This window comes from Onychostruthus taczanowskii, unplaced genomic scaffold, assembly GCF_017590055.1.
Source record: "Onychostruthus taczanowskii isolate IOZ18803 unplaced genomic scaffold, ASM1759005v1 scaffold15, whole genome shotgun sequence".
NCBI classification, from domain to species: domain Eukaryota; kingdom Metazoa; phylum Chordata; class Aves; order Passeriformes; family Passeridae; genus Onychostruthus; species Onychostruthus taczanowskii.
In genome coordinates, this window is record NW_024498685.1 from 10,801,611 (window position 1) to 10,870,704 (window position 69,094).

General features: G+C 44.3%; 5 protein-coding genes across 9 annotated transcripts in view; 4 read left to right on the plus strand and 1 right to left on the minus strand.

The window, feature by feature from the left end:
• The first annotated feature begins 15,452 nt into the window (after positions 1-15,452).
• PEX26 (peroxisomal biogenesis factor 26) lies at positions 15,453-23,009 on the plus strand. Of its 2 annotated transcripts, XR_005952220.1 has the most exons (6): positions 15,453-15,722; positions 16,092-16,232; positions 16,587-16,900; positions 17,585-17,731; positions 18,132-18,910; positions 22,963-23,009. XR_005952220.1 is itself a non-coding variant. In XM_041398817.1 (5 exons), the coding sequence occupies exons 1-5, from the start codon at positions 15,550-15,552 to the stop codon at positions 18,233-18,235; spliced, it is 879 nt and encodes a 292-aa protein (XP_041254751.1). In that variant the 5' UTR covers positions 15,453-15,549; the 3' UTR covers positions 18,236-20,802. The 2 variants fall into 2 exon arrangements, 1 of the variants encoding a protein (XP_041254751.1); XM_041398817.1 differs by lacking the exon at positions 22,963-23,009 and having other exon boundaries at positions 18,132-20,802.
• Positions 23,010-23,184: 175 nt separating this feature from the next.
• Positions 23,185-30,680, plus strand: TUBA8 (tubulin alpha 8). Of its 2 annotated transcripts, none has more exons than XM_041398655.1 (5): positions 23,185-23,336; positions 26,529-26,751; positions 27,796-27,944; positions 28,495-29,175; positions 30,303-30,680. In XM_041398655.1, exons 1-5 carry the CDS (start codon positions 23,334-23,336, stop codon positions 30,648-30,650), a joined length of 1,404 nt encoding a protein of 467 aa, XP_041254589.1. In that variant the 5' UTR covers positions 23,185-23,333; the 3' UTR covers positions 30,651-30,680. The 2 variants fall into 2 exon arrangements, with proteins under 2 accessions (XP_041254589.1, XP_041254590.1); XM_041398656.1 differs by having other exon boundaries at positions 30,363-30,680.
• Positions 30,681-33,206: 2,526 nt separating this feature from the next.
• Positions 33,207-46,740, plus strand: USP18 (ubiquitin specific peptidase 18). 3 transcript variants are annotated; one of them, XM_041398658.1, is made up of 11 exons: positions 33,207-33,288; positions 37,053-37,229; positions 37,872-37,968; positions 39,348-39,493; positions 40,980-41,059; positions 41,861-42,007; positions 42,397-42,492; positions 42,940-43,110; positions 43,829-43,960; positions 44,751-44,800; positions 45,157-46,740. In XM_041398658.1, exons 2-11 carry the CDS (start codon positions 37,061-37,063, stop codon positions 45,233-45,235), a joined length of 1,167 nt encoding a protein of 388 aa, XP_041254592.1. In that variant the 5' UTR covers positions 33,207-33,288; positions 37,053-37,060; the 3' UTR covers positions 45,236-46,740. The 3 variants fall into 3 exon arrangements, with proteins under 3 accessions (XP_041254592.1, XP_041254593.1, XP_041254591.1); XM_041398659.1 differs by lacking the exon at positions 33,207-33,288 and adding an exon at positions 33,291-33,360; XM_041398657.1 differs by lacking the exon at positions 33,207-33,288 and adding an exon at positions 33,732-34,312.
• Positions 46,741-49,432: 2,692 nt separating this feature from the next.
• LOC121332913 (aldo-keto reductase family 1 member B1-like) lies at positions 49,433-59,966 on the plus strand. Its single transcript, XM_041398829.1, has 10 exons — positions 49,433-49,498; positions 52,444-52,611; positions 53,244-53,360; positions 54,015-54,092; positions 55,450-55,572; positions 55,797-55,903; positions 56,700-56,781; positions 57,241-57,324; positions 57,739-57,821; positions 58,631-59,966. The coding sequence occupies exons 1-10, from the start codon at positions 49,433-49,435 to the stop codon at positions 58,668-58,670; spliced, it is 948 nt and encodes a 315-aa protein (XP_041254763.1). The 3' UTR covers positions 58,671-59,966.
• A 5,085-nt stretch (positions 59,967-65,051) lies between these two features.
• LOC121332751 (aldo-keto reductase family 1 member B1-like) overlaps positions 65,052-69,094 on the minus strand; it is a 9,666-nt gene continuing 5,623 nt past the window's right edge. The window contains exons 6-10 of the mRNA XM_041398494.1: positions 68,161-68,267; positions 67,931-68,012; positions 67,314-67,397; positions 66,408-66,490; positions 65,052-65,678 (exon numbers count right to left, since the gene is read on the minus strand). Of these exons, the coding sequence (XP_041254428.1) occupies positions 65,636-65,678; positions 66,408-66,490; positions 67,314-67,397; positions 67,931-68,012; positions 68,161-68,267 (399 nt within the window). The 3' untranslated portion in view covers positions 65,052-65,635. The remainder of the gene's footprint in view (positions 65,679-66,407; positions 66,491-67,313; positions 67,398-67,930; positions 68,013-68,160; positions 68,268-69,094) is intronic.

Genomic DNA, 69,094 nt, shown 5'->3' on the forward strand with positions numbered 1-69,094 from the left:
CACAGAGCTCTACAGCATCTTTAATCTTGTTTCCTTGGTGTAGGAAAGCTGGCATAACCCCGAGAGAGCTGCTGGCTTCCCCTGAGAAATACCATGGCTTGTGGAAAGAGGAGAAAAGAAACCTTGTCCTGGCGAATATCTGAACAGGAGCACACGCTCGCCAGTGTTTGAAGAAGTGCTGGGATGGTGTGATATAATCTTGTCTCTGTGAGCAGGTGAATGAGCAGTGGAGAGAGCAGAGGGGATTTCTCTGCCAAGTGTTTCTCTGCCAACACGGCCGAGCACAAGTGTGTCTGTGAGGCCCTCTTACAGCTACAGGGAAGCTCAGGGCAGGCAGGATTCCTTTGTTCCTGTCCCCTCAACTGAAAAGTCTTGGTGCTGTCATTTCTGAGCCTTAATATCTACTTATTTTTATTATGACATTGACACAAACATCAGCAGTAATGTTAGGCAGGACAGTCCACCACAGTGGAGATCTACAGACTCTGGGCTGTAGTCAGAAAAGCAGCCAAGGCTGCAGAAGCAGGCGTTATTTTGCTGGACAATGAACAATTCAGCCTTGTTTTTGGAAAGCAGCTCCTTGGATAGTTAAATAATACCACTTGTTTATGAGACAGACTATTTATCTCATCTTCTTTATAAAATGTTGCTAACGGTTCTTTGTTGCTTTCCTTATTATTCTCTCTTAAAGCCAAGTGCTTCTTTTAAGGTAATGGGTTTCCTCTCTCAGGGCACCAGTAACAAACCCAGCTCTGTGTGCACGTAGGTGGTGTGGACAAAAACAAACACACAGAAGCAAAACCCACACATTTGCTTTCTTAAGTGACTCTTCTGTCCTCACTTTCAACCCAGGCTGTTTGGGCAATCTGTGACAGTGGCTCATCCCAACTTGCTGGGTAGGGACAGACCTCCAGGGGCCAAAATCCAGATGTTAAAGATCCAAGGGGTCAAGTACCTTTTGCTCTACTATGATCTGCAGCAGCAGAGATGGGACTAGTTAAGAACAGCAGTATCAGCCAGAAGGGCTGGAAAGAACTGAACTAGATTATAAAAGCTGTGAGCAGGCAAAAAAAAAAAAAAAAAAAAAAAAATCTCATGTGCTAAAAGAAGTAAAATTTCTAATATTTTTATTTATCTTTGCCTCTGCCTTCAGACTGAGTTTTCCAGCTTTCCTCCAACGTACTGTGAGGATTAAAACTTAATTTGATTTAGAAAAAAACTTCCATTTCTCCTGTGTTTACAGGATTCTTAAATGTGGGACTTGGAGAACATCACCAAAGACGGTGATGGCCACGACAACACCACTGGGCTTGGCAGCGCAGAATATCTCTGTGGAGTAGGAAAGTTCATCTAGGCCCAGCCTAAGGGAGTCTGGAGCCTTCTGATTACAGATGCTGGATTTAACAGCATCATCCCCACACACAGAAACCCTCCCTGCACAGTGCCTTGCCTAAAATCAGTTATTAGTACACCCAGAATTAGGAGCATCCAGTGCCACACAGGTGTGAGGTTACTAAACATATGAAGGCATCTTACAGAAATTCAAGTTATCACAGGCATTTTATGCCTGTTTTCTCAGTACCCTTAAATGAGAATGCAGCAAGATCAGAAGCTGAGCTGCACACTTGATCTCACATAGGAAAGTGTTGCTTGGTACATATAATTAAATAAATCTGTTTTGCTGACACTCCCTCCCCCACCCCTTCCCTCAGCTATTTTTATGCTTGGCTTAGTGGAAAAGACTTGGTGCCTCTGGATGTGAAGCATGAAGCCATTCAAAATGAAGCTGTCCCCTGAAGAAGACAATCCTGAGAAGGAATAATGCTGGGCTCTCAGGGAGCATGAAAGCAGCAGAGGAATGCAGGGGAGAGGAGGTGGCTGGGCTTGGCCTGCAGCACCGAGAAGTCTTTTCCATTTGCAGCTTTCTCCTCCTGCAGTCAGAGCTATTTAATGGGATCACGAGGGCTGCTGTGCCATTACTTAGGGAAGAGGGTATAAAAACGACAGCAGCTAATAAGCACCCATTTCTCATCAGTGGCCTCATAAGGCTAATTGCACAAACAGAACGTTTCGGAGGCTAACGGGCTGGAAATGACATTCTGTCTGCTGGATCCAGACCAGCACACAGAGACTGCCTCCCTGTGCCTGGACACAAACAAAGACAGGGCTATCCCTAAATGTGTGCCCACAGGAGGACACAGACTTCAGAAACTGAGCTGGAATGCTAAAGACACAGCACAGTCATTCTTCCTGATGATCAGGAGGCAACGGGAGCAGAAACATTGAATGTTCCTTTGTCCATAAATGTCCAGACCACATTCCTGGTTCTGAAGTTCCCTCACAGAAAGGAAGGCTTTGTCTGGAGCTCACGACTGAGGACTGGAAGAAAGACTGAAAAAAAAAAAACAACCTGAAAAAAAACCCAATCCAAGCTTGGTGGACCAGGGTGGAAACACACCTTGAGCTGAGGCCTCTGTTCAGAGGAGGCATTGATGCTTCCCAGAGAAGAGGCTGGCTGATGGGAAGGGCAGGCACTGGACAGAGCTGTGTGTGGTCCCAGAGCAGCACAAAGGCAGGGAGTGTGTGTTTATGTGTGTAGGAAGGGAGCTGTTGGGAGTGGGAGTGCAGCCCCTGCACGTGAATTGTAGATGTCAAAGCTGAAAAAGTGCTTGTTGGCCTGCTCACTTCCCCTTCTTTTGTCGGCTGAAGATTTGAGAAGTTGAATCTTCCACTCATTGCACCAAAGGATCTAATGCAGTATTTGCTCTAGCATCATCAGTCACTAATTAGATAATTCTGACCAAAAAAAATACTTGACAAGATTGGTTCTTTCAAACACCCAGGTTCATTTTGCTCTTAGTATCACTATCCAGGTTTATTTTAAACCTATATTTAATTTTTTTTCTCACTCTGATCTATAGTTAGGCTTGTTAGGACGTGTCTGTGCTGTTTTTTTCTATTTTTAAAATATGGGCCCACGTTTGATGGGTTTTTGCTTGAGATTCTCTGGTGCACTGCTGGTAAAATTAACTCACAACCAGTTTTCAAGGCTATTGGAAAGCTATGACCACATTAGAATATATTCTGTTCTAAATGATTTGGATATCTTAGACTTTTTTTTTCCACATCTGATTTTCATGGAGATCCATGCTCCTGCTTGTTTATACTCCTACTAAGTGCTGCTATGGTCATGCATGTTATTGATGGGTTTCTGGAAAGCTCAGCAACTCAGCAATTTTATAACTGCATTATAAATAATTCAATCAACTGTTCTTCCCCACATCTACATCTCATTTATTAATGGACTTTCTTTCTAGGCAGTATTTTCTTATCTGTCATCACTGTCCCAGATATATAAATATATATAAATATATATATATATATACACATATACTTGGAGGAGGAATGTAATTAGTTTCGCCATCCTTGTGCCAAAACTTTCACTGACTTCAGTCAGAGATTTTCCTGAAGAATGCCTGATTATAGCCTGTAGGAGTTGGTCCTATTTCTGTACCCCAGAACAGGCTGAAGTGAGTGCACAGAGGTGGGCAGTGGACTCCATGGGTGTTTGAACCCAGAGGCATTGGAAGAGAAGCACGAAAGTGTGGGTTTATGTGTACAAGAAAAAGAAGGTGAAGCACACACAGAGGGGAGCCAGGCAAACTGATTGAGGATTCTGTTATACAAGAGCAGGGAAAACGGAAGATTTTACATGATTAATTCATGTCAAACTTTGTTTGTTTGTTTGTTTGGTTTGGTTTGGTTTATCTTTTTCAAATAACAGAAGAGTGGATTTTCTCTTCCCCCCCTTTTCTGTCATCAGACAGCTGTGCAAATATTTTAGCATGTGATTGTGGAAGCACAACACTGCAAACTTCTGCATTGTGCCAAGAGAAAAGTACAGGAAAACAAAAGGCAAAAGCCTGGGGTAGATCTAGCTGCCAGGATCTTCTGTCCCCAGGGGAACCAGAGAGAGGAAAAGGGGGAGAAAAAAGGAGAACTGTGATAGCTTTCACTGCTGACAGTGACAGTATCCCAGGTCAGAAGGAAACACAGACTGGAGGGAGGGTAGCAAAGGTATCAGAGCAATTAGCAGTCATAGAACCACATCTTTCTTTTTTTTGTTGGCATTATCTGCATCACCAACTGCTTGTATTGTACCTTCCCTAAGAGACTGAGTTCTCAGGTTGCAGTTAAATTGAAAACCCAATTTACACGGTGCAGTAAATCACTCTTTTAATTTAGGAAATCAGACCTACATGCCTGGTTTGTGGTTATACTGGCCTGGCATAAAACAGGTCTTTTCCAGCAGCTTGAGGGGTTCATCAGCAAAGCAGGCCAGACAAAAGAAAACCCATCTCTTCACAAGTTCCCTCAGGAGTTTATTGCTACACAAGTGAGGGCAGTGGGTGGTAACACAAACCTAAATATGCCACAGCCAGGAACCAGGTTGACTGATTCCCTGCCAAAGAATCCTATCTTGTTACTGTAGGGGAATGAATTAATCCATAAAAAAAATTAGCTATCACTTGCAACATTCTCAGTGGTTTGCCAGGCTCATTTCAGTGATTCCTCTACATCAAATAACAGCACATCTTCATCTTTCACGGCTTAAGTGAAAACAATAGGTCACTGTAATGGGACTCCATCTCCCAGCCCATCCTGCTCCTGAGAAGTCAAAGGATCAGGACTCAGTCTTGAAGCTGGTCATCATTCTGTGTCCTGAAATACAGAGCTGGGGATACTTCTCTTTTCTTTTTCTTTTCTTTTTTTTTTTTCTTTTAGGCCCATAAAACTGCCAAAGTTACTCAAACAAGAAACTCTTGGCTGTGCTGCATGTAATCTCCCATCCCAGGGAATTAAACAGGTGGTTATTAAAACTGTAATAACACCCACACTGTGAGAACATTTAAACCCTAAAGGAAGAAATTCTTCCTCCATCAAAGACAGCAAAATAATTTAATGGTTTCAGGAAGTCTTCATACTCCAGCTTCCTCTAACCATTTGCATTCCACTTCCATTTAATTACCTGAATAATTAATTGACATCTATCAGCTAATGTTTTGCACAGTGCCTCAAATAAGTAAAGCACAGTATAAATCCTTGATAGGAATTGTTAATTAGGCTACTATTTATGCCACTGTTGTTCTGGGCTCTTCCCATTCCTTTCCATATTCACCTCCACAGGCAGTGGGCCGTGCTACCTACCATGGCTCTTATTTCCAGCCCAAGTTATGGAGTCATCACCACCATCCTGGGGCTGTTTCAAGAATATCTAGCTTTTCTGGCATTGTCACATGTACTTTTATGGGACCTGAGTCCCCAGCAAAGACCTTGCTGCTATTAAATAATAATTAAATAACCCTGTTATCCACTTTAATAGCATTTTTCCCTCACAGGCCCAGACTCCAGCCCCACAGCAGCTCTCCCCTGCCCAGGTATGCACAGAGATGAGGATGGATGCTCCCTTCACTCAGGGAGTGGGTGGGTACAGCTCCTCCCTACAGGACACCAGTTTTCCAAACAAGCCCTGGAAATGTCTGCAGTTCCATCCTTCCTTTGGGACGCCTCAGCAGGGTTCTCCTGATGCCATTGGGGCTGAGCACAGATTCCAGCAGAGGCCAATGTGGCCTCCCAGGGCAGAGCAGAGGTTTGTCTGTAAGAGAAATCCCACCCACCTCCACATGGCTCTCCTATGACTCTGGGCAGGCCATTTATAATTAGGTGTACAAGTGGTGAATTTGGGTGTCTCGGGTTGCAGTTGTCTTGAGAGACCAGAGACATGACTTTTAAAAGCAGGATATATCCCTGCAATTGAAAGCAGTTGTCTCTGTAGTTTTTGTCTCTGCAGATCCTGTGAGATAAGCACACAAAATACTGCATTCGTTTTGTTTTCCTTTAACTGTCAGCCATACAAATTCTGCTTTATAATTGAGCATCAAGTCAAGTTCTTTCCTTCTTACTCATAAGTAAAATTCAACAAGCCAAAACAGGCCACAGGAATGCCAAAAATATAACCCTTTGGAACTCAGTAAACACTTTTGTTGATAGTGCTGAAAAGGGAGCAGAATCATTTTCTCTGAGTGCACTCAGAGGTAACGAGAGCCCATTGCTTTGAGTCACTGAACTCAACTTGGTGCCAATGGGACAGGCTGAGCTGGTGAATCTCATGATCCTTCCCTTGTGTCCCAGTTTATTTTAACTCCTTCTAGAGTCTCCAAAGGAAAAGACTCTCATGCTCAAAGATACTGAAGCAGCAAAGGCCAAGTCAATAAATAAAGTCCCTGTAATGTTATTTTCTCCTTGCCTAGGTCAGTGCTAGACAAGCATAGGGCTTTCTAAGCAGAAAGGTCCATGGAGAGAAAGGAAAGAACCTCATAATCCTCTTTCCTTCTGTATCCTCACACTGTATGCAGCTCTGGGTTTGTGAGGACTGTGAAACCCTGCTTTCTTCTAATCTTTATTGTCTTGGTCCTTAATAACTCTGGAAGTAGATTGCTAACAGCACGAGTTTTCCACGTAAGTCCCACAGTGATGTCCAAGGGTTTGCCCAGCACAACTGCCTGTGACAGTCCCCAGTGCTGAGAAATGATGGAATTTGCACTAAGTCAGCACTGGAGGAGAAAAGAGAGAACAAAATGGAGGAAGAAGAAATGAAGGGTAACAAATGGAGAGTGCAGAAAAGAAAGATACAGAAAACAAATCAGAACTACTTGACATGGGTTAACTCCTTCATGGCTGGCATCTCTAAATCCCAGGAGAGCTGGTTCAAACACCAGAAAGGCAGCAAGCTTGCTCTGAGACCTGCATGCACATAGAGATATGGAGACATTATACAGGCAGTTTGGAGAGTTCAAATGAGGAGGTAAAACCTATATGCTAATGTGTGTATGTGCATGTTCCATGGTATGCAGCACCAACAGCTCTGGGAGTAGAAATTCACAAGCCACGCCTTACAATATAACAAAATAGGCTTTGAAACCTTAAAATTTTGAGCTATAAATTAAAAAACAAACAAACAAACCCCTCAAACCCGAAACCAAACTAAAACAAAAACAGCAACAAGAACAAAACAAACAAAAAACCAAACAAAACCAAACAAACAAAACCCCAAGCCCTACTAACAAACAAACCCCAAAAAAAACAAAACCAAACCAGGACAGTGAGCACTCCTTTGCTAAAATCCAGAAGTGACAGAAGAAGGTGAGGATGATGAGGAGTGGATGCTGAAGTTTGTCTGCCACCCCTTGGTGCCTGTGCTGGAGAACACACAAACCTGCTGGAGTGTCCTGCACCCTTTGGCAGCTTTGTGCCCAAACTGCCCTGACTGGAGGCTTTCTCTGAGGGATGTAAACAAAGGACAAATCTGGAGCAAAGTGCCACAAAAGGCTGGAACTGCTGCCTGAGTGACCCACACAGAATGTCAGGAGTAGCCTCGTGGACAAGACTGGACAGAAGGAAGAAAGGGTCTATGAGGGGTTTGATTTTTTTTCCCCACTGAATCAAGATGGAAACAGTGTATGGGTCTTGCTTCTCTTTGTGGCTCTGGGGAGAGCAGAGGGATTGGTTTTAGTGGCTCATTTCCCCAGGCTCCTGCTGTTTCATGGAGATCAATGTTATCATTTAATAGGGAGAGGTTTTTCAGCTCGCTGACATTTTATCTGCTGATGGCTTCCATGATATTTATAGACATATCCATCAGCATAACAGCAGGAAGCAATTCTCCAGGGGTCAAATTGGGTGGATTTCCCCTATTTAAAGTGCACTATGGATGCAGCTTTCTGTATAGGATTAACCACTTAACTCACTGAATCCCGAACATCATCATCTATTGTTCACAAAAACTGATGATCTCCACGGCTTAGTTGTGGGATGGTCGACCTGTTTTCAGCCTCAATTATCTTTTCAAATAATAAGGTCCTTTGTTAACCTCTGACTTGCTGAGCACTGTGTGGGCAGCCCATTAAGTACTTCACAGTCCTCTTTTAACCCAATGATTCAGGCAGCTCTAGGGATTTAGTCCCATGATTGTCCTATTTCTGACCAGTCTGAATATTCGATTGCCACAAGAACAGCAACACCAGAGAACCTGTTTTAATCATGGCAAGCTTGGGAAAATAAACCACCTGGAAGATCAAGGCAGAACCTACATGCTTACTATATAAAGTGTTTAAATGTTTTCAGCCTAACTTTTGGCAATGATTTACAGGGCATGCTTCCCTGCTAGGACTATTTAGAGAGTCAGCTCCTTTGGGGATTTAGGATGCAGTGATTCTATCTCCTAAAATTATTCATCTAACTTTCTAGTATTGAATTTCTCCTTGTGAGCACACCTTTTGGAATGAGACAGCCTTGCAAGGGGAGCTCAGAATAGAAATATTGTTCCAGCAGCTCAGGGTGCATTGGAAATGTGAACTGCTGTGAACTGCTGCTTGATTTGACACAGAAAGATGGATGTAGAGTCCTGACACGGACAAGTGTTCTTGAATACAAATTCGAGTTGTTTAAGGTTTTGTTTCCAATCACCAGAGCTATCATCAGTCACGTCTGTCCATCCACTCTCCCTTTCAAATTCACCATGACCTCCTCATGGCCTTATTTCACTTAACCTTGCTGTGTTTACAGTGACCTCCATCCTCATGGCTTGGTTGTACTCTGAGTGCCAGGCTGACACACCAGCATGCAGCTCTCTCACTCACAAAGACACTCCATGAGAAATGTAAGGGCAGCTGCTGTCTATCCCTGAGAGCAAAAATTAAGCTCCCAATCCCTGGCAGAATTCACCGCCTTTTCCATCCTTGAAGGTCTGGTCAGAGTTCACACATGAATCCCATTTCCATTACTTTGCTCTTGTGGGGTTTTATTTTGCTGGTGTACACAGCTGCAGTGTACTCTTGATCCTTTGCTTTACCCTCATCCATTTCATTTCAGTCGGGTATATTGGAACACTCCATAAATACAACTGAAATTACAAATGAAATAAGCCCCTCTGTCAGGCAGGAAAGACAATGACATTGTCCCCTCTGTTCACCTGGCTACATCTGCTGAAGGATGGGAGACAGGAGAGATACAGCCTTAAGTTCACTTTGAGAAGCTCAAAATATTATAAATACAACTTGTCCCATGTAGTTCCAAAATATATTACAGCTTGGTAGCTTTTCTGCCTTGTTTCAAGCAAGTTCTTTCAGGCTGTCTACACTGAGTCATTTTTTGGAAGTGAACTTTTTGGATCTAACATTAAATGAGAAATTATTTCAGATTTGGTAATACAGACTAGGTTTTCAACTTCCTCCTTGAACAGGCATCTGGAACAAAAATGTGTCTAGAAAATTTTGGCCTGCCTTTTGAGTCTGCCTGGGCTCAGGCTGCTCCCAAAGCTGAAAACCTCACTGAGAGACAAGGGCTGGATTCCTCACTGGATTCCCTTCCCCCAGTGCCAAGAAGTAACCACGTATGTCTAAGGCTACATAAACTAATTAGACATCTAATCCTACCTTTGTCTGCACCTGGTATTGCCAAGAAAGACGAGAAGGAGCAGCAAGTACGGGAGGTACAGAGGGCAAGAGAACATCGGGGAAACAAGGCCAATACACTGCTTGAGACATTAATCCTACACACAGTGTAAGCACACCTCTCAAACAGGTAAGACCCTGAAATAGCACACAGATCTTCCAGAGGATGGGAAAAATCCTCCCAGGAGAAAGGTGCTGCACATTCATTGACTACGTTAAAAAAAAACCCCACACATGGCGTGTGGTTAATGGCAATTACCAGTTAATTACTGTATCAAGTTCACAGCAAACAGGGGAGTTCTGCCCACCACAGCCAGAGGGGCACGCAGGGGGTGATCTCCATGAAACACAAGACACAAAGGTCGTACCAGCATCATCCCTTCCCTGGGGATTTCTCCAGAGGCTCAGGCACAGCCACCACGCAATGCAGCACTGCTGGCTTTCCTAAAGCAACCTCACATCACAGCTTTTGTGAGCACCACGAGACCTGGCCAGGCAAGAGCCAGGACTGAGATGGAAATGAGTTTGTAAACTTGTGTAGGATATTCTGAAATGTCCAATTCAAGATGCAGAAGATGCATTGCCTGCTTGTAGAGATAATTAAGGCAGATCACAGTAAATGTGCATTCAGAATGAGGGACAGAAGACTGACAGACACTGAAAAGAAATACTGACATGTCAAGAAGCTAGGTAAAAAATGAGAAGAACCATTTTCTCAAATCACCTTGTTTGCATTGTGGTACAAATAGTTCCAGGATTCACACTGTCAAGCCTTTCTCCCAGTCATGAGAGCACAAGGCTCGCTTTTGAAAAAAGAGGAAAGGTGGAGACTAATGGATGAGAGTTGATTTTGGCAAGCTGGGCCTTGAGAAGTGGCATTAACTGTTAGAGGGGCTGTGACTCTAAAGCAATGAGCAAAGACGCTGTGCTAGACAAACAGGGTGTAATTGACCCACAGTGATGACAGGCTTCGGTATTTTCTCACAGATAATAACTAGCTGAAGAAAAGAAGATGCCTTAGGCCTCTAACCAAATTGGTCACCTTACAGCTATGAAATGCCCCACCCAGCACTAATTATGACTGTTATAACAGTAACAATTAAATCAAAGTAACTGCTGCTATTCTTTGACAGCAGCCTTGCCAAGGCGAGTATTTTGTTTGATTACGAAGCAAAGAAAGGGACTTAACTTAAAATTGCCCTTTGTTTCAGAAAGGTTTTGTTATTATGTGAGTAAAACTCAAGTTTTGACAAGTTGTGAACACAACCCTGTGTTCCCAGTTTCCCAGTTTCCAGTGTTTACACCTCACAGGGTGTTTGTGCATCTGTGATGAAGGTTGAAACAGAGATTGGCTCTTCTGTTTTATGTGATACCCCCCAGCTGGACTGTGGCTGTGGCTGTCCCATTGTCTTTTCTGCCTTGTACCATCCTTGCCTGCTGTTTACATAGGTTTGGATATAGCCAAAAAGCCAGACATGAGTGCATTTAAACACACTGACTAGGAGCATCAGCAGGTGGGCCCCAAAGTCAGGTGAGTCTCCTCTAAACAGTTCTATTTTTGAAACAAAACCCAGGTTCGATGCTGTGCCCCAATGCTTGGTGAGATAGGAAAGCATCACCATGGGCCATCTGTTCCAAGCACAGCCAGAGAGCGTTCACCTTCCCCCAGCTCTGCAGACTGCCTGCCAGCAGCCAGGGAAGCCCTGAATCTGGGCTAATTGAGGGATCTGCAGCCAGCCAGCTTCATATTTAATAGGGATTTACTGCTGATGGAAATTACAAGTGAATTACAGATTCCAGCGCGTCATGGTCTCGCCAGAGTCAAACAAAAGCACGTGGTGATAAGAACAGAGTGCTGCACACTGGGACCTGAGGTCTCCATGGACCTCACTGCTTTGTTAAAGCATTGCTGATAAGCTATAAGGTACTACAGAGGTCCACATCTTCCCTAGAGACCATGCTTTCCTCAGTTGTGTTTATAATGCCATTTATTATTTCCAGCTCTTCTGTTTGTTTTCATAGGAGTGTAGGAGGGTTTCTTTCTCTTCAAATCAAATCATAGGGCTTCACCATTTCTAGCTCAAAGTCTCCCTAATGCTGCTAATCTCCTATTAACAGCCTACTGACACAGAAGAGACAACAGAAAAAGACTGATTGCCAGCCCTCTGGCCCTGTGACCGTGTGCTGGTCAGATCTGGATTAATAGCTGAGGCGATTTACCTCAGGAGGCCTTGTCACAGGTGCCTGTAACTCTAAACTCTCCTCGAACTGCCTGGCAGGAGAGGGAGGAGGGGATCCAGTAAATCCACAGATGATGCACACAAAAACAAGGCCTTGCTGAAAATAATTTTTCTTCTCCTATACAAAATAAGGATCACTGCGGGAAAAAAACCTCCTTGACTTCAAACCAAAGGCAATGAGCTGGGCATGGGCATTCCACCCAGGACACAAAACCCACTGTGGCACTCCCTGATACCACTGTCACTGACAGCAAGTTGGTTTGGCTTTTCTGGTCACTAGAAATTGTTAGCCAGGAGCACAAACACCCTGCTTCCCTCCAGTGCTTGTGTAGTAGGATAGATTGCCCTGCTGTGTAGCTGGGACCCTTTCAGCTTTAAGACAATTTAAGCTGCTCCCATTCAAGGAAAGATGGAAAAACAGCATCATTCTTATTTGGCAACAAGAATCCATGTGACAGTTGGGTCCAGCAGCCCAAGCAGGCTCAGGCTCCCCTCCCGGGCTGGACTGCACCTCCTCCATTCGCCATGCAGGCTGTGCTGCTCCATGACCCTACATAGCAGGAGGAGGGTGCTGGGAGGACGGGTGCAGCTGACCAGCTGCACTTGACGTCAGCCAGCAGCAGAGTGTCCACACAGAGCATCTGAGCTGCACCAGGAGTCTGCCTGAGTGCCAGAGAGGGAAACAGAGGCAGGAGCTGGTGCTGCCCGGGTCCAGCTCGGCCGCCGAGGATTCGCGCGTGCCCGACTGCGGAGCTCCAGCATCTCTCATCTCCACGAAGATGATTGTATTTCAGAAGGATTTCATTTTGCTTGTTAACAAATTGCAGGGAAAGTAGGTAATTGTTCCTGGCCTGAAGTTAAACAATCCAGTTACTGAGTGTTATTTGCAGGTCAGAGAGCTGCAAGAGGTTTGGCCTTCAAGGCACCACACTGTCCCCTCTAGGAGGAGGGGTGAAGTACAAAAACATTCTACATGCCTTACAGAGAAATTAATTTAACCTATAATCATTGGTATTACAAGGCTCCTTGTCCACCTTGGCTTCTTACACAACCACACACTGCAGCTCATACGGAGCTACCGTTCAGAGCAACACCTGCCTCTCCCTGACCCTTCCCAGCCTTTAACATAACTGCATGGATGTTGCAGCTCCCTGTCTTTCCATAGGTCCTTATTCATCAGCATCTGCAGGGAAGCAGGATCTGACTCACTCCGCAGCACAGCTGCTCCTGCTGCTCGCTCCCCCAGCTGAAACATCAGCCCTGTTCCAAAATCTGCCTCCGTGACCACAACACCTACTGCAAACATCACCAGAGCAATGCTGGGCTGCCCTCCTAAGGGACACAGCACTGAGGGCTGCTCCCCACGAAAGAAACCCTTCAACAGCATCTTTGCACGACACAAACTTACCTTGTTTCTGTGCTGTCTCACTCCTTTTCTGAGTCTCAGTGAGGAGCATCCAGCCAGCGTTGAGTCTTTTTCAAACTTGATTCCTTATCCATATTTGGGAATTTGTGCTGGGCACCAGCTGGTACGAGGCACGTTCTTCCCACAGAGCACTTTGGGACTTGTAGTTCCCAAAAAGGAATGTTGTTTTCCAAATTGCAAGCGCCGAGCAACAGAAACAGGAGTCTGAAAGGCCTTTACCTCTGCCTTTGCTTGCTGCTGGGCCCTTCCTTTCACCTGTGTCTGTGCAAGTGGTTCCACCTTAGCCAGCCCGAATCCTCCAGGAACCTCTTCCACAGCTAAGGGCGATGTGCCAACCCCTTGGATGCAACACTGTGTAAAAGCTGCTACTGCAGAGAGAGGGGCAGGTACGTGGTCCTGCCTCCTGAAAACAGCTACCTAGAAAAAGAGAGCTCTGATCAAGTTTTTAATCGTATTCGCCACACTGAAATGGCACAGAAAATCCCCTTTGAAACATGTGTTTCACCCTTTAGCATGTTTTGTATTGCCCCATTTGATTTTTAATTAAATAATCATAGTAGGGGGACAGATAAGTGTGTCAGTTGTTTAAAAAGGTTACAGGATAAATCAATCCTGTCTCTCCTGCAGAGATCCATTTTTGAAGAGCGTTTGCACTGACTGCGGTAATTACCTTGTAACCAAGACACCCTGTTGTTTTTAAATAACAACCAAAGGAGAATGCGAACCGCTGCCTGCCGGGTGCTGCTGGAGACGCTGTTATTACACCCGAACTCCATTAACAGCGTAATGTGCTTAGATCTGCGGGCACGGGGAGCCGGGGGAGAGGTGCCCGGAGGAAGAGGCGGCCGGGAGCGGAGAGCATCCATCAGCCGCCCGGGAGGTGCTGCGGGAGCGCTCCCCCGTTAGCACCGCACCCCGGCCGGGGCGAGGAGAGCTGGGACACTCGGGATTGGGACACTCGGGGCTGGGGCACTCTCAGGATTGGGACACTCGGGGCTCGGACACTCTCGGGTTGGGACACTCGGGGCTCGGACACTCTCGGGTTGGGACACTCGGGGCTCGGACACTCTCGGGTTGGGACACTCGGGGCTCGGACACTCTCGGGTTGGGACACTCGGGGCTCGGACACTCTCGGGATTGGGACACTCGGGGCTACACTCACTCTAGGGGCTGGGACACTTTCGGGGCTCGGACACTCTCGGGGCTCGGACACTCTCGGGGCTGGGGCACTCTCGGTGTTCTGACACTCTCGGGGCTCGGACACTCGGGATTGGAACACTCGGGGCTGGGGCACTCTCGGGACTGGACACTCACTCTAGGGGCTGGGACACTTTCGGCGCTCGGACACTCTTGGGGCTCGGACACTCTTGGGGCTCGGACACTCTTGGGGCTGGGACAATCTTGGGGCTCGGGCACTCTCGGGGTTCCGACACTCTCGGGGCTGGGGCACTCTCGGGGTTCTGTCACTCTCGGGGCTGGGGCACTCTCGGGGCTGGGGCACTCTCGGGGCTCGGACACTCTCGGGGCTGGGGCACTCTCGGGGCTGGGCTGACGCCCGGCGGCCGCGGGCAGAACAGCCGAGGCGGGCTGTTCCCTCGGCCCCTTTCCCTGGGCAGCCACACGAGGGAGGAGATGAGGGAAGCGCGTTTTGGCAGGGACGGGCACCGATCTCGGTCCCAGAGCTGCGGGCGCTCGGAGCGCCCCCCGGGTGCCCGCTTGCCACCGCGAATCCCCGCAGTCACAGCACGGGAAGGGACCACAGTGGGTCATGCTGTCCCAGCTCCCTGGGACACTTGGGACACTCAACCAGGGTCACTGCAGAGCACACGGCACGGGAATGCATCCAGGCGATTCTGGAATATGGCCGTAAAGGGAGACTCCACACCTTCTCTGGGCAATCTGTTTCAGTGCATGATCACCGCACGGCAAAGGAATTCTTCCCCCTGTCCAGGTGGAACTTGTGTGCATCAGTTTATGCCCATTGCCTCTTCTCCTATTGCTCGGTACCACAGAGCAGAGCCTGCCTTTATCTTCTTAGCACCTCCCTTTAGGCATTTATACACATTAAAGAGTCTCAGTCGTCTCTTCCTAAGGTTGAACAGACCTCAGCCTTTCCTGGTTAGAGATGCTCCAGCCCCACAACCATCCAGCCGTCCATGCCCTCCTGCAGCCGTGACTACACGTCCCGGCGGCCCGCGGGGCCGGGGATGCTCACCGGGGCGGCCTTTCCGCTGCCGGGCGGCTCCATCCCGGCTTTCCGGTGCCTGCCCGAGCGGAGCGGAGCCGGGCCCCGGCGGGGGCTGTGGCGGCGCTGGAGCCGGAGGCTGAGCCGGAGCCGTGTGGGGCCGGGCAGAGCCCTCCCGCCGGCGCCATGAGGGCCGAGCCGCCCGCCTGGGCGCAGGCGGCCGCGCTGCTGGAGGAGGCGGCGGATCTGCTGGTGCTGCACCGCGACTTCGCCGCCGCCGTGGAGCGGTGCGAGGCGGGCTGCGACAGCCTGGGCCCCGGCCCCGGCCCCGGCCCCTGCCCCGGCCCCGGCCACGAGAGGTGCGAGCGGTGCTGAGGGGCCGGGGTGGCGCTGGGAAGCTGCTCAATGCCGCCTCAGCGCCGGGCTGGCTTGGAACTTCAGGCCATGGCTGCACTGCTTCGGGGTTTCTTTTAGCCCTGTCGGTATTAAAGTGTTTCATTTGTGCGTTTTTGAGGGAAGTGGGGTGTGCCCAGGAGCCTTCCCTTCGTTCTATCAGAGATGCAGCACAGCGCATATCCTTGGAGGTCGAATTGGCCTTTTGATAGGGGACAAGTAGAGGGGAAGCAGAAAACTGTGTGGTTCCTGGGCTGCACTGGAGCTCGCTGGAGGGGATGCAAGGGGAAATGTGGTTGTAAGAAGCACTTATTTAGGTGTCTGTTCCTTACCAGTTTTGCAGAAGTGAAATGCTCCCTTTGTGTTGTGGGGATTCAGGCGCTGGCCGAGATGAACCGGTGGAGAGAAGTTCTGTCTTGGGTCCTACAGTACTACCATGCCCCAGAACATCTGCCTCCAAAAGTTCTGGAGTTGTGGTGAGTTTCTCTCTGTTGCTATCAGATATACACACGGGTTTAGGTTTAACTGCAGGCCAGGCTTGGGTATTGGGTGATGTTTTCCCTTTGTGTGGTGTGAGTGAGATCTGGGACAGGCCTGTTCTATGTGTGCTGGAGCAAGATTGCTTTGCATGGTGATCAAGTCTAAAAGGGGTGATGCTGAGAGAGTAACATCAATACCTCAGAGTACCTGTTGTCTGCCTCAGAATTGTCTGTGCTTTGATATTGACCCTGATTGATACCTCATGAGAGCTGCTTGTGCATAATAGCTGGCAGTGATGCCAGCTTCCACAGAGACTCAGTGTTTTCTCCTACTTCTCCCTTGCACCTCAGCATCCTGCTGTACAGCAAAGTGAGAGAGCCGCAGGTGATGCTGGAGGTCGGCAGCAGCTGGCTGAGAGCCCACGCCAACCAGAGTCTCCCGGAGTTCGGCTCGCTGCTGGAGCTGTACCTGGCGCAGGTGCTGCTGCCGCTGGGGCGCTTCGAGGGCGCGGAGGAGCTGGTGCGGGGCTGTGCCGTGCCTGACAGCGAGCAGCAGCTGCAGCTCCTGGGCACCATCGGCCAGAGCCGCCGTCGCTGGACTCAGCGCGAGGAGACGCGCTCGGCCGCTGAGGAGCAGCAAGACCCGGCCACAGAAACTCTTCTGGGTGGGCTTTCCCTCTGTGGTTTGTGCTCCTTTCTTACGGTTTCATTTCAAGTTGGTCCCTTAGTGGCAAAAGATAGTAAATATTAAGAATATTGCCATGATGAACAGGCCATGAGGGAGTCCTGTTGTGTATCACAGCAGGAAATAAAAGACTTAGTGATACCTTTGCTGAGAATTGCAAAGCATATTTAGTCTCTGCTAGCATCAGGAGATGACAATTAATGCCCAGGATCAAAAGTTTGGGGTTTTGTTTTTTTTTTTTTTTTTAAGTAAAAAAAGGAAAACTAAGACTACCTGGCAATCCTTTAAGGGTATGTTTTGTTGGCTGTATGTACAGTTTGTTTCATTTCCATTTACAGTTGAGTCCAAGTAGAACAAAGCCTACCTAGCAATTAAAATACTGCTTCTTCTCCAGAGCTGTAAATCATTGGATGTTTTCTGCCAGGACAGAAGCTGGCACTACTGTGGTTTAAGATCATATTGTAGTAAAGTAGATGCCTAAAAAAGAAGTATAATGAAGTGTATTACAAAATTGTTCTGCTTCTTTTTTGTATAAAAAAACCAAACCAAACCCAACTCTCATGCAATCAGACTTCCAGTACCTTAGTTTCTTATTGGCTACATCTGTGTGATTACTTTTTAAACTTTACTTTGCCCTAACAGCCTTTCTGTTCTTGTTTTCCAGGAGTGCTGTCCCAAAAGCTCCTGACCATGCTGACATTGCTACGTAGAGCACTGAGGTCCATGTCAAACCACTTCTATTTACTTCCTTACAAGAAGATGCTCTTGGCTACTTTTTTGCTGTACCTGGTGGTGGTGAGATTAGACCCAGGTACAGGATTAAGATTTCCAATTTTAAAAATTCCATTATGGTTATGGAGAAGAAATGAGTTGTTTTTAATAAATTTGGTCTGTGTAAATGTCTCAGGAAGACAAAAATATGGGTGACTAGGAATTTAATGTGTTTAATGTTTCCAGTTGAAGTGCATGTAGAAAGATGAAGCTCCACAAATGCCAGTTTGCTGCAAACTCTTTCCAGCAGCCAAGGTACAGACTGTGAGAGGCAGGCAGAGCTGTCCTAGATTCAGCCTTTTCCTCATCGAAGGAAGGAACAGAACTAGGTTTTTATTAATTCTAGCTGGGGGTAGTTCTTTCTTAATATGTTCAGTGTGTGTTAGTTTTACCAAATTAGTTTTACCAAGTCAGTTTTACCTTTTTGTTCTGCTTTGCAGCTTCTCCCACGTCACTGCCGTTCATTTACAAACTGGTCCAGCTCTTCAGGCAGGCTTGGGCAGCTGTGCTTTCTCCAGTCCATAGGCCTCCCCTTCGAGACTAAGTGTCTTCCTCCACTGAAAGTGTCACCTTGTCTTGACTGAAAGTGTCACCAGGCTCTTCAGGGGCTGTTCAAATCTGGGGTGTGGACTCCTGGAATTTCTTCGGACAGGGAATGGTGTATGAATTTTGAAGCCACAGCAAGTATTCCTGACATTTTGCTTGGTTCATCACTAGGGTACAGCCACTCCTTCCATACCTACAACTGAATAAGAATCTAAGAATCCTCCTTTTCAAACACTTTGCTTTGGATGTCTCTTGAGTGAGGGTTGTGTAGCCAGTTATGAACTATGGAAGAAGTTCTCATCTTTGCAAATGCTCAGCAGTTCGCTGAACAAGTGCAATTCCTGGAGGACAGTGATTAGGGGAATATCCTGTTTTCCCTGAAGACATCTGAAAAGCTCATTTCCTGCAGCATGGGATTTAGGACAAGCACATGGAAGAAAAACACTGTAGAAATTAAAGCCTATTACATTTTGAAAGCCATGGTTTCTCTTGTGACTGATGCCTCTTTGGAGAGGCACACTGGATTTTAATCATATTTAAGCCAGAAAGATGAGGGGGTGGGCCACAAAGACTACAAAGACTGTTGTGTTGTATCTACTCTTCTTAAATGCAAATTACAGCACTCAGTGCTTGCCTGATGCATACTCATTCCTAGAAGCACTTTGTAGTGGTGGTAAGAAAATAGACTTATTTTTTAAAATTATATTCTATATTATTGTCTAGTTGAACAACTGAAGTTGTTGCTTTGTTTTGCTCTTTCCCTACCTCTTGCTTTGTTTATGTAGATGTCAAAAAAATCTCTCTGTCTATCTAGAATTGCTCCCCAAGTCCCCAGTATCCAAAGTTCTGGGTTAGATGGGAGTCATGTACCAATGCTCTGTCATTCAGAACAAAAGGGGTTTTTTTATAGAAAGAGATACTTCTCTGACATCACAAAACTTTCCCCAGATCAGTGGCAAGAAAATTGTACACCTGCAGGTCTGTCACAACACCAACTCCATTTCTGACCACTGGAGGCAGAAATTGGAGCTTTGGGGTGGAATGTTAATTTCTCCTCCATCCATTCATCCATCTATCATCAACTAAAAGGTGAATTGCAAGGAAGGAGCACTAATTTAACAAAATACTGCTTTTAAACTGTTGTGTGCAGGAGGGGACAAGTTAAAAGTGAGAAGCCAAGGGCAAATTTGCCTCTGTCATCCCAGCACCTGTGCCAAAAGGGTGCAAACTCACTGATGTCAGCCCAAACTACAAAATGTTGTCAGAGCAGCCTTTTTGGTGGGACCACACCAAGGCCATGAGAAGCAGCCAGTGTAGATCCCAGTGTGGTGTCTTACAGCAGTAGTGCCCTTTGTCTCTAGCAATAGCCATACTCCCAGCTGTGTTTTCTTCACACAGGGTGTGCTGGTGCCCTCAGACTGTGATCTGTTGCTTTGCTCCCTACTGGGGCACTGTGCAAACAGTCCCATCTTCACTACTAGAAACAGTTGTCTGTTTCATCTTAAATTATCCCAAACAGAGCTACACCCCAGCATTACTGTCAGACAAACTCAGGTTATTCGTGAGGGTAATAATGACCTTGCCTAGTTGTCTCAAGAGATTTTAAAACCCAAAGCAATTCCATATGACTCCCCAAAGTTTTTGTCTCTGCCAGGACTCTACACCAGATGAAGCAGCCCATAGCTTTTCCATATAAAAAAGTAATTTTTTATATACTCTGCACACCCAGGGAAGAGCAGCCTTTGATATTGCTGAATGGTTCCTGTAATCCAGCTGTAAGTGTAGTTACAACACTGAAACCAACCCTTGATGTGAAATCAGGTGGAATGAAACACAGAAGCTCTGTCTGGAGCTGAGCTCTTCCAAGAAATAACCAGGATCAGTCCTCTGTCCCCCTCCTTTGCAAAGCCTCAGGTTAAGTCCTTTGTAAGCCAGTTAATGAAATGGCAAACTTCACTCTGAAGTCAGGCCAAATTCTTATCAAAGTGACTGCTAGGTAATGAACAAGTTTTGCTGTAGTCTTCTGGCATCATTTTTAGTTTGATGGCAGAGATGCTGTTCTGGAGGTTGGTTTGGACCAGTGGTTTCAGCAGACCATACATAGCTTTTAGAATGCTGTTAAGTGTCCTTTACGAGGACTTTTAACATTCAACTTTATTTTAAGTGTAGGTTGGTAACCTTGACTTTATTGGAGTACTACTGATAAAGAATTTATATTGTTTTAAATTCATAATGAGAGAGCAAGAAGGCAGAAATAAGCTATCAGGGTTTTTTTGCAATTAATGCTAAAACTGCAGTATCTAATTTTTATAATAAAGTGACTACTGATTTACCTCTGTAGAGTTGCTTGTTTGTGCTGTGATTGAGTATATGAAAAAAAGGTGTTTATTGTATTGATACACTACAAAGTATATCAAAGTTGTCAGGAATTGTTTCACATTGTTTCATCGTTTCACCATGTTTGAATTAAGCAGAGAATGTCCTCAATGTGAATCTGATGAGACCTAATCCACTGATGATGTTGGTAGAGTGTAAGTCTGCATTTTGGCATGGCCAAGACCAATACTACCAAGAATAAAGTAGCTGGTATTCATCATTATTAGATGAATGTATCTTTATATTAGAGCTAACTACAGTTCTGACCTTACTGTGTTAGGGGGAAAAACTCTGCAAATTAAAAGTAGATAGCAGAGTTCTCTGTTTCAGGGATAATTCCTGAAAACCAGTATTTTATCAATGTAGCAGTATTAACAGGTGTTAATTACTAGACTTGGGAAGTTCAGAAATCCTGAAATGAAATGCTGCTGGTTCTCCCAGCAGGTGGCAACAAACTAACAGAAAACAATTATACAGGGAACACCAGGAAAGTGTTTAAATCTTCATTCACTTACTGAGGAAGGTATTAGAACCTGTGGGAAATGCAAAGACTTACATGTCCCAAATAAAAAGGAAAAGAGGATTTTGTGTGATCACCTAAGAACTTACTAAGAGTGCACTGTTTTTTACCATGGCATAATAATGTTCTAGAATAATCCATGATTCTGCCACTGCTGGTGAGTCATTTAGGTAAGCAGCCTGTAGGGAGGGAGTGATGTACATCCAGTAAAGGAGAAAAAGCATTTAACTGTCCTTCATTGGCCTCTTGATGTGTTTCAATCTCCAGCATATTGAATTAGGGGAAGAAGGAGAAATCACATCCCATTCAGGGTGATGGAGCCCTGCAGTCCTGGTTGTATCTGAACACCTGCCTGCCCATGGGAAGTGTGAATCCACTCCTTGGTTTGCTTTGCTTGTGTGCACAACTTTTGCTTTGTGTGTTAAACTATATCTCAAGCCACAGGTTCTCCCTGGCTCTTCTGATCCAGTGCTCAGTTGCCAGCTGGGGTTAAACCAGTACAACAGTACTTCTGAGTTCTAGATTATTCAAAAATGCCATTTTCAGAGATGTGTCTATCTTTAATTAGAGAAAAAGGCTTTAGGTTTCATATGGCAGCTCACCACCTGCCCACTTACTTTCCAAGAATCCAGATCCAGGCCATATCTGCCTCATGTCTCTGTGGTCTCCCACTGGCACAGAAAATGCCACAAAGGACTGTTGCAAATAATTTAGTAATTCACAGACCTCTTTTGGATTTTGTCACTGCTGGATCTGACACATTGACTCAAAGCGTGCCTAAGAGGTTTTGGGTGGTGGACTGCTCAAAGTATTTGCTGTGAGAGTTTTTCCTGGCTCTCTGAAGCTGTGAGCATTATTACCATTTCAGATTGTCCAGAGCACCAGAGCTTTTCTGGGATGTTACCACTTCCACTAGAAAAAGAACACTAGAGCAACCTATTCCTTAGTCTCAAACCATCAAAAATCTGATGGTTTTCTGAAGAACTCTCAGATTCAGCTTACGCAAAGCAGCAGATGGAATTTATAATGGAAATTCTTTGTTAAAAACCAATTATGGCTCCAAAAATTATGTGGCTTTTCCCAGCCAAAGTCAAAGAGTAATGGTTTGCAGGTCTATGTAAAGAACAGCAAAATGAAGACTATACAAAGTGAGTTTATAAAAACCAGTATGAACTAGTTCTCGCTGTTAAAATGTAGGTGTTAAAGAAGATATTTCTATGCTGGTTGCCAACAGTGGCAGAACAATCTATTATTATCATCATGTCAGAGTAGACTAATCTACATTTTAGGAATTGTCTATTTAATGTCTGCGGATTAAACATCATCATAAACAGTACATTTATAAAATCAGGGGATACATGATGCAGATTCAAGCAATTAAGTGTGCCTTCCTCTTCGTTACTTAAGGGTTGCAACCATGAGGATTTCTCTACTGAGAGAAGCTGCTGCTTTCCAGTGGTGAACAGTGCAGAAGGAGCAAAGTGGAGGAGGCGACTGCACTAGTTTGGTGTCAGAATGTTGGGGTGATGCCTCCAGATCTGTCCTGCAATAAGAATCAAATTTCTTTCTGTGCTTGGGCAGAGAAGTGAGAGTCTGTACTGAAAGCTGTCCCATACTGCTGACAGCCTGGATGACTGCACATGGAAAGAGAAGTAATAGAAGTAAATTGAGATGTTAATAGAAAAGCCAGGAGATCATTTAAAAGCGCTAGTAGAGCACACTTAAGAATGGTAGTTATGTTCACTTTCCAGATCTCATTTTTGGCTTTCTTTCCTATCCTTCTCTTTTCCATTCGTTTGCTCTCTTATGCCTTCTGTACTGGAATTCAGGTGTGATTTTCATCTACAGAAGTTTGTGCTGGGGAACTGGGACGGCGTGTGATGTAAAACCCCGAGGTGTGAGAAAGCACAGTGTACAACGTGTTACGTGGCCACACTCCAAAGCAGTAAGTGTGCCAGCCCTGTTTGCACTGAGTTTGCAGCCTGGGGTGTCTGTGAGCCCGGGCTCTGTGGGTGGATTTGCACAGGAGGGTGCTGCAGGCAGCAGGGTGACCTCGTCCCGCGGCGCTGTGACGCTGAAGCGCAGCAGCAGGTGCTGGGGACGGGCCCTGGGTGCCTCCTGCCCTGCAGCCCAGAGCCAGGCTCCAGCACAGACCTGCCACCAGTGACCCCAAAGGGAGGGAAACCCCTCTGGAGACACCATGGTAAGGGGGATGGGGGAGCACCGGGCACATGGGGACTGGGGGGCTGTGGGTGAGGGAAGGCAGAGGGGTCTGCTGTCGTTATCAGTGGGTTTTGCCACTGAGCCCTGATCTCACACACCACTCACCACGTAAGAAAATGGGAAAGGAGTGCAGAAAATCTCACTGAAGCATTACTGCATTGTTTCTTCAGAGAGTTCCTAACTAGTGGGATTATAAGATAAATTAGATGTGGAGTCTTGGCTGCTTGGTACTTTCTGTTGTGACCATATTTTCTCAACACCAGTTCATTTCCATGCAAGACAATTTTTTTTAGATATAAACCAAAAGATGTATTTACCATTGTGTCTGTTTCAAATTAATTTAGCCCCAATGGCTATACTGTCCGTAGCTATACAGGGTATGTGTGTGTGTTTCTGGAGTCCATTAATCTTTTTATATATGTATGTGTTTAAGTAAGTTAAAAAATGCCCTTTGTTTTTAAGTTTTGCTGGTTTGTTATAAATTCGTAGAAATCTCTCAAAACCTCTTAGAATGTGAAAAAATCCATTTCACCTTGTATCCTGGTATATCTCTAGCACTGAGTCTAATTTTGGTGCAGAGGAAGAACTTTCTGCCAGCTCATCTCACAGGCAAAATACTTCCACAGGCTTCCCAGACCTAGGGAAGTGAGCGTGTTTGTGGAGAGCTGGAAGACTAAAGTTCTCCTTTTGCAGTAAATCCTGGAGCCACTTTGGTTTTTTTTAAGAGTTAAAGCTGTCCCAAAGGTTTAGTTTCACAAAGTCCTTTCTACTGTTTCTTTGTTAGACCTGTCCTGGGTCATTAGTGGTGGGATGTGAAACATGAGTTTGGAATAGGCTCCAAATTCAAATATCACGTAAAGATCAGTTTACTCTGACTGCGACGCTGAAGAAGGCCCACCCTCTTCCCTACTAAAAGTCTGGCATGTATTTTAATGCTGTTCACTATGCAAAGTCAGAAACCTCTTTTTCACTGTCTTCTCTCTTTGGCAGAATATTTCCAAATTACTGCTGGGAAAGGAGAAGATGAAATGGCTCAAAAAGCAGGGTTGAGATGTGGTTTCAAACTAGTGCAGCTGAAAACTAAGTCTGAAATTCTTCAACTAGAGTCATATATAAAGTTTTACAATACTAACTTGCTAAGGCAGCATTCACTTGTTCCATCTGTGAAAAAACAGACCAATTCCTCTACAGACCTGAAGAAATGAGCAAAGCAGCTCTTTAGGTTTAAAATACCGCTTGACTTGTAATTGTAGTTTTGCTTTAAAATATATTGTTTTTAAAAGCCAGCTGGCCTCATTGCTGTGTTTGAAAAGAAACTCTTATTTTTCTTGCTGCCTGCCAGCCTCACAGATTCACACTGGGATTTGAAAGAAAAGGCAGGAGCCTGCTCTGTGGAAAGTCAGCATTAATTGAATTCTCTAAGCCCAAATATGCCTTCAGTGTCTCCTGAGTAATCCTCCAGATTGCAACACACTGATTTCTGGAGCCCCATTGTCACTCAAATAACTCAGAGACTTCTGCCCAACTCAGTTGACAAAGACAGGGTTGTGCAAGTACACTTGAGAGCACATGCATTTCCAGAGTCAGCAGAAATTTTCAGCTTAGAAATGAGTACTGAATAAAAATAATTTATTTCGTTGAATGAAAGATTTAAATAGAGCTTTCATGTTCATCTGAATGTCTGGGGATGACTAGCTGGGGCAGTGATGACTTGAAATTCTAGTTGCTTCAGAAAAAATTTCTTCAGTTATGTTTCTTACACACAAATTTGTGTCAATTTGAAGAATTGAAAGAAAAGAAAACACTGCTCCAGAGATGTTGCTGGTCACACATTGTGACTGAAAATTTAGTTTTTGGGGAGGATACATTTAATTCTCAGGTCACAGAATAATTTTGCTGGGTAAGCAGTTACAGAATTTAATTTTTTTAAAAATTAACTGGTCAAATCTGATAGTGCCATTGGTTATCTCTAAATGCAATATTACAAAACAAGAATGAGTGAGGACCATCCTCTGCCCTTAAAGCCAGGCCTGCTTCACAGCTGGGCATCTCAGTTCTCCTTCCCTCTCCAGAGCCTGGCAGTGGTCAGTGAGCTGCTCACTGGAAACCATTCTTGACAATGAGTTCTTTTCTGCATGGTGCCCAAGCATTGTCGAAAAATATTAACCGGCCTAAGACAAAACTCTGCCAATTTTTTTGAATTATCAATCAGCACAGGAGATCACAGGCCAGCGTTCAGTACTATGACCTGACTTTTTCTTACTCCCTAGTATAGACAGGGCCCTGGGGATCACAAAAACAGAGCTCAGGCAGCTTTAATTGCTCCAAAGCAGAAACCAAATCTGAAAAAAATCCACATGCCTGAAACCACTCTCTCCTCAAAAAAAATGCCTTTCACTACACCCAGTGTTGCAATTGCTGGGACTAACCCAGAAGTATTTGCTTTATAATTGTTTGTGAATTTATGAAATCCAGCAGCAGAGCCTTTTAAAAGCAGTACTTTTAAGTGTATTTTGGAGCAATTGACAGCTGCCTACTTTAGCCTGGTGCTACACAGTTTTCTCTTCCTGGCTGCCACAGAAACAAAGCTGGGAATCATGCAAATACACTTTACTGCAATGGCACTGCCTGACAAGCAGTGGACCCGTGATGTAAAATTAATGGCTGCTCAGGAGCTGGAAGGAACATTTGTTTTGACCAAGAAAATCTGGAGTAATTGAAAGCAGCTCTTCCAAGTTTCCACACTAGCCTGCTCTCAGAGGGTAGAAGGATCAAAAGACATCATCTGCCTCGGGTTACACAAGGGGGAAGGATGCCACATGGCTGTGTCAGGTTCCAGCCAGGGGTAAAAATAAACTAAACTGGGATGTGCTCCTCAGCAGGGCCAATCCAGGAAGAAAGGTGGGGTTTGTGTAACTGAAATTAATTTTTCCTGACTGTTTTAATGTACTTCTGTAGTAGAGCACGCAGATCTCAGTTTTTTAAAGAACTGTCCCAGTATCTGGCATGTGCATGAGCAGTCTCATTGTGGTCATGGGGCTGAACAACCAAATTAACAGCTGACAATTCAGATATTCTGGAAGAGCAATACACAGGGAAAAGGCAACCACCAGGAATAAGGAGGGCTAAAACACACTGATTTTTCTGACCCTGCTCTCCTCTCTCCCCTCAGCGTGAGTGCATCTCTGTTCACGTTGGCCAGGCTGGAGTGCAGATAGGAAATGCGTGCTGGGAACTCTTCTGCCTGGAGCACGGCATTCAGCCCGACGGCACCTTCAAGGACCTGCAGGACAAACTCAGCTCTGATGACTCCTTCACCACATTCTTCAACGAAACAGCCACTGGGAAGCACGTGCCACGGGCTGTAATGGTGGACTTGGAACCAACTGTGGTAGGTCAGTACAGAAATAAACCTGCAAAATGAGCTTGATTTTCCTCATATCACCATGCTGTGCCTCCAGTCTTCACTGGCACAAAGTGGCCCTTTGCACCTCGGGCTACCACTAGAGAGCATGGTGACACAAAAAAAAAATCAATTTTCTGTGACACAGGACGCCAGAATCTGTCACAGGTGTTACAAACACTGGAACGAGAGGATCCCCAGCAGTTTAATGGTTGGTACATCTGGCGTGTACAACTTCTCTTTGCATCAATATTGGGGGTTGTTTATCATGACACTTTTGCCGTTCAAATTCTGCTTTTCTTCAGTTTGGATTTAAAGCAGGAGCCTGATCGCTGCCCTCCAATAATAGAATGTCTATAAATTGGGACACCTGAATGTCACATTCACATTTTCTGAAAAATCCCTTCGCCCAGGATTTTTCTCCTGGGAAGCTGAGAAGCCTCAGAGAAAAAGGAAAACAATAATTATCTGATTTGCTTCCTGTGTTTTGCTCCTTTGGAATGTGTTTGGACATTGTTTACCCACAGGTGATTGTTTCATTGGTTTCTGCTGTGGGTTGATTTGACTCAATGGCCAATTGGGGCTCTGGAAAGAGTCACGAGTTTTCATTATTATCTTTTTAGCCTTCTGTAAGTATCCTTTCTGTATTCTTTAGTATAGTATAGTTTACTATTCTTTAATATAATACAGTATCATAAAATAATAAATTAGCCTTCTGAGAACATGGAGTCAGATTCACCATTCCTTCCTTTGTCTGGGGATCCCTGTAAATACAATACCTGAATTTCTTCACACTGTTTTTTCTGGGGACTTGTCACCAACAAGCTCATGAGAAGATAAGTGGCTGGACTGAAGATGCACAACAAATCAAACAAATGCAACAATGAAGAAATGCTCAGGAGACATTTCCCTTCTCCATCAGCATCTGTTTTTTGGCATCATGAGCTTCTGTGACTGACAGCATCCACTGATGCCAACAACAACCCAAATTTGTTGGCACTGGAGCATATTCTTACAATTTCTCTTTCTTCTTCAGATGAAGTACGGGCTGGCACCTTCCGAGAACTTTTTCACCCAGAACAGCTGATCACTGGAAAGGAAGATGCAGCCAATAATTACGCCCGTGGCCACTACACCATTGGCAAGGAAAGCATTGATATGGTGCTGGATCGTGTCCGTAAGCTGGTAAGTCCCAGTAGCTCTGAAACAGCAGTTTGGACTCTGCAGAAGAAAGAAGGGCAGAACTAACAGCTTGTTAATTGCAAATGATTCCAATGGTTCAGCAAAGAGATTGCAAGTCATACAGATGGTATCTTGGACATGGTATAGAAGAGAGAAGCCCCGTAGTTCACTTCATAGTTCACTTCCCAGCTGCTTTTTTATAAAGTGGTTATGAATATGTAATTTTTAATTATTAGCACAGCCCTTCAGCACCAATACTGATACTGAAGGGCGGATTATGCAGATGTACGTCGCTGGTTTCAGCTAGAGTAAGAGAGCAGTGTGAAGTTCAGACAGAGAGAGGCCTAGACAGATCCCTATGTCTTAAGTTGAGAGAGTGAGGAAAGTAAAGGTTGGAACTATCACCAGCCCTTTCCCAGGAAATCTTGACATGAAATCTATGCTGTATACTGCCTATGACTGCTCGCTCCTTCAGCTCAGGAGAAGCTCACATAGCAAAGTCTTTTCCTCCTCTTTCAGCCGCTGCTGTTTCACTTTCTCTTTTGCTTTCTAGACCGATGCCTGCTCTGGGCTGCAAGGATTCCTGATCTTCCACAGCTTTGGTGGCGGTACCGGCTCTGGATTTACCTCCCTGCTGATGGAACGCCTCTCTGTGGATTACGGAAAGAAGTCCAAACTGGAATTCGCCATCTACCCAGCCCCTCAGGTCTCCACTGCTGTGGTGGAACCCTACAACTCCATCCTGACCACGCACACCACGCTGGAGCACTCGGACTGCGCCTTCATGGTGGACAACGAGGCCATCTACGACATCTGTCGCCGCAACCTGGCCATCGAGCGCCCCACCTACACCAACCTGAACCGCCTGATCAGCCAGATCGTGTCCTCCATCACCGCCTCGCTGCGCTTCGACGGCGCCCTCAACGTGGACCTGACGGAGTTCCAGACCAACCTGGTGCCCTACCCGCGGATCCACTTCCCGCTGGTCACCTACGCGCCCATCATCTCCTCGGACAGGGCGCACCACGAGCAGCTCTCGGTGGCCGAGATCACCAATGCCTGCTTCGAGCCCAACAACCAGATGGTGAAGTGTGACCCGAGGCACGGCAAGTACATGGCCTGCTGCATGCTCTACCGCGGCGACGTCGTCCCCAAGGACGTCAACGTAGCCATTGCTGCCATCAAGACCAAGAGAACCATCCAGTTTGTCGACTGGTGTCCAACCGGCTTCAAGGTGAGTAGGGCTGGCACAAGCTTCTCTTGAGTGTTGAAAGGGGAGGTTCAGTCTAGTAGAAAACTTGTATTCTTAAAGTTTTCTAGCAGAAAACATGTATTTTTAAAGTTTTCTAGCAGAAAAATTATATTCGTAAAGTTTTCTAGCAGAAAACTTGTATTCTTAAAGTTTTCTAGCAGAAAACTTGTATTCTTAAAGTTTTCTAGCAGAAAACTTGTATTTGTAAAAGTTTTCTAGCAGAAAACTTGTATTCTTAAAATTTTCTAATAGAAAACATGTATTTTTAATGTTTTGTATCAGAAAACTTGTATTCTTTAGGTATTCTAGCAGAAAACTTGTATTTTGGAAGTTTTCTAGCAGAAAACTTGTATTTAAAGTTTTCTATCTTGCCTATTTCTCCTATATCCCCCAGAATATGGGGGAATATAGATATTTCCCAATGAACATAAGGATGCTTTTACATAAAATGTGTCTTTTCTCCTTTGGACATCCCATTACATATTTAAATAAATGAAAGTTCAAAGTGTGTATGGGTTAAAATTGAAAGAAGTTTTAATTTCAGACCTGACCTCTGGAACAGCCAACGAGCGTCGCCTCTGAGGCACAATCTAAAATTGAGGAAATACCAAAGCTGATAAAATTAAAAAGGAAATGCTGATATTAGGGAATCTCTTAGTTAACCTAAAAATATTACACAGCCTCTCCCCACTGGTTACACAGCAGTGTCTGGAAATACATTTTCAACAATAATACAGACACTACCAGTGGAAAAGTATTTGTCATACAAACAGCTCCTTCAAAAATTAAAACCTCCAACTGGGAACCAACTTTTTAGGTTAGTTTCTACAGAGTATCTTGCAATAATACAGACATTACCAGCGGAAAAGTCATACAAAAACTCCTTCAAAAATGAAAACCTCCAACAGGGAACCAACTTTTTAGGTTAGTTTCTACAGAGTATCTTGGTGAAACTCTATGTTCAGTAGGTGTTAAGAAAGCTACTAACTGGTCAGTGTGCATTAAACAGTAGAATAGTAGACGTTAGAGCGTGTTTCGTGCTCTTTGACATTTGAAATGGCATTTGCCATCTGGCACCAGCATCTGTAACTTCACTCACCTTTCTTCAGCTCCTTGACTGCCTCCTGCTCCTGCTGTTGTCCAGCCTTCTCTCACATCCCTGTTTCCAGGTTGGGATCAACTACCAGCCTCCTACAGTGGTTCCTGGCGGAGACCTGGCCCAAGTTCAGCGGGCAGTCTGCATGCTGAGCAACACCACGGCCATCGCCGAGGCCTGGGCAAGGCTGGACCACAAGTTTGACCTGATGTACGCCAAGAGAGCTTTTGTGCACTGGTATGTGGGGGAAGGCATGGAGGAGGGAGAGTTTGCAGAGGCCCGAGAGGACCTGGCTGCCCTGGAAAAGGACTATGAAGAAGTGGGAACTGACTCGTTTGAAGAAGAGAATGATGGGGAGTGATTTTAAAATACATTTTGTTCCTGGTGAGCACAGAATTGTCTCCTGTACTGCATGTGTCAACAATTAGCTCAGATTTTCTGCACCTTGTAAACATAAATTTAGGAGAGGACATTTTTTATTACATAAATGACAGGCAAATTATCCTGTAAGATACAATCAGCTGTAGTAATGCCACACCATTCCCAGTGATGTAAAAAGACTTGCTCTCCCTTGCACACTTAATGTGAGCCTGTCTAAGCTCTAGTGAACATGAAAAACTCACTACATTCCACATAGGTCTTCCCAAAAAGCTGCAGAACCCTGCTTCCTGCTCCTGCATAAGAGCAGCAGAGCCAACAGGGACACCACAGACACCTGCCCAAGCCAGGATTCTGTGGAATCCACAGTCAGCTACGACACTCTGCGGGATATTTGAAAAGTCATGGCAGTCAGGTGAAGTCCCAGGGGACTGGAAAAGGATATTTGAAAAGTCATGGCAGTCATGGTGAAGTCCCAGGGGACTGGAAAAAGGGAAACATTGTTCCCAGTGTTAAAAAGGGCAGAAAGGAGGGTCCTGGTGGCTGCCAACCTCTTGGCCTCACCTCTGTGCCTGGGAAGTGCATGGAAAAACTCCTCCAAGAAGCTGTGCTAAGGCATAAGGAGGGCGGGTTTAACTGGATGCTCATGGAAAAATTAACTGGGCACTTAGGCATGAAGTACCTAGGTGCTCATGCATAAATTAATTGGGAATTTATTAACACCTCTGTGCAACAAATGAGATATTGTCTTGCTTTTTGATTAGGTTCTCCTGCATGCATTTGTGGCCCTCCTTGCTCATTTCAGAATCTGGATTTTTTTAATGACGCTAATACAGAATGTCTTATAAAAATAAGGCAATTCTTAGAAATACCCAAGTTGCCTTTCTTTCAAGACTGTGAACTTTCAGGCCTTTCTGGGACTGATTCTGCCAGATATTCCTCTCAAAAAGTAAGATAATATCTCTCCTTTGTTCACAATTCTGTTCATAAATTATCAGTTAATTACTGCATGAGTGTTAATTACCCATTTCCCACCCTTTCCCCCTCATATTTCTCATCCTTTTTCCACCTCATGTTTTCTGCCCCTTTTTCACCTCACATTTCCCACCATTTTTCATTTCACAATTCCCACCATTTTCTTTTTCTCTCTTTTTCTGCCCTTTCCCCCCCTCTGCTTAAATATTTCAGATGTTGGAAAGAGGGGGATTTTTTTCCTCAATTAAACCTTAAATAATGGAAAAGGCAAGTTTTCCTTTAACTGATACCCTTAAAATCACAGGTGAAGGGGGATCCCCTGCAATTTAAACACATGCAATAATGAAAAAGGAGGTTTTCTCCTCAATATAAACCCCTTTTCCATCAAACCCCTCTTTTGTCTGGGGTCACTGGGGCACACTAGGGAGGGACTGGGGGCACTGGGCAGGGGACCAGAAGCACTGGGATCGGACTGGGAAGATAAATTCAAAAAGAGAAAGAAAAAGGATCTTCCCTGCAGCCCCGGGCTGCCCTGGACACTGATTTACGGAGAGATTTCCCTAAATCCCACTGGGAGTCTCACTCAACCAGCCCTGCAAACCTTTCCCCTTTTCACATTACACCTGAGGCCGGCTGAGAGGAAGAAAACCAGAACACCGTCCAAAAGTTACCGGGATGGGCCATCCCACAAAACCCGGGCTGGATTTGCACGGAACACCGAATGGGGGAAAACACGGACTGGGTTTTTTCCCCGGAATACGGAAAAACTTGGACTGGATTTTTTTCCTTGGAATTCAGAATAGGGAAAAACCCAGACTGGATTTTCCTATAATATGGAATGGGGAAAAACTCAGCCTGGATTTTTTTCCCTGGAATAGAGAACAGGGAAATACCCGGACTGGATTTACCTAGAATATTGAATGGGGGAAAACCTGGACTGGATTTACCTAGAATATGGAATGGGGAAAAACATGGACTGGATTTTCCCACAATACAGAATGGGGGAAAACCCAAACTGGATTTTTTTTCCCCGGAATATGGACTGGGGGGAAACCCGGACTGGATTTACCTGGAATGCAGAATGGGGGAAAACCTGGACTAGATTTACCCGGACTGGATTTTCCTGTAATACGAAATGGGAGAAAACCCAGACTGGATTTTTCCTGGAATACGGAATGGGGAAAAACCCAGACTGGATTTTTGCCCACATTCCTAAAATGTAATTCTCCTCCTAACTGAGCGCCCAGGCTCTCACAGGGGTCATTACCAAAACCTGTTTCAACTGCACGCTGCTTTACTAACTTCCACTTGGCAGATCTGGCTCCTGTTTCACCTCCAGTGTCCTTTTGCACTTTGCTCGGGCGGTTTCGTTCTTTCTGGGCAATTTATGGCTTAGAAGTTCTCCTCTCTCCCTTCCTTCCGTCTGTCGGGCAGTCGCCACGCACGGCAGTAATAGAAAGGGAACATCATTAAATTTAAACTATTGCTGAGAGCCTCTGCCACAAACCAAGACACTGAGTCATTTGTGCCCTTCTGCTCAGAAGTCCCTGCAGATACCCACATCCCTCGGTGACGATCCAGGACAGTTTTCACTGTCCCTGTGCCTCGACTGAAGACCTCGGACTGCTCCGACAGAGCCAGGCAGGGTGAGCAGGTTCCCCATTACCTGCCCAGGGGGTTTGCTGCTGAGGAGAACTCTCTGTGTGTGGACACACAAGGTTTGATTCCATTTTCAGAAGGCTGGTTTGTTATCTTATATATTAAACGAAAATGTTACATAAAAACTATACTAAAAGAACAGGGAGAAAAGAAAGATCAGAAGGTTATAAAGAATAAGAATAGAATGTAATGCATAACAAAATCCTGTGACTGCTCACAGCCTCAGCACAGGTGGCTGTGATTGGTCATCAATTGAAAACAATCCACATGGACCAATGGAAGATGCACCTGTTGCTTTCCACAGCAGCATATACTTATTGTTTACATTTCTTTCCTGAAGCTTCTAGCTCTTCAGGAGGGAAAAAATCCTAGGAAAGGATTTTTAATAAAATATCACAACTACAGTTTGCAGCTGGGACCTCTCCACAAGGTCAGCCCTGAAGGGCTCCAGACAACCCAGTGAAAGCCCCCCGTGCAGTCTCCTCCCCACGCTCAGCCAAGCCGGGCGGGCGCTGCCCAGGGATGGAGCGCCGGCTGTCCCCACCTGCGTGCGGGCAGCTCAGCCCCACAAAGCTGAGCGCTCCGCATCAAGTGACACAGCAGCGGCGCTGAGCACCCCTTCTCCCTTTTCTCCCAGCCCCCTCCGTGCCGGGAGGGCGGCTCCGAGTTTCACTTTCTGTGCCCGCTCCCGGCCGAGCGGGAAATGAAAACTGCGCGGCGGGGCGGGCGCTGCCGCTGCCTGACGCGCCGGGGCCGCCCCGCTCCGCTCCGCCCGCTGTCCGCCGGTCTTCGCAGCCTTCCCGAGCCCTGCAGCCCTGCCGAACCCTGCAGCCTTCCCAAACCCTGCAGCCTTCCCGAACCCTGCAGCCTTCCCAAACCCCGCAGCCTTCCCGAACCCCGCAGCCTTCCCGAACCCCGCAGCCCTGCCGCTCTCCGGGAGGAGCGGCCCCTCCGCGGGGCAGACGCGGTGCGCCGTCCGCCGCTGCCCCGCGCCCCTGTGAGCGAGGATTGGTAAGAAGCGTTTTGCTGGTTTGTGAGGATGTTTTTGCTGGTTTGTGAGGATGGTTTTGCTGGTTTGTGAGCTCGGATGCCGGAGGCGCAACCTGGCAGGAGCGAAGGAAATAGAGAGGGAAATAATTACGGAGAGTAGTTCGGCAGCTAAGTGGGGAATCTTTCAGCCGCATCCCATCCAAGTGTGGAGGTGATGCGCTCTTAGGTGCTTCCCTCCCCTCAAGGGTGGGTTGTCACGCTGAGTCTCTGCTGGAGCCAGCACCTCAGGGGAACCATGGAAGCATAGAATAGTTTGGGTTGGAAAGGACCTTGAAATCACCTAGTTCCATAGATTGCTCAGAGCCCCATCCAGCCTGGCCTCCTTGCTGCAGCCCACCGCCAGCCCAGGATCCCCAGGAAGGAAAAGGAGCTGACAGGGAAGGGATGACAAGGACCAGAGGTGGGAGCCCCTCTCGGGCATGGGGAAAGCTCGGGGTTTGTCGTGAGAAGCCGGTGTCCTGGAAGGGCAGATGGAGACTGGAGCAGGGCAGGGAGAAAGGGAGGGCGCTGGGCTGGCAGAGGGAGAGGAGTGTGAGTGTAGGTGATGATGGGCTGGAAGGTATCACTGCTCCCTGTTCTCTGCCCAGTGCTGGTGCCAGCTGGGGCACTGAGGTATCCCAGCTGGTTTCCCTGCAAAGGAAACCAAGGATCAAACTGCTCCCCCAGTGAGAGAGGAGAAATGAGGGGCAGGAGGAGAGCCCGCTGCTCAGTTCCTTTCCTCACTCACCACACCTGTGCAGGGAAAAGGAGGTCAAGTGCAAGTCTTAGGAAGGCTGTATTCCTGATAGCCAAAATGAAGAGGTTCCAAGGGTTGGGAAGTTCTGTGTGTGTCCCTGCTCCCACAATTTTCTCTCACCAATATTGGTGACTGGTAGAAAATTTCATGGAACCAGAGACACAAATCCCCCTGCACCTTCCTGCCCTAAGATCTTTCTACCTTTTCCTCGAGCCACCCAAAGCCATTCAGTGCTTGCTCTTTAATCCCACTCTTAGTTCTCCCTTTTCTGACAAAACCTGTGTCTTGCAGGTTTGTTTTATCCCCAGCACATCCCTAGCTATGTTTAGCTACCTCTGCGCTGTCTGCCCCTCTCCTTTCCATCTCTTTCATCATCCTCACTCCCTGGGAGCATCCCTTACCTCCTGGCTGATCCTGCACCAGCTAAAGTCCAGCTCAGCTTTCAGAAACCTGAACCTGTCGTTAAATCATCTCCAAGAAAACAGGCATTCTCTGTTCAGGCTCTATTTTGGCAAGGGAGAAATCAGATGAAATTTATCTTTTCCTGCGTAGCTGTTCTAATCACCGTGTTTGGGTATAAAAAGTAATGCTCTTGAATCTGTCTTTCAGAGTTTGGGTTTTTTCCCCCCCAAAAAGACTTTTCAGCAAATTCGACAGTATTTGGTGGATTTTAGTGTGTGACACTTAGAGCTTAAAAGTAATCTTCAAAAATAAGCAATCAAAAGTAGAGTTGCAAATATATATACTTAAGCTTAAAGGTAATAATCAGGGAAAAAAATCCATGTCTAGCTTTTCTGCCTGAATCTGCAGTAACTTTGATATTTGACACTATTAGGCATAGTTAACCCAAACCCATGCTTTTAAAGCAAAGACCTTTTTTCTTTTTTTTTTTTTTTTTTTTTTTTTTAAAAAATGAAAGACAGAACCAGGATTTTGCTTATTTCCCTTTCTTAGTAGCTTTTCTTCATTCTTTCAGTGCTCGGCCTTAGGTTGATTTTATGCGCTGTTTGTTATTTGTAAAATAATAATTTCTGAGCACTTTTTGGGTCTCCCTCCCTCCCCTTCCCCGTGAATATCCACTTTTTTCTGATTCTGTCTCCGTGTTGGCAACGGGCTTTTAGAAAGTTTCATTTTTGCATAGTTGCATTTGAACTTTTATCAGATTGTTTTGTTTGTGTATTTTTATTTTGCTTGAGTAGCTGAGTACCAGGACTGTCAGAGTAATGGGCTGCTGGATACCTCCTTAAAAATCAAGGTCCTCTTGCATGAACAGTTACTTTGCCTGTGATCACTTGAAGGAACAGAAAAAGAAACTGTTATGCTGGTACTTAAATATCTTTCAAAATTACGGTCCAAAGTGCCACAGTAGTGCTGTGACTCAGGCACGGAAAACCAACACAGGGAGCCCAGCACAGAAACCAAAGGTGCTCATCTGGCCAGAAGAGAAAGGTGAAACTTGACCTTTTCAATACTTGGGCTATTTTTTTTAAATTTTTTTTTTTTTTTTTTTAAATAAAATAGTGCTTTTTCCAAACAGAGGTGTTCTGCAACATCTGCTTTTGGGCAATTTTAATCATCTTATTTACCAAATCTTCCCGAACAGGGATATGTGGAGTTCCTTGGCTAGATGGAGCTGTTCCTGTGGAACTGAAGGCTCATTTATTTATTTAGCCACAAGAGGAAGACAGGATGAGCAGCTGTGTCAGACTTGCACACCTCTATACCCATTAATTCAAATATCCCACATGCTCTTGCAGTAATACTGATTTTATTGATATTCCAGGCCAGGCTGGAATATTAATTCTGGTCTAGTGGGTGACATCCCTGCCTGTGGCAGGATGTTGAAATTAGATGATCTTTAAGTTTCCTTTCCAACCCAAACCATTCAGTGGTTTTTTGACTTCACCTTTTTCATAATGAAAAGGGATTTTTCATAATGAAAAGGTCTTTTCTGTCCTTGAGCAGTGTTGTTGATGGGACAAACCAGTGGACGTGAAGAAAGAAGCAGGAAACCAGAGGTGGCACCAAGCGAGATCATGGAGGCAGAAATTGAAGTACAAAATAACAAAGAGGAACCCAAAGAGGTGAAGGCCAAAAACCAGAAGCTGACATCAGTCTTTGGTCTGGCAGACTTAAAAAATGGTAAAAATGTTTTGCCAGTTCTTTACTGTCATATTTTCTGTTTTTCATGCCTGCTGTTCCATTCCCTGTCCATAGGCCTAATTTTCTCCTATTCCTCATCTCTTCACTGAGGAATATACAGATGATTCTCATTTTGCCTTGCCATGTAACCATTTTGAGTTTTTTTAGAATGGAATACATGAAGATCTCAGAGCTTTCTCCATATTTAAGTCCTCAAATTTGCCATTGCAGCCAAAAAATGCCTTGCTGCTGGCTCAGTCTCTCCCCAAACACAGCCAGCATTGCTGGATTTGCTGAACCATGGACTAGACCCTGGTTATTCTCCTCATACAGGCAGCCTTTGCCTCCTGTTCCATTTTATGTTTAGGTGTGTTATGAGAGGAATGAAAAAGGGGAGCTGGGAGAAATCTGAGAATCACTAGCCAGGCTTACTTGGATTTTTTTTCTGTCAGTTACCAAACAAAACCAAATGTTATCTGCTCGATCAACAGGAGTATAGATTGAACACTTTCTCAGGTCTGACCAAGATGCTGAGCCTGTACACTGAATGTGCACAAGAAGAGTTTGCCACTTTCAAATAACTTCCACTTTCCTTTCTTGTACCTATCCCCAGGCCTCACTTCATCTTTTTCTCCCCTGCAGAAGCGATTGGACTGTACAACCTGGGGCAGAGCTGCTGTCTGAACTCTCTGCTCCAAGTGTTCCTCATGAACATACGCTTCACAAGGATACTCCGAAGGTACCTCCTCTTTGAGCTCCTGGGGTGTTTCCATGGCTGCACTCTGCTCTCCACTCCTTCTTTCATATGGGATGTGCATTTGAAAGGTTTGGATCACTGAGGTGCTATCAGGATGCTTTTGGTCCCTCAGCAAGGTCTCTGCCTTGTTGTGTCTGTCGTGCACTAACAAGCCCTGCAAAGGCAGAAGTTGCAGTGTTCAGACTTGTTAATCATCTCTGATTCATGTCCTGAACTGACTCTTTATGGCTTGTGTCTCTCTTTTCCCTAACAGGATATATATAATTTATATATATATATATATATAAAAATTGCAATTATAACTATAATTATAATTATAATTATACTATTATATAGCTATAATAATTATATATAGTAATTATATTTACATAATTATATGTATATAATTATATATATAAAAATAAATTATTATATAATTATATACATTTAAAAAATATATATAGTTTTGTTGCAGGTTTACTCACAGGCCTTATAATAAAGGATGTGTCATGTGTTGCCATATCCACCATTAATTTTGTCACTTGAAGCACGTAAACACAAACACACCCTAATCCCTGCCTCTGGGCCCTGGCTAGCCCCTGACAGAGAAGTGTTGCTGCAGATCCTGAATACCTGGCATTTCTTTGTTTTGCTTGACTGCTGTCCCTGTGTGTTTTGAGGAGGATTTGGGTGTCTCTCTCCCTACTGACCACACTAATAACTGGTTTGATTTGTTTTCAGTTTACTCAGTTCACTGCAGCTTTAGTCATCTAAGTGGATCATTCCTATTCAGTCCTTTCTTACACGCTCTCTGCTGAGCAGAGGAGAAAAGACAAATTTCAGACACGCAGAAATGATGAGTGTCATAAATGGCCAAGGCTAAATAATGTAGATTGTAGGTTACCATGCTTATTTGAAGAAAGAAAAACCTTTGCTCTATAGTGAATTTAGGGAGAACGAAGAGTTTTTGTTGGCATATTGTTGGCATATTTTGTTGGCAGTTGAAATACAAGCATTATGATATACGTGCCCAAGAAATTCTCGGGGCATGTTGAGAGTGAGGACATCAGTGCGTGGGAGGCAAAAAAGGTCTGGAACTGGCTCTAACTAATGTTGTTTCTAGAGGCCAGAAAGCACTTGATGTCCTGCTGGGCTTGTCTCTTATTCAGGAGCAAGCCAACTTAAAATTTTGGCCTTTTACTTTAGAACTGTCAGCCTGCACTGTGGGATTCTCTTTTCCCTTCTTTTAGCTGAAAACATTCCCATCCTGGTTCCTCTGGAGCTGCTGTCTCTGCTCCTGACCTGTGCTCCTTCAGGTGTGGTGTCTGACGTTTCTCCATGGAACCTCTGATCACCACTGGTGTTGCTTCTTCCCCTCCCAGGATCACAGTGCCATCATCTCCTGCTCAGAGGAGGAGCAATGTCCCGTACCAAATGCTCCTGCTGCTGGAGAAGATGCAGTGTGGCAAGTGCAAAGCTGTTGGTCCCACAGACCTGGCTCGCTGCCTCTCAGAGCACAGAGTGGAATGTAAGCAGCCCTGCCTCGTGCCCACCTCTGCCTGCATTATTCCCAGCAGCCCAGACTCCAAAATCTCCTCCAGGAATTCAGAAATGCCAGGAGTTAGATGCGCAGTGCTCCTTGGAGCTGCCTCCCAGCTGAGTGCAGTGTGTCTTACTTGTGAAGAGAGGAAAAATGAACCCTGCTGGATGTATTTGCTACTATCCAAAGGATGGGAGGACTATCAGACTGCTAGAAGATTCAGCTATGGATGCTGAATCCATTGTTTGATTTGTCTTGCTCTACTGGCATCATGATAGTTGTTACTTATTAGAAGAAAGGGATGGTGTGGAAAAGAGAATGTGTTTGCACAGATCCCCCTCCTGCTCCTTCTTATAAGGGCAGAGAAAAGAATTTGCAGGCTAAATCTCCCAGCTGGTCAAAGTTCTAAAAGAGAGAGGATTTAAATCACGAGTGTCAAGAGGCAATGGGATGCCAAGAGTCTGTCTATGTACAATTCACAGGGTATAACCAAATGCCCTTATCTTTGTCATATAAGAGCCCAAAGAGCAGTTTTCAGAATGGAAAGGGAGGTGCCCTGACCTTTATGAAAGGGGATCACAAAATAAACTCAGTATCCCTGTTTGCACCATTTTTCTCCTGACTCTGAGTGGCTTTGCAGTCAGCCATCTCTCTTCCAGTTAAAGAGAGAGGGATCAAGGGATTTATCCTGTCTGGTGTGTGAGACATGGACAGGCCCTGCTGTCATTTTAATCTCAGCACTCAGGGGCATTTTAGCCTTCCTGGGGCAGGAGGGGATGGGGAAAACAGGTCTGTGGAGTAATAAAGGTGAAAAAGAGAACAGAATCTTCCCTGTATTGTTTCTGAGGAGGATTCAAAGGGGATTGTTCACAAGGGCATGGTAGGACGTGACACAGAAGTGATAGGATAAGGGGTTATGCCTTGAAATGTAAACCAGCTTGAGAGCTGGTTTAGATTGAATATTGGGAAGAACTTTTTTACTGTGGGAGTGGTGAGGCACTGATGCAGGATGCCCAGAGGAGCTGTGGCTGCTGTGTCCCTGCGAGTGTTCAAGGCCAGACTGGAAGGTGTTTGCTGGTCTAGTGGGAGGTGTCTTTGCCCCTGGTGGGGGGAGTGGAACCAGATGAAGTTTAGGGCTCCTTCCAACCCAAACCATTCTCTGATGCTATGAAATGCACCTCCCAACTCAGTGGGCCATCTGAGCCCTCCTCTGGTGGGTATTGAGCATCCTCTTGTCCCTGCATCTGGTGACAAGGACATGAGTTTGGCACCGGGTGGTGCAAACACTCCTGTTTCTGCACATGGAGAAATTGCAGCTGGAGCCCAGTCTAAGCCCTGTCTCTGCAGGGAGGAGCAAGGGACAAGAAACTGGGTCTGAGGGGGAGAAAAAAAAATCTCCCTTTGCCATTTGTGGGAAATCTGTGCCTGGTGCTGTTCATGATGCTGATTGAGGTTGTGTTTTCTGCTCGTGCAGTGTTTGTGCAGCATGATGCTGCTCAGCTCTTTCTGACTCTCTGGAACTTGTTAAAGAAGCAGATGAAAAAGGCAGAGCTGGTAAGGATGGTGACTGAAATGAACCTTTGCCCCTTATCACGTGTGGTTTCCTCTGCTCCTTGAAGAATCCCATTCACTGGCAATTGTCCTAAGTTAAAGTTTTAAAATGATCTCTTCTTTCATTGCATCTTTCAAATGGGACAGAGAATCTTTGTTTCATAAGCTTTGACATTTGGAATCACAGTTAAGTTTTGCTCATGCTGCTTTCAGGACATGCCAGTCTCCATTCTAATGGGAGAGCTGATTAATAACTAAGAGACTGATCTTTTTGCAGCATTGTATTTAGTTATATTTAATTCCTTTTCCCCCCAAATTTCTGTAAGCAGTTATTGGTATATCTTGACACAGCTTTTCCATTCTTTGAAGTCAGCCATGTGCATTTCACTCTAATTAGTCACTGATGGTGTGTGATGTATATAACAGTTCCTCCCATGGGACTGGGAAGAGAAAAGTGACTCTTCCCTGACTGTTTTAGTCACAAAAGACAGGATCCTGTTGCAGTTTCAAGCAAAACAGAACAATTCTGCATCAAAGCAGGTCTTTGACTCTCTGGTCTTACAGGCTGTGTCTTTCCCCTCTGCTAGGGAATGAGGGGAAGGAGTTGTTCCCCTTTAAATTGTGGGAAGTACCCTGTCCTCATAAGTCATTGTCACATCTTGGTTCCAACCTCAAGGAAATTCAATATTCAAAGGAATAACCTTGCTTGAAATGTGTGACCACAGGGGCTTTCCCACCCACAGAGAAACAGCTCAGCTGTCTTCTCCACAAACCTTGTTTTGGCCTTTTTTTCCCACCCCTCAGGTGGAAGAGCTTCATGATTTGTACACGATCTGCATACAGGAGCGCGTGGCCTGTCAGAAATGCTCTTTTGAGGTGAAGAACAAAAGCACCATGTTAACCCTTCCACTCCCAGTGCTGGATGCCCATTCTCACAGGCTGAAGACTCTGGTAAGTTTAGCAGCAGCACTTTTTCCTTAGGAGATGATTCCCCTCTGTTCATACTGGATTTTTCAAATGCTAGTGGACCTTATAGTTTCTCTGACCACTTTACACTGTTTCAGCATAAAGGAGCTGCTTTGAAAACCTTTAAGGCTTTGAAGTAGGTATAAAAGACATTTATACATCAATACCTTCTTTGTGGAATATGTGTACCCCTTATTTTTCCCAACTATTGTAATCACAGCAGAAGTTAGGAGAAAATGAGATACCTTTTGTTTTTGTCCTTTGAATAAAACATGCCTTCTGTAACTTTGCTGTTTGCTTGGACCCTCTGAAATAATGTAGAAATAAAAACCCAGCTGAAGGAGTTCAGCTGAAAGAAGTCTCTGTCTTCTTAGGAGGACTGTCTGCAATACTTCTTCCATCCAGAGGAGCTGAGTGGACAAAACATGTGTTTCTGTCAACAGTGTGGGAGGAAAACAACTTTTCTGCAGGTAACTGGAGAATTATTTCTCCATGTCTCATACCCAGAACTCCCTTGAGCACTGGGGAGGGTGGGGAAAAGACTCAACCATAGGAATCTCAAGGGGAGATCAACAAGTGATATTTGCCAGCACGTCAGCGTCAGATGAACTTCAGGGAAGTTGATTTGCCTCTAGTGCTACCAGCATGGGGCTAGGAAAGCACACGAGAAGTGAAGCAGCCCTTGAGACACCCAAGGCTGGGTGCTGATGACACTAAAGCTGAGAAACTTGGCTGTCACAGCTCTGTCTTGTGTGGGCTACAGAGGCTTGGCATCTGCTGTCCCGTGGAACTGGCAAACATTCCCTGGAGAGCTGGCTCTTCTCCATTCTGCACACACTGGGTGGCAGTGGCTGTTGGCACCCTGCCTCCCCGGAGTTTGGCCCCAGTTTTCAGCTGCATTATTGATTGCTTTACAGAGCATGAAGCTCGTCCATCTGCCACAGACCCTGACCTTGCACCTGAAGCGCTTCTGCTTTGAGAGATCCTCTCGCACGCACAAGCTGAGTCACTACCTGCCATTCCCACAAGAGCTTGATCTCAGGCAAGTCCTGACAGAAAGTCAGTGCCAAGCAGATGACAGTGAAAAGGTGAGATACTCCTGTTCCAAAAGGGCAGATTTTCTTCTCCTCTCTGCTCCATTCTCAGAAAAATTTAAGAGATCGCACCAATCAAAGTATCAGTCTCAAAAATTTGTGTCTCAAACTTTACCTGTGCCTGCTGTTGTCTCACATCCCATAGTTTTCACTGATTCAGCCATTATTCAACATTCTGTGCTCAGATTAAATCATCAAAGGCACCATAACTGGAGCTTCCTGCTTAAGGACAAAAGCCAGGCTTTGCAGATCTCACCTGTCCTAGAGAGAGGAACTCTGTTCCTGGTATTTCCCATGAGTATTCTTGGTATTGTTGGCCACAGAGTTTGGTACTGTTGGCCACAACAGCTTTGCTAGGTAGCTGAGATGGATGTGCCCCACTGTGGGTCTGTTTCTCTTCCTGGGAAATAACAAGGGGAAGTGTGGCCACAACAGAAGGCACCGCTGCAGGGCTGGCTGTGGTGAACCTCTTTGCTGCTCCTTTGCTGTCCTGCTGCCTTTTCCACAATCCTCTTGTCTCCAGGGAGGCTGCCAGCCCATAGCTGCTGGGCAAAACTGAGGGTAAGAGCAAAAAAAGGCAGGATTCTCAAGGCCAATCTGATCTTTTTTCCTTACAAAATTCACGTCCTTGCTGCCCTGGCTGCTGCTTCTCTACAGTGCAAGGCAGGTGAGAATTGCTGTAGTGGAAGTTGCTCTTTGTGTCTCTTGGCAGGCTACGTGGCAGTATGAGCTCTTTGCCGTGGTTGCTCACTCAGGATCAGCCAGCTGTGGACATTACTGTGCCTACATTCGGAGCCTCACAGACTGTAAATGGTATTGCTTCAACGATTCTGAGGTGTGCCAGGTGAGCAGATCCAGCCACGTTTCCTTTGTACCTTCCTGGACACTCCTCCAGCTCTCACCCAGTCTGGCTGGTGCTAGAGAGAAGCAGGAAAGGAAACTGAGGCTGCAGAGCTTTGCCCACCTCTGCTCCAGGATGCTCTGGGCTGAGGGCAGAGTGACTCTCACTTCTGCACCAAGCAAGGCCTCAGGTTCTGTTTTGTGTGGGGTTCACATTCTCTGAACCTGAGAGGAGCAGAGAAAAGAATGATCAAAACTATTCTTGTCTCATTTGCTGCTCCTGTGTTGTGCCAAAGCGGAGATTGCTTAGCCAGAGTGATGGGGCTTTGTTTCCTTGGCTGTGTCCAGACTGTCAGTCAGGAGACAGTCACAAGATTTTGTTCAGTTGAGTGCTTGTGCACTTCCAGTTTAGATGTAGTGTAATATAGTACAGAATAATATATTATGATAAAGTAATTAATTAGCTAATTAATCATGGAGTCCTGCTCGTCATTCGGGTGAGAATTACACCAATAGTTTTGTGCATTGCAGAATGCAGAAGCATTCTGAATATTGCAGAATATTCAGGATATTTGCTGAATATCCTACTCAATGCACCCTACATCTGTTTAATGTATACCTTCAGAACTGTTTTTCCTCAAAGAGTAAAAGCAATAAACCAATTTATTGAAAGGTGTTTAGTTCCTGGAAGTGCCACTTATACCGCTCTTATGAGAGCTCCTGGGATGGTATCAGAATTTTTCCATCTCTTAAGAGTTTTTATCAGCCTCCTCCTGTGTGTTTTTCTTCTCTAGGTATCATGGGATGATGTTAAATGCACCTACGGACATTCCAACCTCTACTGGTATGCAAATGTATCCCTGATTTTTTTCCTAATGCTGCTCTGGACTTTGGAATGAGGGTAGCACAGAGAGGGGAGACAAACTGCTTTGGGAACATACTGCCTGGGGATGCAGGAGCTGTGCCAGTCAGGATCTCTCCACGCTTTTTGTTTTGATGCATCGTAAGAAAATGAGCTTACAGGAGGGAGATAATCTCTCCTATAAACCACAGCACTGCCAGCAAATCTTGGGAACACTGGAGAGGGCCAGCTTAGTTGACCTAAAGCTCAGAAAGCTGAGCAGGAACAATTCTGGGGTGTCACCTGCAACCTAGATCTTCAAACATGCCTTGTGATGTGCTTTCTCTTTGCCTCCACAGGAGAGAAACAGCCTATCTGTTGTTTTACATGAAAAAGCAGCCTCAGCAGCCCTGGCCAGGAGTATCAGAGTGTCTCTGAAAGCTGTGCACTGTCCCTGGAGCTCAGCAACTCTGTGCCAGTGAGGATATGCACTAAAGTTTCACAAGGAAGACATTCTGCACTCAGCAACCTCAGGCTTCACAGTTTGTGAAAAAAGTGCAGCAGACACTCAGCTAGGGAAAGGAACTGTTGCAACTAGAGACCTTTTCTTTAATGGTTTTTATATATTTATGTGACTCTACATGTTCATTTCCTCTTTAAAAGATGGTGAAGTCAGTCCTTGTCTCTGCTGCCTTACCATTTTCCTCAGTGCTGATGCCTGGATGCCATTCCAGGGGAAGTGTTTGGCCTGAGAGCCTGTGTGATGCTCCAGGGAGGTGTGTGCTATGACTGGAGAGCTGTGGGAGCCACAGAGAGCCAGTAAGAGCTTGAGATTTACTCTGTCCTTTCAGAACCATGTTAGATGCTGGCAAGCTGGGCAGGAGACCCCAAAAATCACCCTAGAAACAACTGGGGTAAGGATCAGAACCCTTATGGCACACACATCAGTGGCACACACTCCTGAAAACCTCCCTGAAAATGAATCACTGCAAGGGCTGAGATGTGTCAAGAAGTGTTTTAAATCAGGAGCTGTCGGAGTTTCTGATTTCCAAGATGAGTTTGTTTAAATTTGTGCAGGTGATTATTATTTCAACAGCCTTATCAGGCTTTTAGATGCATTTTCTTTCCTGTAGAGGAAGATGTTCAGAGCAGCAGAGATTTTGAAGCTGGTTAGTGATTTTGCACTACACAGGCCACACGTGGTGATAAGGGAAGTGAGATGCCTTGATGTGCTTGGATTTTTGGGATTTTTGGTAGTGTGGCTTTTAAAACACTCTTGCTGATCCTCTTGGATTGAGGATCCCAGCAGTCTGGGATCTGGAAGTACCTGCACCCTCATACACCCTGTGACTGTGTCTTTACAAAGGTGCTGTTTTTGTAGGACTGAGCAATTATGAAATTATATTAAAATTATATAAATGATATAAAACTATAAAAATAATGTAGATATACTTCCATCTGTGTATAACCTAGATTTGTCTTGGTAATGATGGTGAAGTTCACAAATCATGTCAATTTTATGAAGGTAAAGTGAAAAATCTTAGAGCATAGCTGTGAAATTAACTCTTTCATGGTGTAGCAGGTATTTATTTTGCTGTATTAGCAAGGTCCATTAATCTGTTCAGCTCTGTATTTGTATTATTTATTTTGTGGTAAAAAATCCCAGTGTATTATTTGCCATCAGGATGAGGAATTTTCAGCCTGTTCACCTTCAGGAATGCACTGCACCCTTTCTAAAGCATCTTGCAATGGGTGAGTAAGAAAAACAAGTTTCTGTTTGTTTTTCCTCTGTGAAGGAGCTGAAAAAAGCTGCATTTTTTCTTAGCTGAACTAAGTTAATGGGATAAGAGACTGACATTTCTAATTAGCTATAACTTGAAATTTTAAAATTTATGTTTATGAAAAATGGCTTAAATGCGTCATAACCTTCCAGGGATGTTACCCATCAAGGAAACAATTGCAGAGATATATTTAAGAATCTTTTCAATCAGTGAAAAGAAATTTTAGAATTTATGTTTATGAAAAATGCCTTAAATGCGTCATAACCTTCCAGGGATGTTACCCATCAAGGAAACAATTGCAGAGATATATTTAAGAATCTTTTCAATCAGTGAAAAAAAAAAAACATTTAATTCCAATGAAAAGTAATCAGTGTTTTTTTTTAAATAAAATATTATGGGATACATCCCTTAAAATCAGTCTTGTGGTTTATTCTTCATCTGTTCTTCCTACCATTTAATTCTAATGAAAAGTAATCAGTGTTTTTTTAAAATAAAATATTATGGGATACATCCCTTAAAATCAGTCTTGTGGTTTATTCTTCATCTGTTCTTCCTAAACACTGAATGCAGGTCAAGTATTCAGGGTAGAGCTGCTGCTGATGTTTATCTCTAAGAGTCATGGTGGCTTGGTTTGAAAAGACAGGTTTGTCTGAAATAGAAAATGTAAATCCCCTCCCTCCGAATTATTGTAATTTTTGAAACTACGGGGCTCTCAGGCAAAGATATGGGAATAGGAATAACAGTTCTTGACCAGGAAAATTAAAAATACAAATGTAATAGTACAAACAAAAGAAAAACCCACTACCAGAGTCAGAGCAGGAGCTGGGCCCTGTGTGTCAGGGTGGTGGCACAGCCCCATCCCATGGTGGCTCAGCCCTCCTGCAGTGCCAGCTGTGCTTCTGCTGGAGCAGGGATCCTGCACAAGGCTGGAGTTTTCCTCTGGAGCTCCAGGGCTGCTGGAGATGGGCCTGCTCTTCCTCTGGGAATGCAGGGCAGGAGAAAGCTGCCCCTCTGGGAATGCAGTGGGCAAAGGCTGCTGTGCTGTTCCAGGCTCAGATTGTATCCAGGTAGGAATGCTTGGCTCCTGCCCTGGGCGGAGCATCTCCCCATGGGATGATGGAATTTTGTCAGCCCTGCAGGGACAGGCCATGTCCCTGGCCATGAACAGAAGATAATTAATAATTAATGGCCCATTAACAGAAAATATCTGATCGAGGGAGAATTGGTTTGTGGAAGAGACAAACTGCCCAATGACCAGCAGAGAACTGCCCCACCTCTGAGAGATGGCAATAGAATACCCCCAAGCCATATTTTACAACTCAGGACACAGGGAAATCCAGCTAAACCTGGTCACTTCACCCTTGTGCTGGGGGCACAGTGAGTTGGTTTTCAGGTTTGCTGTCCCGTGAAAGCTTTGATTGCTCCCACACAGAGATGGGGGAGTGGGAGGGTGAGCAAACTGCAGCGCCGGAACTCCGGTTTAAAAACTGCCCAAGCTGCTCCTGCAAAAAACCACCCTGGCTGCCCCTGTGTCCACAGCAAAGCCCAGCCTGGTGCTGGATGAAGTGCCCAAGGAGGGATTTTCAGCCCAGTGCCTGGGCTCAGTGCTGGTGTGCTGCTGAGCAGGAGAGTGGGGGGAGCCTCGCCCCCAGACTGCTGATGTAAAACAGCTCCTGGCATTTCTGCCAGAAACACTTCTCCACCAAAAACCTGCTGCAGAGGAGCTGGGATTGTCTGTCCTGTGTTTGAGTCACCGTGCAAATAAAGCCCAGCACCAATGGCAAGGGTTTTGAAAAGCCAGATAAAGCCAAGAGGATGTTTGGAGAGATTATTGTGGGTCCTGGTAACTCCTGGTTTCCATTTTTTTGTTTGGTTTAGGATTTCCATCAGTAGCAAATTACACATCCTCTGCTCCATCCCTGACAGGCTCTTCCTCAGATTCAGATATTCCTCACCTTCAAGAAATGCACAGAAAGCCAGAAGAAAAAAAAAATAAATACATCTAATAAATGTCTCACAAAGATATTAATTTCTAAAACCTCAGTATGTAGTTTACAAAATCACTGCAGGACAGGGAAACAACGATCCAGAGAGTCATGGTCATCACAGATCTCTCCTGCACATCCCTTTACTCACAAATCAGGAGAAAATCCATGTAGGGGAATGAAATCTCTACATAGCAGCCCTGGGCACTACAATTGCTGGTTAAACCCTGCTTTCATTGCAGAATTCAGGCCAACAGACTTGATCATTTTGAAATAAACCTGATCTTTGAGAAACAAAATTAAAAGGGTTCTGAATGCAGTGACCACTCATCTTTTGCTGAGAGCAAAAGCTATGGGGAGTCTTGAGATCAAATATATATATATATATAATAGAAATATTAAAAAGTATAAAAATACAGGTGCTTGGTGCTGTGTGGATGGAGCTATATTGGGAATTTTTAAAGAAATTATTTCTCCTGTGGACAGGTAAATGCTTCCTCCTGAGACAAGCAGATATCTGGCATCTTCTGGTGATGTGTTCAGGACAGCTGAGATGAAAAATGGTCTTGGGGCATGTGCCAGCTCCCCAGATCCCACTTTTGTTGCAGAAAAGCAGAGACTGTGAGGTTTACAAAAACCTGCAACCTCCACCACTGCAAAATTGCCGTGCTGAGCTCACTCAATAAATTCTTGAGGAGCCTGCAATCAGTTTTTAAGTTCTTCAAAGGGTGAGATAACCAAAATTCCTGCCTCCTCTTAGGATACCACTCCTGCCCATATTTTCCTTGTCTGCAGCAGGCAGGAGGGAGGGGCAAAGCTGATTTAAAAGGTTTTGCAAGAACCCACAGCCTCTCCTTGCCTGACTGCACATGGCCACTTTCCTGGAGCTGCCCACTGGTGGGAGGATGCCCATCCTGGGACTGGGGACCTGGCAGGTACCTGCTGCAGCTGGGGAGCTCTCAGATTGCTGAGAACCACTGTGCATTTTTGCAGCAATCTCCTCTTCGGGGCAGGAGAATGCAGCAAATCCTCTGTGCAATATTTCCTTTTGAAATATCTCAGGTAATGCAGGGATTTATTCCCAGCCTTCAGGAAATCTCAGGAGTCAGTGGAGGTAGTCAAGCAGGTACAAGATTTTTTTCTTAGCTATGGAAAAAAAATTGCATGCTGAAAAACTAAAAACTTCTGCCCAGCTTGTTTTTCTTCTTTTCTTTTTGTGTTTTTTTTTTTTTTCTTTTGTTTTGTGTGGTGATTTTTTTTTTCTTTCAGCACTTTTTGTTAATATCCCATGTAGGATATGTAATATATCCCATGTAGTATATGTAATATCCCATTCATGTCACGTTGGTGTCATCTGTGATGAGTGTGTGTGGATACAGGAATTTAAGGGGCAATAAGTAGATTTGGAAATGGGAACTCACAATAATTCCTTAGAGACTTGAGGCTAACTTGTTTTTATTGGCAGCAGATGAGCATGCAGCACTTTGCAGGAATATAGTTTGGGTGGTTCTTTACCTGTAAATGTTACCTAATGGACTTATGGTAAGAGAGAATAGGTTAAAGAATATACTGAATTATAAATGTAAAAGGAGTCTGGAAATGAGCTGAAAATTTTAAGAAACTGATCTTAAGAAAAAGATTTTAAAAAGTGAACTTTCCCCTGGATCTGAGACTGGAAACAAAATATGTCACATCACAACTTCCCAGCTCCATGAAACACTTTTCCAGTCACCATAAAAATATCTTAAATTCTTGCCATATTTTTGGGCCAGTTGATCTAATCAGCATTTAACTTTATGTGCACAAACGTGGGTGAGTTTGTTTGACCAATTCAGTCTTTATTTTTCTGATGACAAAGGACACTAAGAAGCATAAAGTAATTAAAGCAGGCTTTAAAAACCAAAGTGTGCCTTGGGGGGCCTCTTAGGAACTGGTTAGGACTGAGTAGAAGGAAAATTTTGGGCACATGATCCCTGCCACCACAAAACAATGTCTTCTGTTATGTGATGAAAACAAGGCCCAAGTGTGGCAGTCATGTTTTCTGGAAAAATCCCCTTGCCCAGGATTCTTCTCCTGGAAAGCTGAGAAGCCTCAGAGAAAAAGGAAAATGATAATTAATGGTGATATCTTCATTAAAGCTGTTTGATTTCAAGGTTCCCACAGCAGCCTCAGCATTTTGGTGCCTTAACAGGGACTCCCCTTTACCCAGCAGCTCTGACTCGAAGCCAAGCTCAGTGAGCACCTTGGAGAATGAAACAAGGGATTATTTTCTCTGGAAAACATCTCACATGACAGAGTTTTATGTAATCTCAAGGGTAGGTTGTTGCCTTTGCTCTCCACCCCTCAGCATGGCAGCTTTCCCAAGCTGCAGCAGCACCCAGGGATGAGGGGCTCCAAAATTCCAGCATTTGGCCACTGCTAGCCTGCTTGCCCATGCCTGCTTCCTCCTGCTGCCCTGGGAGGCTCACATCCAGGAAGGGATGGGATGGGGAAAGGGACTGCAAAAAAAAGAAAACTTGTAAAGCTTTCAACTGGCTCTTTAGTTGTGTGCAGAAAAAAATTGCTGCGTTTTCTATGTTTTTGTTGTTAATTTAGGTGAACCAACTAAACACCCTTTGACTGGAAAAACCTGGAGAAGTGATATAATTAAAAAAAAAAAAGGAAAAAAGTAGGAGGTGGTCATGGTTTTGAATCATGTTTCTGTTTGGAGTGCCATTTTCTGGATTTGGTGTCTCCAAGCCAAGAATCTGAAGTGATTTATTTTGCTATCAAGTACCAAGTGTGGACTTTACCCAGGAGGTGGCACTGTGTGTAGTGTTTTGAGTCCCCTCACCTCCCCATCCTGGGTCAACAAGAGCTGGGTTGCTTTGTGCAGGGTCAGGGCACATTCCAGAGGTGATTGGTTTCCTCTTGTCACCAGGATGTCACACTAAAGTTGCTTTTAATTCTGGGGAAATTAGAACTTATTTCTAGATAGCCTCGTGTCCCAAGGTGAACTTCCAATACTTAGAAAAGGGAGGATCAGCACAGGCACCTCATCAGTGACTCCCTTTGCCATTTGATCTCACAAAACTAATGAAAGCCAGATCCAGGCTGGTGTTGGAACCCTGAAAGCTGAGGATTTTAAACTTTCTGTGCTCAAAGGCACAGACCCACAAGAGAACACTGCATTTGACCTGAGGCTGTGGAGAAGGCTTCCAAAATTGATTGATAGCACTGGGATTATGGGTGTGGAGTTGGTTAGAAGTGTGTGATATCACAGGGTGGAGAACTTAGAGTTTGGAGTTTTAGAATATAGAAATAAATATAAAGCAAGATGGAAGTTTTAGGGCAGATGCAGGTTGTTCTTTACCTTCTTCCTTCTTCTTCATAAGTCTGGGTGATGTTTTGTAATTGAACAGAAAAGTCCACAGTGTGGACTTGGAGGAGTCTCATTTCCAGGCTCCTTTTCCATTTTTAATTCAGTATATTCTTTAACAGAAAAGTCCATAGCGCAGACTTCGAGGAATCAGTTTTTAGGTTAAAAAGAAAATAATTTAGGTGTCATTTCCTAATTAGGTAGCTTATTTTTAAAAGACCTTGTAACAAAGAGATGTTAGCCATTTTGTTCCTTGCTAATGAAAGACTACAGAAGTCACTACGGTGAGACTATAATATAAATAAAAAACAACACCTAAATTTAAACAGAAACTATCATCTCAATACCTTCAGTGCTAACCCCAACAAAAAATTAAAAAAAAAAAAAGAAAAAAAAAAAGCCAAACAAGAAACCCCACAACCGGGATATCTTGTTATTCACGGGCTTAAAACCGCCAGATCTGCAAAACAGCAAAGCTGTTCATCTGCTATTTAGCAAATCCGGCTTTTCCTCTGGTTCCAGTCTCTGCAGGGGGCAGCAGGGGATGCAGTCAGGTTTGCCATCGACGTTGGGTACCGCCACTTGGACTGTGCCTACATGTACCAGAACGAGAGCGACATCGGGGACGCGCTGCGACACAAAATGGAGCGGGGCGTGGTGAGGCGGGAAGAGCTCTTCGTTGTCAGCAAGGTGTGGCCTTGGATGTGCTTCTCACGTGGGGCCAAGCTCCGGGGGGAGAGACCAAGTCCTGACATGGAAAGAGCCACGGGATGAAGCTGGGAATTACCTCCTGCCTGTCAATTTGGTGATGGGGAGGAATAGGTCAGCCCCTGAGAAACAAAAGGCTTGGTTTGAGAGGGGTTTTTTTGTAGTCCATGTCCATTGTCAGCCATGGAGACAGGAACTGAGGCCGTGCTCTCGTGGCCTCTGGGATAGGAAGCATGGCTATTGTTTTTGTGGCCGCTCCCGCTGGGCCGCCGGCCTCAGCCTGTCAGCTCCTGTATGTTATGCTTTGTTTTGTTTTTTCCCCCAACAACAATGGTAGGAAAAATAAAGTAACTTCTATCTGCTGGAAGCTGGCGGGTCGATTTTCACCAGGTTCACTTATTTTCTTTGTTTTGATTGTTGCAATAATTGATGGAATTTCAGAGTATCCCATTCTCATTTTACTTAACAGTACCACAAATAAATCGAGGTGCCTCGAGTGGCACTTCCTCAAGATGGGATGTGCCACACCCTGAGCTGCCTCTGTGCCCTGTGTTTTCCCTGCTCTGCCACTGTGAGGGCAGGAGAGCAGCTCCCACCTTTGTGTTTCCCCACAGCTCTGGTCCACCTTCCACGAGAGGTCCCTGGTGAAGGAGGTGTGCCAGAAAACGATTGCTGCCCTCCAGCTGGATTATTTGGATCTCTACCTGATGCACTGTCCCATGGGATTCAAGGTATTGCAACTTCAAGTCCTGGGATCCATCTCTCAGGGATCCATCTTTTGCTTTTGGGACCAGACATCTCTGTAGTCCCCTCCAATGAGGAGTGTTGGCAAATCTCTTTAGGACATAAGGACAAACCTCTGCAGGGAGAGCCCAAGAGGAAAGGAAAAGTCATGGCTGCTTAAACTGGCTCTTGTAGTACAAAAACCACCTTACTCTCCCCTGCACAGCATTTTCAACTCATGGATCAAATTACCATCCAGATCACATTCCTCTTACAGTGTGGGGTTTGACTGCCATTTCCTTATCAAGAATCAAACATGTGAACTACATAGCTCAAAAGAGATTTTTCTTTTCTCTCTTAACCCCCAGGTTAAATAAATCCTGGTTTCCCCACCGTGTCACCTCCCTGGCCTTCTGCTGAGGCACACAGAAGTGCCTGCCCTTCCTCTGCCTGCAGGACAGAGTCTCAGACAGATTTTCTTGAAGATTTCTCTGTTGATACAGGCTGGTCATTTCAGCCACGTCTCACCCCACCACAAACATAATTCAGGATATCCAGCTCAGTGTCTCCAGCTCCACTCGCTTGCCCAAATTTCTAAATGATTTCTTGAAGTACTTATAATTCAGCTGACCTTCATGTTGCTTTTCCCTTTGTGCTGATAGGCAGGAGAGGAGCTATTTCCTGCAGATGGAAACGGCATGATCATTCCCAGCGATACAGATTTTCTGGATACGTGGGAGGTACATTCATTTACAGGCCAAAAATATCTTGCTAGTTTGAAATAACAGCCTGAAAACTCTAAGCTTCCCACTGTGGGAATTGTTCTGAGAGAATTTCTAACGTAAAGTATTTGAGATTGCTGATTTCTCTGCGTCCTTGGGCTCCTTTTTGTGTCGCTGTGCCAAAATTTAGGTATTTTTATATCTGCTGCTTACTAAACTGGCTGGGTTGGTATGGCAAGAGGAAATCTTGGTGTGTACCCTGCAGTGGCTGGTGCTAACAAATGCTGTTGCTCTCATCCCTGCCCCACTCTGGCCATTTTTTGGTGGCTTTAGTTGTAGCCATGCCTACCTCTTGTTGCACCTGAGCCATCCAGACCCCAGCACAGCCAACATGCCTGTGCCAATGTACCACAGCACCCAAATTTCTGTCTCTGGAGGCAGTGGGACTTGGCCAAAGTCCTTTGCTAAGTTCTTCACACAGGCTGTGTGGGAGGCCAGGCTTGGGCGTGAATTCAAAGTCCTGCCTGGCTGAGACTTTGGGCTTCCTTTCCTTTCCCCTCCACTCCTGCTGTGTGCTCAGTCAAAAGCAGGTAAAAAACTCACCAGAGTCATCAGAATTCACTGATGCTTTTTGCCTTCTGTCACATGGAGAATAAGGCACATTTTTATTGTTCATTTGGAAGAAAAAAGGGGAAATTTCAGGCTGCTGCTTATGACAGCAACTTTAAACTAAAATTATTTCTGTTTTGCACTAAGGGTATCTTCTGCTCTAAAGGCTGGTAGCAGATTATTTTCCCATTTCTTTTCTGCTGGATGTGACAATCTAATTAGTGCTGCCTGGCTGTTTTATCACTCATTAGTGTGAAAGAAAATAGGTGATGGAGGGGGAACAGAGTGCTGCTTATCCTATAATCCAACTGCTAAATGGCACATCTCTCTTGGGAAATTAATCAGTGTTGATCAACAGAATCCACCCTGTTCCAGGTGTCTTGTAACAGCTCCTTGTTGAGCTGCTCTGTTCCAAAGAAGGTGCTTTTTATTATGGGATGATTATTTGGTTAGCTGAGGAATTATTCTGAAAGACTCTCTTTCATCTATGTGAACGTCTGCCTGGGGATAGTATTCCAAAATAGTTATATTTTACTGAAATAGTAATATTTTAGGAGTTGTGTGAATGTTGCTGTTATTTGTCTGTATGGTGACACACAATGTGAGATCTGAGTCTGACCAGAGCCCCACTGTTCAGGTACTGTTCTCACAGCACAGGAGGGATCCAGCCAGGAGGATTTTTACCACTCAAGTTTTCGTGTGGGCATTTTTTTCCATATAAAAATGAAAGAACTTAATAGGAAGTGTGGTTCTGTGCTGTTTCTAGGCTATGGAAGAGCTCGTGGATGTGGGAATGGTGAAGGCTATTGGAGTCTCCAACTTCAACCAGAAACAGATCAATCAGCTCCTGGGCAAACCAGGCTTAAGACACAAACCTGTAAACAATCAGGTAAATTGTCCTGCAGCTCCTCAGCACTGACATCTCACCTGTCTGGGGTGTTCACTGGATGGAACATCTCTTAAAAGTTCCTTAAAAACCCCACAAAAGAAAAAAAAAAAAAAAAAACACCTTTCCAAAGCTGATGTGGCACAGTGATGCTAAATCTTGAAGTACCTTCGGCTTTTGAGAGGTGAAAGCTAATTTTTTTTTTAATTTTTTTTTTTTTTTTTGAGATTGAGAGCCACCCCTATCTTCCTCAGGAAGAGCTGATTAAGTTTTGCCAATCCAAAGGGATCTCTGTCACTGCATATTGTCCCCTTGGAGCACCCAACTGGCCAGGGTAAGAATGTTTTGTGAGGTTTCTTTCTTAGATGTAGATTGGAGTCAATGCAGTAAACCAGTCTTAGGATGTGGATGAAACCTCAGGGAAAATTAATTATGTAATTAGAAAAAGACTTACTAATTCATTAAAAATCACACCCACAGAAACCTCACAGTTATTGTGATATTCAGTCCACTACACTTGCATATTTTGAAGAAAAGAAAAAATCAATTGGTTGATGAAAGCAGAGAAGAGAATTTTTAACTGAGCTTTGGTGAGCTTATTAAACATGTAGGAGAATTTCTGAACTAAAAAAAACCCCACCCACAACAAACCAAACAAAAAACCAAAGCAGCAGATGCTGATGAAAATAGCAACTTTGCAGTCCTGCTGAGACAAAGGGATTAAGTTTGTAAATGGGGAAGTTGCAGAAATTTTGCTTTTACTCCCATCTTCATGGCTTCCTCTGACCTGGGACAGGGCTTTTGCCAGAGCAGCTGTGCTTGTAAAGGACAAGATGAAATTCTTGGGATCTGGATCAAAGAAATTCCCAGCCTGATCTCAGGCTGGACATAAATGTGTTATAGTGACCTGCTTTTACCAGAAACTACAGGCCTCTTCTCATGTGCTCACTTGTTATAAAAGGGAAGGATGAAGGCAGGAACAGAAGTAATAAGATGTTAAAGTATGCAAGATTATGCTTTTTAATCATTTAAACAATATTATTATGATACAGGGCTTGAGGGAGAAGACAGTGGGTTATTGACAGTGGGTTATTCAACTACTGAAGCCTGTTTTTTTTTTATTTTTACAGGTCCAAGCCTGACCATATTTCCCTTCTTGATGATCCTCAAGTTAAGGAAATTGCACTCAAGCACAACAAAACCCCAGCTCAGGTTAATACTGGTCAGAGCTGTTTTCCCTGCTGACATGTATTCTTCCCACTTGTGCTAAAGTAACTACTTAGAGGTATTATGGAATAATAATATGGGGTTCAGGCTGTGTCTTGTACACAGTTTAATGCTTTAGAAATATAGTCTCTCTACCTTAATTTTAGTGATGGACAGAAGATTAGCAGTGGCTTTGGGCTTCAACTGGCACACTGGCTGCCCCTCCACACAGCATCCTGCCAATCCTGAACTCTTGCTCAATGCACTTCCTTGTTGTCATCTCAGCTTCAGACATGGATAAGGATTTAATGAGTAGTAATTAGGAAGGGTTTAGGTAGTGCTTCTCCTCTGTGAGCCCTCTCTGGTTACCAGCAGAGCTGCTCTGTGTAACCATGCACACACCTTTGGTTTTAGCTTTCAGAAGACAGGCAGCACCTCATCTGTAAATTCACTGTGTTCCTGCAGGTGCTTATCCGGCTCCAAATCCAAAGAAATGTGAGTGTAATTCCAAAATCCGTCACTCCACAGCGCATTGAAGAAAATTTTAAGGTAAGAGGGCACCTTACAGAGTCATTAATGGTGTTAAACTACACAGGGAAAAACCCTACTCTGCCAGTGGTACAAACCACCCCCCTCAAACTTAGAGCCACCAAAACCTTTGTCAGATACCACATAGGTTATCACTTCTTTATGAATGCAAAAAGTCACTTTGAAAGTAAGGAGCCACATCTTCATTAGAACACATCAGCTAAGAGCCAAACTCTTCCACCTTGTGGTACAATTGTGCTGCAGGCAGAGCCCACCAGCACTGCAACCTCACACATTTATCCACTGCTCTCCCTGCACGGGTGTCCCCTGCACACCTCCTACTGCTTCAGCCTGCTTTTGCTATTCTTTCTGCAAATCAACTTCCTTGTCTCACTGCAAACTGAAGTAACCCAGCTGTCTGGGACCTTCCTGCAGGTGTTTGACTTTGAACTGACTGGAGAGGAGATGGAGACCCTCCTTGGCTTCAAGAAGCGCTATCGCATCTGTGCATTAAGCCAGTGAGTACCTCCTCCTCCTGCAGGCTTTGGCAGGGCTGGATTTCCACTGGAGAGCTTGGATTACCACTGGATAGCTTGGATTTCCACTGGATATCCTCTTAACAGACACTATTTGATAGCCCCTTAAAAATAAAAAGGGAGGGAGCCTCAGCCAACACCTGGTCACATCTGCTGGCATCTCACCCTTGGGTTTATTAGAGCATTGCCCATCCTGCCCAGGTTGGGAACACTGGGATTTCTGCAGGCACAACGTTCCTAAGATGCCCTGTAGTTGATGCATACCAAACTGCTGTCTGAAAATCAAAATCAGCTGGAAATTCCAAAAATAAATAAGCAGCCATTTCCCCCCTCCGTTTTCTTTGGCTCCTTTACATAAGGGACAGTCAGAGTAAATAAACTCCATTTTAAGAATGAGAGCTGTAAGGTTTTTTTGAAGGGAAGAGCTGTGCCTATGTACTCCTGCCAATGTTATCTAGATAACAGAATGGTTAGACTCACTAAGTTCTGCATTTTATTCAGTTTTCCCAGGTTACCCACTTGTTTAACAATATCCAGGGGGCTTGGGAGTTTCCAACAGAAAGGTTTAATATCTCAGGGAATTTTGGCAATTTCAGCTGAGCATAAGATACATTATCCTTTGAGAAGAAGCTCACTGCTACATGCAAATGTTACAGAGAATTCACTTTCCCTGCCCTAGGTACACATGTGTTTTTTAATGTAGTTTAATTTCAGTTCTCTTACCAGGGAAAAAAATCCCTTTTCTCTAAACTATAGCCTTAAAATGTTGTAATCATGCTCTCTTTTTCTAGATGCAAAAATCACAAGGACTATCCTTTTTTAGAAGACTGACATGGGCATCAGCTTCAGATCCTCTGGGGGATCCAGACCATTTTTTGTTATTTCAAGCAATTTACAATACTTTGTGTATCAATTCATAGATAGAAGGGGCATATGTATTAAAAAATGGGAGAAGCTAACTCAGGCATTCTGAAGAGTCATCTTTGAACATGGATACATTTGCTTCCTTTATATCAATCCATTGTATCAGTCCTTTATCTGCTCTTGTAACACAATTTTCAGTTGCAGCAAAATATGTATTCTCTCTTAATTTAATAATGATAATGTATTTAGTAATGATAATGAATCTTAATAAAGCCATAGATTGAGATTAGGGAAAAGCATTTTTTTGTCATAACTATAAATCCTGACTAAGTTTAGAGAAAACTTAAATTCTCTGATTAGTTATACTTTCAGATAAAAGGTTAATACATCTATCTTTTAATTATCAATACAAGACAATCCATTTCACATCAGAAGATCTCAATAACATGACATGCTGCTTGAGATGCTGAGTTCAATAATTTCAGTGTAACAGACTGAAAGCTCTTTAGAGGACACTGCTGAATTATGATTCAGGAGCTCTTAATGAGGTTCCCTATTTATGAACTGCTAAAAACTAATAAACTACTAGGAGATTTATATGTTTGGTTTATAGTATCTGCAAGAGTATATAAATACTGCTTTTATCAGTAGAATGGCTGCAGTTGAGACTGAAGATCTCCTAGAAAATCCAAAGTCTGATAAAGGAGACACACAGGAATTATTTTGTTTGGCAACTGTCATATTTAGCAAGCAGAAAAGCTGGGCAGCTTCACAGCAGATTTTCACTCTCCTGTACTGTTCCCTAGGTACTGTTTGCTTGTGTTTTGACTCAAAGGATGTCTTCTGGATGCTGTTGTCTCTGGTTAAAAAAAAAATAAATAAAAAGCCAGTGGTGCTGCAGGCCATGCTGGTGTTTTAATGAGGTGTCTGTTAATTAATACTTGCTCTTTAACAATTGACTCAAAACTCCTGTACTTGCTTTAGGCTCCCGCAGATCAGGATAAGAAAATGTGGCTCAGCACTGCATGCAGAGAGAAGGACAATGTGTAATTAAGGTTCAGGACTAGGATACACACTTTATGGATATCCTTTTCCAACTGATTTTCTTTGTAATTAATAAAGGAAATGATGACATATCTTTGAGCTACTTCAGTCTTTTCCAAGATGTGTGAATAAGGGGTACCCTAGAAACAACAGAGCAAATTCCCATCAAACTGGATTTGGACCTCTTCCAAAGAAAGAGGTCTGAAAAATCTATCAGGAATTGACACTGAGCAGTTATACTGCAGTGATATGGACAGAATGCACCTGTAATGGGCATTCTCTTTTTTTCTCCTCCTGAACATGCTACATTTAAAAGGCCACTTGCAGGATATCATCCTAGATGCAATTAGAGAGTGAACTCTGTGGAAGGTGCTCTGCTGCCTGTGGTCACTCGTCAATCCACAGCAGTGGCAGAAATACCCACTTAAGGCTGTAGCATGCAGCCTGTCTTGAAATATTCTCTACTTCATAGGAATTTTCTAACCACATTCCAATTTAATCACAGCTATCAGACTTGAAGCTATTTACAGGATGTTTATAGATTGTGCTAGGCAGGAAGTCAGACTAGATGATCACAGTAGCCATATAATAGTAAAAAATTCAAAACAAGTTAGAAGCCAGAGATTGTGCATTTGTTTCAGAGACAATAGATCTTTTTCAGCTGCAGAGACTTTAGTAAAGGTAAAAGGAGAAGAATTTGGGTGGTGTCAGTTGCTGGGAAATAAAACTCCCCTGTTTTGCAGTAGAGATACAGCCCTATTTACAATATGCCTTTCTAGAAGAGAGTTGCTGCCTCACAGCAAGCACAGCCCTGAGCCTGGAGCTGCCAGGAAAGGTTTATAGCTTAAAAAAGCTTTATAGCTCTGCCAGGAGCTGCATGGAAAGGTTTATAGTATCCCAAATTAATTTGCAGTTTCTATCAGCTGTGCAGCAGTGCTCCTGCACCAAGCCCACACATACATCATTCCTAGTCAGCAGTGACATTATCTGAGCCCAGTAAAATGAAAACACCTTAGCTTAGCACTTTGTCTTTGTATCCCAACACGTTGTCCCATGACTTCAGCTTTTATTGTGGAGTTCATCCATTCTGGTAGAGTCAAGCCTCATGAAAAGTTCCAAAGGGGCTGAGTGAAAAAAGTAAAGTGTTATGTCCATGTTTTGGAGGGAAAACTGGACAACACAGGTAATGAACAACAGGTAAAAATCCAAAATGCTTTGCTGACCATCACTGCTCAAGTTCTCCATCTGTTGTAATTCCAAGCTCTCTCATATTGTTCAAAAGAAAACTGACTGAGAAGCCAAAGACTGTCAGATACAAACCTACTTCAAGAACTTTTTTGCTTGCAGTCCTACACAAGAAGTGCAGGTCCTTGCCTTCCTCTGAATCTTAAAAAAAAAAGACTTACAGAAGACTGATTAAGGGAGTAATTTATAGAGATGGCAATTAAGTAGACTAAGATTTTCCTTGACCTGACACCAGTACAAGGAGCTGTGCCAGATGTTTATCAAACCTGGAGCAGCTGGTGTATGTGGAAATAGACCAGTTATTTCCTCCACTGTAAAAACCAGTAGAATCAAATGACTATCAGCAAATCAGCCCCAAACAAACAAGAGATGGCAATTCTTCACAAACTGTGAGTGTGAAGCATCATTCCCTAGGAACACAACAGATTCAGAAGGTAACTGAACAACAAAGAGTTAACTGGTGGCTGTTAAACATAAAAAAACAAATAACACTTTGCTGCAATGCTCAATTTACTCATCTTTAGCAACTTATTTTGACCACAGCTGGAGACAAGATGCTGCAATATGTGATACTTACTCTGATTCAGTTCAGCTGTTATTATGAGCAACTACCAGCTGTTTTAGAAAAGCTTGATTTTGCAATCAGCTGCTTTTTTTCCTTAAGAATTTGGGGGGGAAAGTGGAGTTTTGCAGCTGTTTGCACTAGTGGTTCTGTACCATGCCTTTAACAAGTTAAAATGCAAGAGCAACGTGGCCTATTTAAGGGTTTTAAGAGCTGCCTCACAGCTCAAATAAACAAGGTCTTGCCAGAATAAGACAGGGCTCTGTACTTTTAAAGAAACCAAGGACAAGGCAGAGGGAGGGATGACAAACAGTTGCTGACAGTTTGTAGGCGACACACTAGGGGAGTATTAAGTGACTGAAATTAAAATAATTTGTCCCAAGGTAACTGGTCTGTGCCCCAGTTAAGCAAAAGACTCCAGATATCTAGCTGTACCTTCAACACAGTGAATTCAGATTAAAATCCAAGGACAGGAATTTCTTTTCCCATTTTGAATACTAGAGTTTGCTGTGCCCCAGTTTTCACAAATGAAAACTGAAACATAGCATTTGTGCAATCTTGTGAGCTGAGCAAGGAGAGGTCCTGTCTCCTTTTTCCCTGAGGGAAGCAAACACCAAGTTAGAGAGCATCATTTGAAAAGTGATTCCAGCCAGGCAGGCCTATGCATTTGTGTTCCAACACCAGAAGTAAAGCTATTTTCTCTCAAAGGAACATCAATTGCAACCTGAAACAAACATGCTGTGCCTGTCAGACTATTTGTGCTGTCCTACCTTCAACCAGCAAGATTCTAATTCCAAATAATTCTTGTATTCTCCTCTATTACACAAAAAAAAAAAAAAAATTGCTAAAACAGTATCTTGCCTTCTCTAATGAGATAATTCCTGATTTTCTCTACCTGTTTTCCCTGATAAATCATTTCACCATCATTCTTTGCTACCAAGTAAATGGATCTGTCCTGTGAGAGCCATTTTCTTCTAAATAAAGACCTGCTAATCTGGTACCATTTGGAGCAGTGAGTGCAGCTGGAAATGAAACAAATTTTGTGAAAGTACTGCTTTTACCAGTTCCAAGGACATGGGTTTTTTTTCTGTTAGCTGCTCTTAATCTTTTCTGTAGGCTGGAAATCCTCTTCCCAGGGTGTGCTACAGTATCACACCAGCTCAGCTGCTGCAGCAGAGTCCCCAGAATGTCTAGGAAGAGGCCGACAAGGTGGAGCTGAACTACAAGTTCTTAAATTAAGAACACAAAACAAAACACAACCAACTTTTCATTGGAAGAGCTACAAGACTGTATTTGTCCTTAAAAATGTCTTTGATCAGAAACCCAGAGATCTGTCAAATCACAACACAAAAACAAATGCTGTGAACAGTTTCAGCAGGAAGAGCTCAGCTGGCAGCAGTGCTGAGCTCCGGATATTGAACTCTTTGATCTTTCCACTTCACCTTTTAGGAGATGAAAGGAAATCTCTGCTCTTGTAGGCAGAGAGTGTGGCACAAGCATGGGGCTACAACAGGCTATTTTACTGTAACAATTCCTAGATCGACCTAGACTAAAAGAAGATTGCCTCTTTCTCCATCTCAGCCTTGACTGTATGCTTGGAGAAGCAATCCAAAACCATTAATCCAAATCCAAAACCTTTAAGTGTAACAGGGTTTCCTGTCACTCCCTTCCCAAGCTGACAACAGCCTGCTTTCTGTTCAAGCTTGTGCATCATTACTCCTGCACTCAGGTGCTTCTCTGTTTTCCCTCTGTTCCCACTCTGACACTTCAAGATCCAAGCCCTCTGCCGGCTAAGTGCTGCACTGTGTCCCAGAACGACCCTTTCCAAATTCCTTCCCACTAAGTCATCCAGTGAAATACAGAGAGAGCCTGTTACAATGCCACTCCACCCCGAGTGCTCTCCCTTCTGCTGTGGAGCAGTCTGTCTCCAGTAAAATTCCTACTTCCAGAATGGAAAATTTCATTTCAGACTTTCATGAAGTTGCAGTGAAATGAAAACAGAGGAAGCTAACAGAACCTGATGTACTATTTTGGAAACCCTGACCCTCAGTGTAACTCCTTGCCAGAACACACTTGTCACAAAAATGTTATTTGCAAGCAAGTCAACATTGCCCCAAACAGTTTTCTGTCACAGCTCAGACTCAGCAAAGAACATCACCTTTTCTGGCTTTTTTAGAATGCCTTAGGGATTTTGTTTATCACATTAGAGAGTCTCAAAAACACTCGCAGAGCTGAAGCTTTCTGTATGTGCTTTTAAGTCCAGAATTTAAAGTGATTTGTAATCAATTTATGTTAGAAGAACCAGCATTAGGGGGACATATTGCTTCAAGTCAGACACTGATTCTTTCCTCCTCATATTTTAAGTTAACTCAATCTTGTCTGTTCAGCCTATTGTAAATTATTGTGGCCAAAAACATGTTGGATGCTAATTGTGGTCTTAGCATTACTGGAAAGATTTTTAAAAAGACTTAAAACTTTTCTAATAAATACTAACCATTACATTGAGAAAGCAGATTTTTTTTTGTAATTTTCAATCAGTATAACTCCTTTTGCTCAGAACTAGGAAACAAACCACCTATTTCACAAATACTTTGACATCAAATTGCCTTGATGTTACATTTTAACCTGGCCAAGTTCAGTTTAAGGTTTGCTGCACATTTATGGAATCACAATCCTACATTTATGCATTAACAGCCCTGGTGTCTCCCTTCTTCCATCTGTTCAGAGAGAACCCCCTTTCTGCCAGGCCTACACAACCTCCTCAGAGGGAGCACTCACATCCCAGATCTACCCAGACATCTGAAAAACTCTCACAGGAATATGCAAGAAAGCCACCCAACATTAGCCACTGCTTTTACCAGTGCCCAAATGCATTTTGTGAACAGTCTCAAGCAGCTCTCAGGTGGTAATAGCTTTAAAATCACTATGTGCAAGCATTGTGAAAAGCACAAAGGGACAAACACACCTCACGAACCAGAAGTTCAGTATCAGCCTGGTTTTCTGTGCTCCCTGAACAAAGCATTACATTTCTGATCTGCTAGCTCAATGACACAGGATTTTCTTGGAAACTCATTTTTACTATCATCTTGCACAACCAGAGAATTCCTTCCTGCACCATGTGTTCCCTGCTGGAGAGGGCAAGTTTTCTCCTGCTTATTAAAGCAATGCTGTGTAAGCTTCAAGTCTTCCACTAGCAAAAGTATGCTATCACCTCAGTAAGATGAAAACTGAATTAAACATGACTGTATTGCTTGTCAGAAGCAAACCAGTTCTATTTAAAGAGAGGCACAAACAGACTCACTGGCCACAAGTTCAACCATGAGAACAGCAGGCAGCTCCCAGGGCACATGCTAAGAAGTCAACATCAACAGATGATTTTGTGGGGGATGGTAATTTTCTTGCTTTTGTGTAATCTCTAGAGACAGCTGATATTATACAGCTGCTCCAGCATTACCACCATTAGAGCATGACTGAAATAACCATCTCATTACACACAGTAATGAAACTGTATTTTATTATAGGCAAAACAGCTTTTATATCACCAAGAGACCAGGATCTAGACACTTCTCAAAGAGCTACCCATGTAGAAATCACTTAGAAATCAACTTATACTTCCAATTACAGGGAAAATAAAAAGGTATGGAGTGTTACAAAGAAACAAAACCAACCCCAAAAGTAACCAGAAAAAAAAGCAAACCTCATTATGCAATATTTGCCAATATCCTGGTCCTTCCAGACAATAGTCACTAGCTCCAAATCACAGTATTCCAAAATAAAAATGACTGCTTGCTTAAACTTGCTCAATGCTTTCTGCTTACCAATTCCAGACTTGCTGTTTGGCAAAAAAAAATCTACTAGTCCACACAGTGTGCTCTTCAGAATCATTTCAGCATTTCCTTCTTCCAAAAAAGAAAACAGCACAAAGTCACAGAGTACATATACTGCATCTTTGTGGGGAAAAAAGAAGAGAAAAAATGGGGGTGTGGAGGGGTGTCTGATGCAGTGAAAAAGCTACACAGACAACTCAAAGGCAACAGCAGAAGCATATCTGGGAAGCCTGGAGAAAGGCAGGGAACCATCTTCAGTATTCTACATTGAAAGGGTAGCCCTTGTGAGTTTTGCACCTGGAGGAAATCAAAAAGCAAAGATTATCTCACATCCCAAAGGCATTGTATGCATCTGTAACCACTTCAAAGAACCACCAAGGAAAGAGATTTAACTGTATAAAAGCAAAGCCTGTTTCTCTTTTCCTTGGTGACATGCTGCATTTCCAAACAAAAGGATTTTGAGTGCCTTCTGTTGTTTGGGTGATGGGACCTGGAGGTGCATGGTAAAGAACTAAGTCAAGGTTTTGCTATTTACTGACAGGGAGACTTTTTTTGCAGCCTTTCAAAAAAGATTTCATATCTGGATCTACACTTCCAAGTAGCAAATCCTCACATTATAGTTTTAATGTTCATCTACCTTCCCAACAACTCCTGAAGAACACACAGATTCTGTAATGTACTTCAGACAAAACACCACAAGCAAAGCTAATGAAGATTTAAAGTCTGCATCATGCTCATTCCTTGCAACATGGACAAAAAAATTACAAATAAGAAGTCTCCTGTTGCAATTCCAGCTACAAAGAGTTTCTTGGCAACTGAACTGAAGTTTGCTCAATGCTCATCATATTTTGGTTCACAATGAACATTTAAAAAAAAAAAATCTTACTCCGGAAAGTTATTTTGAAGACGACCCCTTTGAAAACTGAGTTTGCATATCCTGAATCTCAGTCAAGACTACCATCTGTAGCTTCATTTATTGAACTATGTGATAACTTAATAGTTTAAAGGAAAGGAAGTGCCACTTACACAAACATTTCACAGGCTCTCCAGTTTCTATTAAAGCTGAGAATAGTTGCCATCTCCTCTTTAGTCAATTCAAAGTCAAACACCTAACAGGAGAAAAAGCCAGAAATCACCCTTTTGAACAAATCAGCGCTTGTAATTTAAAAAAAAAATTAGGAAAAAAATCACAAAATTAAAGAACAAGTCCACAGTACAGGTGCCTGTTGGAAGTGACTGCTTCAAAAGGGAAAGGAAAAAGACAAGACCCCCTGAATTTCTGAGCCTCCTCTAGCTGGAGTGGGAGAGGGAGGTGAGCAAGGAGAGGCAGGAATTATAGACTCTCAAGTTGCAGTTACACATGCCCGTTGCTTGAAGAAGTTTGGGAGCACTGTGCAGCAGAATGCCTCCACCTCCCATTTGTGAGGAATGCATCTTTCTGTGCTAAGCCAAAGTAGCAGCTGCAAAACCTCCATATTCCACCTAAAGCCACTGAGTGTTTGGAAGCAAAATCCTAATACTGGGTCCAGTCCAGGATCGCTGAATCCAGAGCAGCAACACGGTTTATGGACACCAGGACTATTTCCTTAAAAGTGCTTCCTCTACAGAAGACTTTTGGGGTGTGCTACTGCACTCAGTCCCCAAATAAGCTGTCAAATGACTCATTCACATGACACAGAACAGGAAGAATCACAATGTAACTGCTCAGATGATCTGGATAGAGTGTTTCCCAAAGTTTTGGTCACTCCTGCTCTCCCACTGTAATTTTAAGTTCAGCCCTCAGGAGACTGTAGGTAAACACATGGAGGAAAAGGCCAGTCCTCTTGTCAGAGGAGCACCTGGGAAGGTGAGAAAGGCTCACTGCTGGCTGTGCAGGGAGAAGCCAAGCCATCCCTGGCCATGCCCTGCACTCAGCTCACTGCACTGACTCACCTGGAAGTTCTCCACAATGCGCTGTGGCGTGACGGATTTGGGAATCACAACCACGTTTCTCTGGATGTGGAACCGGATGAGAACCTGCAAGAGGCACATCACTGCATCAGAGAGGGGATGGCTCCTGCTCCATGCAAGCAGAGCCTCTTCAGCAGTTATTTACTGTCAATGGTACACTTCAGCAGATTTAACTCACTCTGTGGAGCTGCTTTTCAAATTTTACCTGAATTCTAAACAGCACTTCCTGAAGTGCACATAGAGGAGTGGTGGAATCCCACAAGGCTTCCTTTCTCCTCTGCCCTGCAATTTAGTGACACCTAATTCCTTTCCTTCTCACCCAGATTTTGAGTAGGCTATTAAAATGTTCCCTTCTTTCCAACAACACTTGAGATGGCAAGACAAACAAACACAGCAGCATGTGAAGATGGGCCAAGAAAATGTTTCTTGTGATGATCAGAGCACCCTTGCAAGCATGCATGGAAGGCCACATAAGGAACAAACCTGCACTGCTACCTAACACCACAGGTGACAGGATGAAGAGCCAGCCTCTCCTCTACATTGTCATTAATTGTCCTTCATGCTGTGCTACAGGAAGGGGTACTCTGGCACCTACCCACCTGTGCTGGGGTTTTGTTGTGCTTGGCTGCAATCTCCTTGATCTTGGGGTCATCCAGCAGGGAGGGATCCTCGGGCTTAGCCCTACACAGAGGAAAAAAGATCAGTGGCAAGAAACCTCCATAGGTCCAGCCTAGTAAAGATCTGTATCTGGATGAAAAATTAATGCTGCACATGTAGTCTCAGTGCTTCCAGAATAATCCACACCAGCTCCCTGGCAAAGCAGCCTTACCATGGTCTGTCAGGAGAGCCAAGGGGGCTGTATGCTGTCACAGCAATCCCTTTGGATTCACAGTACTTGATCAGCTTCTCCTGGGTAAGGTATGGGTGACACTCCACCTGCCAACATAGAGAATATAGAGACTGACAGTGACTTAACTGCTTTAACACGTTCCAGGGATTAGTATGATCCAAGGTTGACTTTTGTGATAACTCAATAGTCTCTAAGCAATATTATACAGTTTTTATTTTCTCTAAGCTCCACCCCCTTACTACTATTTATAGCAGCTCTCCTTGCAATGAAGGGTCCAAGGACTGTGACAAAACTTAAAACTTTGATCCAGAGCATCTCCAGCATACGGGTGACCAGCTACACAATTGCTTCAATGGGACAGTAAAATGCACACCCAGGAGAGCTGTAAAATCACAGCCATAGGATTGCAGACCAAAGTTCTTTTTTCACCCCTAATTAAACATGTCATCATATTTTTTTACAGCTACCATATTAACTTCAAGGTCAGCATTGTTTCATTAGTATTTCTTCGCTCTGTGTCAATACTCACACTAAACACCTCTAGCCTGAAGATGGAACAGGAACTGTTCACGTGTCAGGAGGCAGTGAATGAGCATGAATATTTGATACTTTGCACAGAGGGACTTTCAGGCTAGCTGCACACCAGGGAGCACCACTTCTCTTTCAGCAGGCAACAGCAAGAACCCTTTGGACTGCGCTGCCATTTGAGCCTCCTGCAGCTGCACTCTGAGGGCAGTCCCTGGAAACTTGTGCTGCTGGCAGGTGGAGCAAGGCAGTGCAAAACATGGAATCAGTTTACAGCCTGGAGCTCTTTATTTGTGGTTCTAGCTGCCTGCTGTTATCAGAGGCCTGCATGCCTCTTTCCCCTCTGAGACATGCTGGAATATTAAACAGAACAGAGAGCTCCATTTTT

Excerpts from the sequence above, each read along its gene's own strand:
- USP18 (XM_041398658.1), top strand. The coding sequence starts at position 37,061 with ATGGGACAAACCAGTGGACGTGAAGAAAGAAGCAGGAAACCAGAGGTG. Across the intron at positions 42,493-42,939 it reads GGAAAACAACTTTTCTGCAG|AGCATGAAGCTCGTCCATCT; the intron begins GTAACTGGAGAA and ends ATTGCTTTACAG. Across the intron at positions 43,111-43,828 it reads AAGCAGATGACAGTGAAAAG|GCTACGTGGCAGTATGAGCT; the intron begins GTGAGATACTCC and ends GTCTCTTGGCAG.
- PEX26 (XM_041398817.1), top strand. The coding sequence starts at position 15,550 with ATGAGGGCCGAGCCGCCCGCCTGGGCGCAGGCGGCCGCGCTGCTGGAG. Across the intron at positions 15,723-16,091 it reads CCCGGCCCCGGCCACGAGAG|TTTTGCAGAAGTGAAATGCT; the intron begins GTGCGAGCGGTG and ends GTTCCTTACCAG. Across the intron at positions 16,901-17,584 it reads GGCCACAGAAACTCTTCTGG|GAGTGCTGTCCCAAAAGCTC; the intron begins GTGGGCTTTCCC and ends CTTGTTTTCCAG.
- TUBA8 (XM_041398655.1), top strand. Across the intron at positions 26,752-27,795 it reads CTTGGAACCAACTGTGGTAG|ATGAAGTACGGGCTGGCACC; the intron begins GTCAGTACAGAA and ends TTTCTTCTTCAG. Across the intron at positions 27,945-28,494 it reads TGGATCGTGTCCGTAAGCTG|ACCGATGCCTGCTCTGGGCT; the intron begins GTAAGTCCCAGT and ends TTTGCTTTCTAG.
- LOC121332913 (XM_041398829.1), top strand. The coding sequence starts at position 49,433 with ATGGCCACTTTCCTGGAGCTGCCCACTGGTGGGAGGATGCCCATCCTG. Across the intron at positions 49,499-52,443 it reads TGGGACTGGGGACCTGGCAG|TCTCTGCAGGGGGCAGCAGG; the intron begins GTACCTGCTGCA and ends CTCTGGTTCCAG. Across the intron at positions 52,612-53,243 it reads AGCTCTTCGTTGTCAGCAAG|CTCTGGTCCACCTTCCACGA; the intron begins GTGTGGCCTTGG and ends GTTTCCCCACAG.